At 32.5% G+C, this 71,357-nt stretch overlaps 7 protein-coding genes across 10 annotated transcripts; 3 read left to right on the forward strand and 4 right to left on the reverse strand.

The window, feature by feature from the left end:
• Window positions 1-6,239: 6,239 nt before the first annotated feature.
• On the forward strand, window positions 6,240-10,131 carry LOC107412010 (receptor-like protein kinase HSL1). Its single transcript, XM_016019705.4, has 2 exons — window positions 6,240-9,135; window positions 9,353-10,131. The coding sequence occupies exons 1-2, from the start codon at window positions 6,543-6,545 to the stop codon at window positions 9,742-9,744; spliced, it is 2,985 nt and encodes a 994-aa protein (XP_015875191.1). The 5' UTR covers window positions 6,240-6,542; the 3' UTR covers window positions 9,745-10,131.
• A 3,142-nt stretch (window positions 10,132-13,273) lies between these two features.
• On the forward strand, window positions 13,274-15,380 carry LOC107411809 (serine/threonine-protein kinase-like protein ACR4). Its single transcript, XM_060813943.1, has one exon. It carries the CDS (start codon window positions 13,861-13,863, stop codon window positions 14,881-14,883), a length of 1,023 nt encoding a protein of 340 aa, XP_060669926.1. The 5' UTR covers window positions 13,274-13,860; the 3' UTR covers window positions 14,884-15,380.
• A 6,530-nt stretch (window positions 15,381-21,910) lies between these two features.
• LOC107411970 (NAC domain-containing protein 73) lies at window positions 21,911-25,400 on the forward strand. The gene is made up of 4 exons (XM_048471790.2): window positions 21,911-22,290; window positions 22,375-22,624; window positions 22,777-22,966; window positions 24,288-25,400. Exons 2-4 carry the CDS (start codon window positions 22,469-22,471, stop codon window positions 24,908-24,910), a joined length of 969 nt encoding a protein of 322 aa, XP_048327747.2. The 5' UTR covers window positions 21,911-22,290; window positions 22,375-22,468; the 3' UTR covers window positions 24,911-25,400.
• A 2,996-nt stretch (window positions 25,401-28,396) lies between these two features.
• LOC107411955 (uncharacterized) lies at window positions 28,397-36,677 on the reverse strand. 3 transcript variants are annotated; one of them, XM_016019646.4, is made up of 15 exons: window positions 36,225-36,351; window positions 35,182-35,414; window positions 34,527-34,688; window positions 34,154-34,219; window positions 33,633-33,773; window positions 33,285-33,398; window positions 32,998-33,099; window positions 32,702-32,887; window positions 32,014-32,103; window positions 31,815-31,949; window positions 31,578-31,700; window positions 31,279-31,364; window positions 30,578-31,190; window positions 30,320-30,397; window positions 28,397-29,900 (listed from the first exon to the last, which is right to left on the reverse strand). In XM_016019646.4, the coding sequence occupies exons 4-15, from the start codon at window positions 34,169-34,171 to the stop codon at window positions 28,857-28,859; spliced, it is 2,730 nt and encodes a 909-aa protein (XP_015875132.3). In that variant the 5' UTR covers window positions 34,172-34,219; window positions 34,527-34,688; window positions 35,182-35,414; window positions 36,225-36,351; the 3' UTR covers window positions 28,397-28,856. The 3 variants fall into 3 exon arrangements, with proteins under 3 accessions (XP_015875132.3, XP_015875127.3, XP_024923825.3); XM_016019641.4 differs by lacking the exon at window positions 35,182-35,414 and having other exon boundaries at window positions 36,225-36,677; XM_025068057.3 differs by lacking the exons at window positions 35,182-35,414; window positions 36,225-36,351 and adding an exon at window positions 35,488-35,581.
• Window positions 36,678-43,671: 6,994 nt separating this feature from the next.
• Window positions 43,672-44,396, reverse strand: LOC107411855 (glutaredoxin-C9). Its single transcript, XM_016019524.4, has one exon. It carries the CDS (start codon window positions 44,274-44,276, stop codon window positions 43,830-43,832), a length of 447 nt encoding a protein of 148 aa, XP_015875010.3. The 5' UTR covers window positions 44,277-44,396; the 3' UTR covers window positions 43,672-43,829.
• A 7,862-nt stretch (window positions 44,397-52,258) lies between these two features.
• LOC107411542 (MLO-like protein 6) lies at window positions 52,259-56,576 on the reverse strand. Its single transcript, XM_016019150.4, has 14 exons — window positions 56,224-56,576; window positions 56,071-56,128; window positions 55,789-55,943; window positions 55,547-55,663; window positions 55,135-55,195; window positions 54,388-54,476; window positions 54,213-54,287; window positions 54,010-54,098; window positions 53,848-53,897; window positions 53,699-53,739; window positions 53,428-53,601; window positions 53,283-53,318; window positions 53,039-53,167; window positions 52,259-52,850 (listed from the first exon to the last, which is right to left on the reverse strand). The coding sequence occupies exons 1-14, from the start codon at window positions 56,341-56,343 to the stop codon at window positions 52,536-52,538; spliced, it is 1,509 nt and encodes a 502-aa protein (XP_015874636.2). The 5' UTR covers window positions 56,344-56,576; the 3' UTR covers window positions 52,259-52,535.
• A 3,081-nt stretch (window positions 56,577-59,657) lies between these two features.
• On the reverse strand, window positions 59,658-66,598 carry LOC107412017 (auxin response factor 3). Of its 2 annotated transcripts, none has more exons than XM_016019717.4 (13): window positions 66,011-66,598; window positions 65,429-65,818; window positions 65,153-65,209; window positions 64,763-64,945; window positions 64,543-64,627; window positions 64,243-64,333; window positions 64,010-64,174; window positions 62,716-62,835; window positions 62,566-62,641; window positions 61,615-61,774; window positions 60,595-61,526; window positions 60,319-60,410; window positions 59,658-60,051 (listed from the first exon to the last, which is right to left on the reverse strand). In XM_016019717.4, the coding sequence occupies exons 2-12, from the start codon at window positions 65,747-65,749 to the stop codon at window positions 60,357-60,359; spliced, it is 2,244 nt and encodes a 747-aa protein (XP_015875203.3). In that variant the 5' UTR covers window positions 65,750-65,818; window positions 66,011-66,598; the 3' UTR covers window positions 59,658-60,051; window positions 60,319-60,356. The 2 variants fall into 2 exon arrangements, with proteins under 2 accessions (XP_015875203.3, XP_015875211.3); XM_016019725.4 differs by having other exon boundaries at window positions 65,964-66,598.
• Window positions 66,599-71,357: the final 4,759 nt, after the last annotated feature.

A 71,357-nucleotide genomic window follows, 5' to 3' on the forward strand; every position in this document is an offset into this window, starting at 1 on the left:
GTAGCCTTCAAATTGGGCTATAAATTCTAACATATACTAACAACAGAAGATCCAAATTAATAGAGTTGGTGGAATCTAAATTTTATCCCAACAACTAAAATCCTTTGGAAGAATAACAACCTAAATACTATCATTACTATATGGATCTACATGTCTGACATTCGGTCTCTCTATATGAAGGTTGCTTTTCCTAATTCATTTTGTTATTAATTTTATTATTGTTGTTGTTTTTACATATTGGTTTTTTACCATATTATAAACATAAGAAACCATATGGAAAATGACTACCCCTTATGGTACTATTAGTTAATACGTGTAGCACAGGAATTTGTAGCGTACCCAGTCAAGTTACAATCATATGGTTGGACAATGGCCCCACCTATCCACATTTCTAACTTTTATTTTTACCTTTTCACAAAATTAATACACACACATATATATATATATTTATATATATATTTGTATTTTTCATATCACAACTAGGTTTATACGGGTCCTCCGCCAAGTTTTCGAGCTTCTATTTAAAAAATATAAAAAAAAAAATTACTAAATCACCTATCATTTAATAGCTTCTTTAAAAAATATAAAAATGATTTAAAACACAAAATAGTAGTAATAATAATAATATAAACTACTATAATATCGACTTCATCAATAAAGGCTATTTATAATTTTAGAATGTAAAATGATAAAACCGAGACAAAATAATTGTTTAACTTCATTAGTGAAGTACAATATAAAACATAAAAACACATCATTGTTTTGAGGAAAAAATAATAATAATAATAAATATACAAAGACAAACAAAATTAATTGGAAGTGGACATTAACACAAGGAGAAATACAAGAGAGCCACAGTTTTTAAAACGAGGTGCTTGTCGGAGAAAAAATAAAAAATAAAAACAAAAAATGAAAAACATAGGATAAAATAAAAGAAGCGCGCGTCGATGGCTAAGATGTATTGGGTGCGTAGCCAACCACAAAAACCCAGACAAACAAGAACCTTGTAGACGGTGTTTGCTTTGCAAGCTTTGAGACCCAAAAATCCAACCATTTTTGAGTTTAAAATATTTAATTTAAATAAAAATTCGAAAACACAGTGTTTGGATTTGTGTTCATCGAGAAAGTGCCCAAAAAAAGGAAATATTTGGAACAATGCGACAGCTTTCACTGCTTTATTTTGACTTCCTCGGGTCACTCTGGCGGAGCCCCCTTCCATTCAGTTTTTTTTTTTTTTTTGGGGGGGGGGGGGGCGCATGCACGGGTCCCCTGGCTTTTGTTTGAATTTTTTTATAAATGATCAGATAAAAAAAATACATGATTTGATGTATTATTGAACTGGATAATTGACCTCCTTCCCCCCAGTTTTATCTTAAAAAAATAAGATTATTTTTTTATTTCTTATTCCAAATTTAAAACATTTCGTTGCTATTAATTTAAATTATATAAATAATCAATTTTTTATCAGAATGTCGGATCCAATTTTTATTAAAATTTTATTTATTAATTTTTAAATTTTTTTAAAAATTAAAATTTAAAAATATATTTAAAATTTTATATAAATTTAACAAAATATTAAAACCTTATATTTATAATAACAAAGTGAATCTTATAAAAATTTATTTTAAATCTAAATTTTTTAAAAATAGATAAATAAAATTAATATTCATTAAATATTTTAATGAAAGACTGACTAATTATATGAATATGCAATAACTAATAGATGGCAAGCATTCGTGCTTAAATACTTATTTTATTTAATTAGTCTTTTGGCAATTCACTTCGTTAATTCTAATTTGTTGGTTCTAGATTTTATTTTTTGAAAGAAACTTTTAGTTAAACCCTTTTACTTTTATTTAATTTCAATTATATTCATATTTATGAAAACATATACTCATAATTCATCTATCAATTTTTTTAATTAATTTTTATAGCTATAAATCATAAATATAATTATAGCAAAATTTAAAAGGTCTAAATGAATTTTATCATTTTTTTATTGGTTTAATTTTTTTTTATTTGATTCCTTTTTTTTTTTTTTTTACATTTAATTTTATGGTTATGTGTCTTCCCCTTTGGTAGTTAAACGCATTTTGTAACAATGTTTTTTATATTTTTATAATCAATTAGAAAATAAAACCATCTAAAAAATGAATTTCTGTTAAAGATTATATAAAATTGTTTGAAAACTCAACTAACAAAATTTTAACTGTTAAGTAATTTTCTTTTTTTGTAATGTGCAAGACTACAAATAATAGTTTGAAACCATCAAATGGTCCCCCATATTCTTTTCTTGCTTTGGCACCCCCGGCCCCCCCCCCCCCCCCCCCCCCCCCAAAGCATACTTTTTGTTTTTTTGGCTCTGTCCCTCTTGTACATGCACCTATCTTTTTTATTGTTTATTTTACCCCAAAAAAATATGCACATTTTTTTTTGGGCTGATGCGAAAATATATGAGCATACTAATCTTATGTCCCCTTGGACTCTACTTTCCGCTAATATAAACCACAAAATTTGTCTTCCCCCTCCATAATGTTCTACTTCAACCTCAATTTTTCCCCCTCTTTTTCAGTAATTTTGTTAGAATAGATTGCATTATCATATTGTATTTGATTTATCTTTCTTTTTTTCTAAAAATGTATGTTTTATAAGAGAGTTAATACATATTATAATTTGTAAGACGTTTGTGGATGTTGGATATATATATGAAGAATTTATTGGTTTGGTATTTAATATTTTTCCGAATAGTGGATTGGCCAGTTTTCCCAAAAGCCTTGTGATTTTTCAAAAACAATTTCGTTTTTTCTTAACCCTTTTCCTTCTCTTTTCCTTTGTGTACTTTACTTTGTACAGTAGCTTTGCAGTGGATCACAATCACATACAAGCTTTTCCAATGGTTCTTGTGAATCTTCAGTGAATCTTGGCCGTCGACGCGATCAGATGGTTGATCGAGATTGTAATATGTGCAGCTCTTGAATCCAATGTCGGTACCATCCAATCGGACAGGACCAAACAATGCCTAATCGTATCGAATCTACTGCTTCGTCTGCCACGTGTACGGCACCTGAAGTTCCCTGCTCCACTCCCCGTGGGTCCATTCTATTCCGTTTGCCCATAAATCTGACAAAACGAAAAAAATAATCTCATTGTAGATATTTCCATATAAAAAACATGACAAGTAATACTCAACCATTTTGATTTTCTCAGCTAAAAAAGGAAAAAAAGAAAAAAAAAACCATTTTGGTTTCAGAAGGAGGTATACTTAAAAAAACAGTAAAATGTTCAATGAGGTTTTGAAGATGAGAAGCTTTTAAATGTCAAAATGTAGAAAGATAGAAGTGTTCAATTCCAACTTTAAATTATTGCAAATTCCAATTTTAAATGGTTATTAAATAGCAAAGTCTTTTAACTCTGGTAAAGAATTAAATAACAAGTTTTTGAATTTAATAACTTTAATTTATTGATTAATTAAATAGTAACTATACGGCCTTCTGTTTTTATGCTATCTTATGTTTTCCAATAAATCATGTGCGCTTAATGTATGGATTAATTAATCTATCGACGAAATGTAATTGTTAATTTGTTTCTTCCTTTCTCTCCTGAATTTTTACTCTTATCTATTTATAAAATTCAAAGTGAAATATTATAATTGAAAATACTTTTTTTCTTTTTGCTAATCACATGTTTCATCGAATTAAGAGACATGATGGAAATGGATAAAAATAGTACAAACAATGTTAATAATTAATGAAAAATAAACAGCGTAATTTTCCATAAACAGAAGCATGGAAAAGATGGGAGAGATGAGGCTAGAGTGAAGAAAATGCCTCGGAATTTGATATATGATTTTATGTAAGTAAGCAAGCAAGTGAAAAAAATTTTCTAAAAAAAAAGGCCATCGTTTTCCGCGTTTGACTCAAATTGACCATGGCTCTTTTTTTTTTCCATTTGCAAAGCTAAAAGCTTCCGCTGTAGCCGCTGGGCTTTGATTCAAGTCTAACAACCGTCAGAGTCAGAGTCAGAAAGACCAAATTAGCCAAAGAGGTCTCCTAAAGCAAACACGCTAAATATCACGCCAACCCGAATCTCGTGCTCTCTCTTTCCTTTCCTTTCCTTTCACACACTAACTAAACGTGGATTTAATTTCTTTTAAACCATACAATCTCAGCCCTTCGATCATCATATCTTAAATCATTCTTTGACCACCTTTTGCCGAACGTTTTTATGCTTTTTTTTAGGACTTTTTTTTTTTAGCTAGTCATTCTATACGTTGTTGTTTGTTGGTTTTTATTTTTATTTATTTTCTTTTTAACTGTTGTAATTCTTTTTTTTTTTTTGGATTTTTTTTTTCTTGCAAGCATCGTACCATTTTAATAACATAGAAGAATTAAAATATTAGACGAAAACATGTACGTGGACGAAATGAAATGCATGAATTAGCAATTGTGAAAAAATTTAATTAGTGCTTGTTGCTATGTTGGTTGGTATGATTCTGAATATTTCATTGTTAATAAAGATTTATTTCTTTTGTCCGTATGAAGTATATGGTAGAATTTGGGAATTTTTTTTTTTCTCCATATGTATGAAGGTTTTAAAGTTTTGTTGCTTAAGAATTTTCCAAAAGTGTGTGTGTGTGTGTGTGTAACTTTTTATCCGTTGTAGCACAATTTTGTCTTGTTGATCAATCAGGTGCTTATTCTACAACAGAAGGCTAGTACACCCTCTAACTAAAATAAGTATAAATTGTTATTTTAAGTAATCGAAAAAGTTTATTTCAACGAAAATGGTTTTGCTGTTGTTTGCTAATAATAATCTCACTTTGGGGGCATTGAATATTCAAAGGCTAATAAAAATGTATAAAACAGTTTTCAGTTATGCATGTAAGATTAGGATTATGATCACTTTAAATGATTCATTTCATTTTCTTGCGTATTTATATGCAAAAGAAATATGCTTGTCATGCAATTTTATGAGTAACCCAATTAACGAAGCTATTTATATGAAAGATGAAAAGAAAGGGTTATGGTTGAATAAAGCAAGAAGGCAGTTGATGAATTGCTTGACTGAAAGAAATTTAGCTTGATGAAGTTAGAAAGCAACCCCTCTGTGTCGCATTTACTACTATGAGCTCCATAGAACAATTCCAAGCAAAGGAAAGGGGGGGGTGGCGGGGGAGGGGAATGCCTAAAAAGGATGCAATGCAATGCTTTTACTGTAAATTATCCTTTTCTATAGGACAAGTTTGAGGGATAAAAATTTATCCAAAATTAAACATTTTAATTCATTGTCATTATAAATGAGATTTTAGTTAAATATAGTCCAAAAAAGCATCTCTTATTCTACTTGTCGCATTTATGTATTCCATTAGATGTTTTAATTGAAATATTATGAGATTCTTATAAACATTACGGCAATATCTCTATAATTATCAAGTATTTCTATTATAATATCACGTATTGAATTTGATTTATCGTATTATATGATGAATTCCAAAATATTTGTCCCATTACATATCTACTTAAATGTCCCACCCATTTTTTACTTTTACATATATTTTGATTAGATTAGAGAGATAATGAGATATTGCATATAAGGGATCGAACAACTAATATGAACTATTTTGTGATCAACCACTTAGGTTTTTTACCTCATTAATTTGGTAATTCTAATATTTTGCCATGTGTAGATAATACAAAATAAACAATAGGATCAAGATTAGCCCAACAAAAACCAGCATGTTGACAATTTTTTTCAGTAGACTATGAGGTTTTAGTGAATTCTTTGCTGAAATAATAGTGCATCTTAGTCACATTCTATTCCTTCCATTATTTTGCACTAGAAAACTTAAAAAAAAAGCATGAAAATATATAATTCATGTCCCTAATTACAGCGTCTTTGAACTTTGGGGTGAAAAAAAGATTAAACAAATTACACACACAATTTTTTTATTTTTATTTTTATGAATCATTATACACACAATTACACAAACCATTAGTCGTAGTTTTTAATTTCCCCACACTAGCTCATGGTATAAAACAGAGGATCAGAACAATTTCCCCAACCTTTCTAAAAATAGCTTTTCCTTCTAGTCAGTTCCAAACCAAGATTTCACCCAAAAAAAAAAAAAAAAAAAAAAAAAAAGGAAAAGTGAACCTCCTAGTAGTCATACTCTTGCACACACCCACACAGCCACACCCACACACACACAGGTTACACTCAAAATAAGTTCTCTCCCTCCAAACGAAAAAGAAGAAAAAAACAAAAAAATAAAAAAATAAAAAATAAATAAATAAATAAAAGAAGAAGACAGCATGAAAACATTACTTCTTCTCTCTCACACACGCAAAATTACACTCAAATACAGCTTCTTCTTTCTGTCTCTCACTCTCTGAGATTCACATATAATATATTTGAAGCCAAATGCTCACCCCCCTCTTCAGCTTTCACTGGCATTAATCTTCTCCTTCTCTGGAAGTAGAAGAAGAAGAAGCCACAAAAAAAAAAACAAAGGAAAAAAAAAAAGGCACACACACTCACACATAATGCTTCGCTTTCTCTTCTTCTTCCTCTTCTTCCTCTCTCCATCTCCAACTCTGGGTCTGAACCAGGAAGGTCTTTACCTTCTCAGTGTCAAGCATTCTTTAGACGACCCTGGCTCTGCTCTTTCCAACTGGAACGACCGCCATGAAAACCCCTGTTCTTGGTTTGGCATTTCCTGCGATTCCTCTCTCTCTGTCTACTCCGTCGACCTCTCCAACACCAACATCGCTGGAACTTTCCCTTCCCTCCTCTGTAACCTCCCAAACATCACTTTTATCTCCCTCTACAACAACTCAATCAACTCCACTCTCCCTTCCGACATCTCCATTTGTAAAAATCTTCAACACCTCGACCTCGCTCAGAATCTTCTCACCGGTGCTCTGCCTCCCACCTTTGCAGACCTCTCCGAGCTCCGGTATTTGGATTTGACCGGTAACAATTTCTCCGGCGATATACCGCAGACTTTTGGTCGGTTTCAGAAGCTCGAGGTTCTTTCCCTTGTTTACAATCTCTTAGACGGTGCGATACCTCCATTTCTTGGAAACATTAGTACCCTCAAAATGCTTAACCTTTCTTACAACCCCTTCACGCCGGGAAAGATACCGCCGGAGCTGGGTAATTTAACGGGTCTAGAGGTGTTGTGGTTGACGGACTGTAACTTGGTGGGTGAGATTCCTGACTCGCTGGGTCGACTCAAGAGTCTGAAAGATTTGGACTTGGCTATTAACAATTTGCACGGTCCGATCCCGAGCTCGCTCGTTGAGTTGAGCAGCGTTGTGCAAATTGAGCTGTATAACAATTCGTTGTCCGGCGAATTGCCTAGAGGAATGTCGAACCTGACCGCATTGCGTCTGCTCGATGTGTCGATGAACCAGTTGAGCGGGACGATTCCGGAAGAGCTGTGTTCTTTGCAGCTCGAGAGCCTCAACCTCTACGAGAACCGGTTCGAAGGGAGCTTGCCGGCCAGCATAGCGAACTCGCCCGGTCTGTACGAGCTCAGGCTGTTCGGGAATAGACTTTCGGGCGATTTGCCCAGAAATCTCGGCAAAAATTCTCCGTTACAGTGGGTCGACGTCTCAAACAACTTGTTTTCCGGTGGGATTCCGGCGACCCTGTGCGAGAAGGGAGCCTTAGAGGAGCTTCTTATGATATACAACTCTTTCACCGGCGAAATTCCGGCGAGTCTGGGAGAGTGTAACAGTTTGACCAGAGTACGGCTGGGTCACAACAAGTTGTCAGGCGAAGTTCCGGCGGGTCTATGGGGACTCCCTCATGTGTATTTGCTTGAGCTCGCAGAGAACTACTTCTCTGGGCAAATAGCGAAGACCATCGCCGGAGCAGCAAATCTCTCGCTTTTGATGATCACAAAGAACAACTTCACGGGTGCCATACCGGAGGAGATCGGGTGGGTCGAAAGTCTCGTTGAACTCTCGGGCAGTAACAACAGGCTTAGTGGATCTTTGCCACAGAGTATTGTGAATCTCCGACAGCTGGATACTCTGGATCTTCACAATAATGAGCTCTCTGGTGAGCTACCAAGTGGGGTTGAATCTTGGAAGAAGCTCAACGAGCTCAATCTGGCAAATAACGACATTTCAGGGAAGATCCCAGATGAAATTGGTAAATTGTCTGTTCTTAATTATCTTGATCTTTCAGGGAATAGGTTTTCTGGAAAAGTCCCATTTGGGTTGCAAAATCTGAAGCTCAATCTTCTCAATTTGTCTGACAACCATCTTTCGGGTGATCTTCCTCCTCTCTTCGCTAAGGAAATGTATAAGAATAGCTTCCTGGGCAATCGAGGCCTTTGTGGAAGTTTGGAAGGTTTGTGTGATAACAGAGCTGAAGCTAAAAGCCAGGGCTACATATGGCTTCTTCGATGCATTTTCATACTCGCTGGCTTAGTTTTCACTGTGGGCGTCGTTTGGTTTTACTTGAAGTACAGGAATTTCAAGAAGGCGAAGAGAGCTATAGACAAGTCCAAATGGACTTTGATGTCGTTCCACAAACTGGGTTTCAGTGAATACGAGATTCTGGATTGTCTTGATGAAGATAATGTGATTGGCAGTGGAGCTTCCGGGAAAGTCTACAAGGTTGTGCTAAGCAATGGGGAGGCTGTAGCCGTGAAAAAACTCTGGGGAGGAATAAAAAAGGAGCTTGATAGTGGAGATGTTGAAAAGGGTCGTGTTGTTGAGGACGATGGTTTCGAAGCTGAGGTTGATACTTTGGGGAAGATCAGACACAAAAACATTGTGAAGCTATGGTGCTGTTGCACTACTAGGGACTGCAAGCTCTTGGTTTATGAATACATGCCCAATGGAAGTCTGGGTAATTTGCTTCATAGCAGTAAAGGGGGCTTGTTGGACTGGCCAACAAGGTATAAGATTGCCTTAGATGCAGCAGAGGGGCTCTCTTATCTGCACCATGATTGTGTTCCTCCAATTGTCCATAGAGATGTGAAATCAAACAATATCTTGTTGGATGGGGATTTCGGAGCTCGAGTGGCGGATTTTGGTGTTGCTAAGGTGGTCGATGCAGCTGGAAAGGGGCCTAAGTCGATGTCTGCCATTGCAGGCTCTTGTGGTTACATTGCCCCAGGTTAGTGACTTAACTTCTTAGTAATACACTTGACTTTTTTTTTTTTTTGGTTCAACATTCTTAGTATAAAAATCTGTTTGGGAATCCTATTATGTATTTTGCTATGGTATATAACTTGTAGAATATTTATTGGGAATTCTTAGATTGATTTTAATGGCAAGAATTTAGTCTTTTGAGTTGGTTCTGAAACATTTCAATTTTGCTATACCTGTTGCAGAATATGCATACACGCTTAGAGTTAACGAGAAGAGTGACATATACAGTTTTGGTGTGGTGATCCTTGAGTTGGTAACTGGAAGACTTCCAATTGATCCAGAGTTTGGAGAAAAGGACTTGGTGAAGTGGGTGTGTACCACTTTGGATCAGAAAGGAGTGGACCATGTGGTTGACTCTAAACTGGATCCTTGTCACAAGGAAGAGATATGCAAGGTCCTCAATGTAGGTCTTCTCTGCACCAGCCCTCTACCAATCAACCGCCCATCCATGAGAAGGGTGGTGAAAATGTTGCAAGAAGTGGGCACAGAGATTCACCCAAGGATTGCTTCAAAAGATGGCAAATTGTCACCCTATTACTATGAAGACGCTTCAGATCAGGGAAGTGTAGCTTGAGGATTTCATTCAAGTCCGCTGCCAAAAGTAAAAAAAATGGACCTGGAGGAAAGTTACAAAGTTTTTGTTTTTGTTTTTGTTTTTTTGTTTTTTTGTTTTTTTTTTAAACTTGATTTTTAGGTTCTTAAGCTATAATTCCCAAATATTGTTATTCTCAACTCACTTCTGGTTTGCTGTTAAAGTGGGGGAGAAGATAAAGAAAAAGGGTTGATATTCCACACTGTAAATTAACCATAAAAGTTTTCCTCTATTCAAGTATTGAGTAGCTGCCCTGCATTAACACTGTTGTGTTGTTGGAAACATGGAGTGATTTACACACTGTTAAAGTGATTGTGACACTGCGGTAAACTAGTGAGAAATTGGAATTGTGGTATTTATGAGCCAACAGATAGTAGTAAATTCTATGCTTTGATGATACATAATAACTATCCCCAGAATGGGAAAACCTCCTCACAATCCGAGTACATATTGCTGTTATGGATGGATGCTTTCGGGTTAAATGCTTTGGACATAAAGCCACTGGTTGTGAGAGCGAGGCAAATTGATTTAGGGCCTTTCAGCTCCTGTTTACCATAAAATCCACAAGGGTTTCGTGAACAACTGACAACTACATTATATGTTATTGTAGAAAGTTTGGTACGGTGGTCCTCCATGGGACCATTTTCCATTTATGTGAGATTGATATGCGAATTGTTATCTCTCTCTGTCTCTGGCCTTCCGTTAATTCACTGCACTTAATGGAGACCTTGCCTGGATATTGTACAGCATTTTGGGGAAATGACTATGCCTAATAGTGATAATTAGGAGAGTACTGGTCCTTTGCTTTTGAGCTTTGCAGTTTTGGTTGCAGTAACGAAATGATAAAAAAGAGAATACTGGTTTCACTAGATATTTCACTGCAATCCACAACTTAAATAAGAAGAAGAATAAGACTTTTACAAAGAATAGGTATAGGTTAGCATGGTGCACAGAGAGGATTATCTGGTAGCCTTATTTGGCGCTTGTCCCACAGATTTGAGTTGATTTGAAGTTTGTCACTTCTCTTGAGGCTGTTAAAAAGGCATTTAAATCAGCATATTCATATTGAGCTCCACATACATATATATATATATATATATCAATATTAATGGCATAAGGGGAAGATATAGGTAGGTGCAGTCAGAAGGGCATTCGGCCGGAGACTCTGTTTCTCTGCCTTACTTATTGCTGACAATTAGTGCACTTCTCTGGTTGTTGGGTCCCTCCATAACCATAACACACTCTCTTTATGGACCTTGCTTTCAAATTTTAAAATCTTACTCTCACATTAATTACATATTTGTATTTGCTACGGTTGACTTTTCCCAGCTTCAGCCCTATCTTTTTTCTTTTTTGCCTCACCAAAGCAACGCTCCTGTTGGGCTGTTCCTCCAACATATTGAACTGAGCCCCCATTACCACTTGCACTGATCTGAGCCCACTTGAGGTCAATTATGGGCCGTAGATCCTATCAATACAGCCCATATAAGAACTACTAAGCCCCCTAAATATAGATTGGAGCCATATGGGCTTTGGTATTAAAAACTGAGATCGGATAATGATTTAAGAGTGGTTACTAACTGGACATGGGGCCCAATTTATTGTGGTTACTGGTTACCACCTTCATGACAAATTGCCAGTAACTTTTGATATATTTATGGATTCCATGGCTTCGGATTATCACCGGTGGTTATTATTATCCAAATTGTTTCAAGATAACACAAATTGCCAATAACTAGCAAAGTAATCGTTTATCCCACCAAAAAAAAAAAAAAAAAAGGAAAACCACCAATGTAATCGCCACTCTGAGTCTCCTATTCATTCTTGAATGATATATGGCTTTACATATTTGAAGATAGTGCACGCCAATTCAAATCCCGGGCTACATTTTTTTTGGTAAACTTTTTGGGGTGCTTAATTTTTTCCCCTGAAAAATGGACAATTTTCTGTCACACAGTCGTTTAGGATACTCAATTCTGTCTGCTTATGTTTCATGGCTAACATGATCAAGTCTGGATTTTAACTTAAGGGTCCGTTTCTTTTAAAAGAATCATAAACTTTACCCCACCCCAAAAAAAAAAAAAAAAAAAAAAAAAAATACAAACAAGACTATTGATTTCTCATATTATTAGATCACTCATTCAGTTCAAGAATACATAAATACATGGATAAGGAATCCAATAATACGGAACAAATTACTTCGTATCCAAATTTTGATAACCAGCATTATTAAGATAAAAAAAAAAAAAAAAAGAGTTATACTTTGACTTCAAATTTTTTAATTCACTAATTTTACATGGAAGGACTTATTTTACTTCACTTAAAAAAATGAAATTATACTATCTTTGATATTTATTCTTTTTGTGAGACATTCTTTTTTTATCTTCTTTTATGTGGCATTTAAACCTACATAGATTAGAAACCCAATCCAATTGTGGTAAATTTGGATTTGATATTTATATTTGTTTTAGGTTTTTCATCAAGAAAACACATTTCAATATGTAATTTTTATTCATTAATAGTTTTTTTTTTTGAACAATTTACCTAAATTACAATCTATCCAAAATTTCTCCCTTATCATGATTCAAACTCGTATTTTTATGGATACAAATAGAGATGCTAAATCATTGGAGCTTATTCATTAATAGTTTGAATTGAAATCTTTAAAAACGGACTTCTATTTTACTAATCAGTATCCAAAAATAATAAGACCGATGTGTATACATACGGATAACAATTTTTTTTTATTTTTTATTTTTGGGCTTAATTTCCTTATATTTTGAAAACATAAATGGTTTTAAGTATTTTAATAAATAAACATTATCGTGTATATAAATTTATATACGAAAAAGGTAGTTAGTTGTATCCAATGGGCCATATGTATGGTTTCTAACTTCTCTTGGAAAGGATAAGGTTCTAACATCTCAGATTTGTAGTTTTCCCTCGCAACAAAGAATTTAAAGCTTTCTAAAAAATTATTAGAGTGTTTTTAACCTCTGAGATCTGTCCAAGATTCCAAACAGATTCATTTCTATATTATGTAAAATTAATTTTCATGAGAGATATCTTAGACATATTGAATTCCGACCATTTAAGTTATATTCTTCTCTAAATATGCGTATCAAGACTCTTGGTTTAAAAAAAAAAAAAAAAAGTTATTAAAACTCTTCCATCAAACTTCAACAACAAGATTTGCTTTAATATTAATAACCATTAATTCCGTCTCTTATGTAAAGATATTATATTTAATTCATTTTCTTAAGTATCCTTGGGTTGGATACAATATACTAATTATTTTCATTTCTATTTTCAATCTTTTATGGTGGATTAGAAGTGAAAATTTTTAACAAATTAAAAAACCAAATAAAATCTGACAAATAAAAGCAAAATATAGAGTAGTTTTGGTGGGTTGAAGCCAAAATGATAAAATATCAAAATTTCACCATCACATGAAGCATGCGAGTGTAGGAAATATGTAAAATAGTTTAAATCCCATGTATAATCAAATTGTTGACAAGATTTTGATGTCTGTTAGCAGGGATTAAGGAAGGCCAATCTTGGAGAGCTACATAAGCATGACAAACAAATAACGAAATAATTAAAACTGTATTGGCAATTAAAATCAATACGTCATATTAAAGCTAAAAGCTAAGACTTCCAAAAACCTTTTTTCCTAACATGTTCATTACCATTAGATTAGATTTTCTTTTCATAATAAAGTCAGATATATAGCCGACCAACTCATAAACCAACTAGCTAAAAACCTATACCCGAAAACTTCCAACTCTCACCAATCCGACCTCAATTTTCAAACCCACAAGCACTCTTTTCTTTACCTTTTTTTTTTCTTTATTTTTCCCTCAAACTCACGTTTGGTTTTTACCAAGCTTTAAAATCCACATAAATATATATATTTTGGTCATCGCTTAGAATCCCATATAAATATAAAAGCAGCTTATTTATATACTAGCTTTCCATTGACTAGCCAACCTCTCCCATCTATCTACTCCTCAAACCCATCATCAACATCTAGGCAAAAAAAAAAAAAAAAAAAAAAAAAGGCCTTTTTGTGTTTTTCACATAGACATATTCACAAACATGAACCACAACAAACAGATTGCTTATGTTTTCGCTCTGTCCCTCTTTTCCACATCACTTGCTGTTCTGGTTATAGTCCTCATCCTCGTCATCGTATGCAAAAAGAAACCGATTGAATCCCATGAAACCCTTCCGGTCAAGGCTTGTGCTCATGTATATCCGTTGACCAACATCGACGCTGCCACCGACGGTTTCAACCGCCTGAGAATCATTGGCGAAGGCCGGCTTGGAACAGTCTACGCCGCCGTAATGGAAGGAGGAACAGCCGGCGGTGGTGAACTTGTAGCGGTTAAACGGATTCATCCTCGGCTTGTCTTGAGCAATGCCGGTTTTGGGTTCTCTACAATACTTAAATCGCTGTCTTTGGCTCAACATCCTAATATAGTACCGATCATAGGTTATTCGGAAGCGCCGGGTGAGAGAATCATAGTTATGGAGCTTGTTGGGATGGTGAGCTTGGACTTCTATTTGCATCAAAACCCAGATGGTGGTTCACTATTGGATTGGACTAAGCGTTTTCGGATCGCGGCCGGAGCGGCGAGAGGGCTCGAGTACTTGCATGAAGGTGTGGCACCAAATATAGTTCATGGTTGTTTGAAGCCTTCAAACATTATGATTGATGTGAAATTTTGTGCTAGGATTTGTGATTATGGTCTATCTTTTATGGCACCTAGAGAGACGAGAGGGCTAGTGGGGTATATGGATGATGAGTATTGGAGTGAAAGAAGGGGTGGTGCTTGCAAGGAAAGCGATGTTTATGGATTTGGTGTGGTTTTGTTGGAGCTTTTGAGTGGTAGGCAATGTGAACAAGGTTTGCTTGTGAAATGGGCATTGCCTTTGATCAAACAAATGAGGTTTGATGAGCTTTTAGACCCTAGACTTGTTGTTCCTTGTGATATTAAACATATTGTTAGGTTGGCTAAAGTTGCTTCCGCTTGTGTTGGTAATTCAAGAAAGAGTAGGCCTTGTATTGGTCAAGTAGTAGCCATTTTGAACACTTTGGAGATCGAGGTATGTTCTTGAGTAATTAAATTTAATATATCGTGAATACATATTAAACTATCTGTACAGTCAGCTTTTGAATGCTAAAACGATAAGAGCAGCGTTCAATGACTAAAGGAAAAGAAATGGGAAATTTTGGTGGGTGAATTTTGGTTTTTTTTCAAGAATTTGTATAAATTTATATATATGTAACAAAGTTTTGAGCTATGTAAATTAAGGAGACATATTTGGTGGATTTGGAGAAAAGGAAGGAACGCTGAAATGGAGAGGTATGGCGGTGGGTTTGTCATGTTGGGGCGGTAGAATTCAATTTTTTGGGGTTCCGTGTTGGACTGGGGATCTTTTTGGTGCTTGAAAGGGACTCAATTTCTTATTTTTATAATTTTCCTTTCAATTCGATTATATATGTTATTGTATTTATTCGTTTTTTGTTTTGTCATTGCCACCTCATTTGACATTTCATCTTTTCTAAATCATTTTACGTATGATTATTGATTTTCTATCATATTTATGTTGGACCCGCTTGTTGTTTTTTTGATAGTAAGAGTAGGACGTCCCTAATTAGTATTAAATTCTTTTCAGTTCTGTCTCTTTATGGCTCTGGAAGGGGTTTATTCCTTTTAAAAATCCTAGAATTTTTTTTTCGAAAAAATAAATAGAATTATCCAATGCAATTACGTAAAAAGTAAAAATATTCATCTTTATCATGTTATCCAACAAATAATTTAATACTAGAGAAGAAAACTCCTAATTGTCAATTTTTATATATATAAATTAAAATGATCATGTTATCCAACAAATAATTTATCCTAGAAAAAAAGAACTCCTAATTGTCAATTTTTATGTATATAAATTATATATATATATATATAAAAAAAAAAAGAAGAAGCCAAGATTCTGGTAGGTCTACCAACCGGGATATGGTGAACAGATTTACTTGTTTCTGTTTTTTCCTTTTTATTTTTTGTTTTTGATATTTACTTGTTGCTGTTATTCTATTTAATTTTTTTCCTTTCATAAGCCAAATCCTTTGCTAATCCCATTAACCAATATATATATATATATATATATATATATATATAAAACAAAAAAAGAAATCTTTTTTTTTTTTTGGTAATAAAAAAAAAAGAAAAAGAAATCCTTAATTTGTTAATCCCAGGCTGCCAGCCTCTCTCTTTGGGCAGATGGCCCAGAATGTTCATGCCCAATATCATCAAACCCAAGCAAATAGTTTATTGGGCCGAGTTGATTATTTTAAAATGAAGACTGGGCACGATCGGTTAAATAAGAAAAGCAATGGTTCTGAGAGATAGCAGTGTCTAACTCATAACTGGTGGCGAGACATAACCAACAGTACAAAACAAAAACTGCAAACATATACAATAAGTTTGCTTTTATTTCTCTTTCAAGGATTTTTTTTTTAATATTTATTTTTCATTTTCCGTATCCCATATTCAAGAAGATTATTATCTTTTAAGAAAGAAGTAGGCTTATTAATTAAATGAGAAATTTGTATGGATGATCAACTTGCTGGTGCTCATTGAGCCTATTCTGATTACTTTTAGTCCAACCTTAAATACAAGCTCATGACCTGGGTTCAGAACTCCACTCAGTTATGTTATGAATATCTTTAAAATATTTATTAAGAAAAGAAATGCTATAAAATATATATATATATATATATATATATATATATGTAGATATGTTTTTAAAAATTTAGTTTAATTTAATTAGTCATTTATTGAGTATGGAAAAAGGGGAGAGTCAAAAAGCTCTTAGTGTAGGAGCATGAAATTTAGAGTTTAGGGCCAAAAATGCATGTGAGTTGTCGGATGGATCGATACGATCATTGTAGATATTTTATGTTTATTCTTTGCCCCCATAGGTGATGCAAGAATCTACGACACTTGATGCTTTAAGCTTAAGGACAATTGCATGGTATAAAAATATATATTGTTAATTCATAAATTAACATAAAACTTTTAGCTTATTATTATTATTATTATTAATTATCTTAGAAGTAGATATTCCATTTTAGGACTTTTACTCGGAGAAACAATAATAAATTAAAAATACCAGCAGTTATTCGCTATAAGTAATTATTTTTTTCAATAATTTTACAAGTATTGAACTATTGTTCGGTATGAAAATTGAGATAATCAATGAATCGTTATAAAAAAAGACTCATAACGATTAATCCTTTCCATTGAGTTAGATCCTGTTTGGGATTGATTTTAGAGGGTTTAGAAGAAAGAAGTGTTTGGTAAAACTGCTTTTAGTCTAATTATTAATAATTTTGACCGTTTCAAAGCTGATTTGAGAAGTAGATTGAGAACTGCTTTCAGAAATTCTGTTTCTTTTATAATTAGGATAAACAATTTTAAATGTTCAAAATATCTTTCATTTATCATAATTTTATCCATAAGCAATTTTATATTTTTTTAACATATAAGTTTAATTATGAATTCAATATAGTTACTAATGAAAATACATTTAAAAAATTTGAATTCAATTTTTATAAAAAAGAAAAAAAAATTATAACATAAATGCATAGAAATTAATTTTTTTTTTCTTCTAAAAATATGTAAACTTATATGCATATTTCAGTAATTGTCAAATTTTACAACAATTAACGTTTGCTTCCTGCATCGTTTTATGGATACCAAATGCTCGGCTTATTCTTTCTTCAGCTGCTCTTTCTTTAACACAGTTAAAGTTAATTCTTTTAAGAGTTACAGCAATACTAAAGTAGTCCTTAGTTAATAAGAAATTAATGATACAAACTATGGTCACCTCAATGTATTAACATTGTTTTTTATTTTTGAAAATATTGGGTTAATTTCATCATCTGGTAAAGTTTATTTAAATTATTCGTTGTAGTTTCAAAAATATTATCAATATTCTTTTAAATTTTAGAAAATTATTAATATTTTTTCTAATGTTTTCATTTACATCCTATAAAATAATATTATTCATATCTTTAATAAAGATGATAGTTGTAATTTTCAAACCATAACAAATTGAGAATATTGTGATTAGAGCAAACTTTAAAGGTGCAAGTGAAATACATCCTTGAATATATATTACCAATGTAACAACATTTGTGAAGAGGAAATTAAGGACGAAATATACGATCGATCATGACAAGCTAACCGACAATTTGAAAAAAAAAAAAAAAAAGTTATAGTCAAAGAGTCATCCCCTATAGCAATTGTTAGGTCATAATAGCCCACTAGGCTTTTGCTATGTATCTTCAGTGTACCGGAGAGGGTGAAGTCAAAGTAATTAAAATGCTATATAAAGAATAAAAAGTATTGACGGGCAAAAAAGTCGTTGAAAATTACTCAATCTTTTCAAACTCGTTTGATTTTTGTGCTCGATGTATATATCCAGGGCCACTTTTATATGTTGTTTACTAATTTGATAAGGACTTGTTACAGAGGGGCCGAATCCGTGTAAATCACGAGTTCGCGTCCCTCAATTTTGATACATCTCAATCATTTTCTGTAGAAGAACGTGCTCCACAAGCCAATTAAGATACACGAATTCTGCCACAATTAACTAACTCCACCTTCCGCAAGGCCATACCACATAAAGAATATTGCACTGTATATCCTTCAAATAATATATATATATATATATATATATATATATATATAGTTTTTCTTTCATAGAGCACCTTGCTCAGCTTTATTACCAGCAATAAGATGAATCTTAACTAAATTTTGTTAGTGATTTCCCAAAAACGTTATAAGGGTTTATTGTCTTTCCGAGGATTTTAATAGTTTACTAGCTTTTAATAAATTTAATATTAGATTTTAAAATTTTAGTTATGGTTATATATATGTATGTACATATAGGGATATTTTACAGTGTGGATTATCTGCATGCGGACTGTATCAAAATTTGATATTCTTTTTTGTTAAAAAATATTGGCTTTATTATATATGCTGTGTACACATACACAGCAAAGCTGATATTTTTTTTCCAAAAAACATCGATTTTTTATGTTATCCTCATGTGAACAGTCCGTAACTATTTTATACATCTATATATATATATATATATATATATAAAACCTTTTACTGAGGCTTTAATATCATATTAAAATTACCATATATCCCAAAAATTATAATTAGCAAGAAACATATATATCAAATTTAGTTTTTAATATCTATAATCATCTTGTAGAGAGTAATATATATGTATATATATATAGATAATAGACACAATGGTGTATCAATGAAGATACTATTTGGAAACCAAAATTGCATTTGCATGCCTTTTTTACTCACCCCAAGTTTTTTTTTTAATTAAAATATATAATGTATATATTATAATTTTTCTCATACCTGGAAAATTTTGAATGAATTTTATCTGAAACACTTGTATTAATGGCAATATATAATAGTTATCTTTACTAGTGTTCTAGATAAAATTTGTTTAGGATTTTCCACAAGAAAGATTCTATATATACATATGTATACAATTAATTTGTATCCAAATCATGATAGATATTTTAATTTTATGATCATTTATTGATCAATTATCAACATAAAATCTACTTAACTTAGATTGTCAAACAGTATCTTTTGTATTGTTTGAAGGCTACAACTATTAATATAAATTTACACTAATTCTCAACATTGAAATGACACTATTTTTATATCTTCATAAAATTGTTTGCTATAAGATTCGGCTGAATGGAACATCCATATATATATATATATATATAGATGTCTAATGGCTATGATAGAAGTCCTTAGTCTAAATTACCAAATTGACTAATTGGTAAATTGCATGGAGACATGTAGTAGAGAAAGAGAGTTTTTTATGGAAATGTGAGAGAGCAAGATAGCAAAAGTTTAGAAGCTGAGGAAGACGACCACTTTTGGAGCTTTTCTATATCGGGAACAACTTGTCAAGTCTCGGAAGACCCTAACCCGTACGTTAAAGTTTTATTTTATATATATATATATATATATATATATGACTAAAGCTTAATGCTGAAGCTTCTTCTTGCGTGGCTTCCTTGAGAAGTTTGTTTATTTGACATATATATATGTCGGCGAGTACGCTACGCCCAATCTACTATATATATGTTTATACGCACCAAAACCTACCAGATCTCTACGCTTTGCAATCACCAACGTGTCACCAAATGTGGGGATCCACGTGTCATAGTTTTTTGGGCTCCAGTGTGACGTTGCTAATCTTCTATGGCAAGCTTGCTAGGAGCGTGTGCGGTAGCACTGTAGGCGATTATAATATATATGGTGCTACTTTGAATCCTTGTTGATTAAGCTAAAAGCGACATGTCTGCATCACGTTCATTCGGTTCACTGCAGATATCATATAATTTATTAATTTATTTAATAATTATTTTAGGCGTTTTGGGCGTCACAATGCTACTGCTGCTGCTTTTTACATTTATCCATTTGAAAACGAATCCAAATTTCATTAAAACATATGCGACGGAAAATAGTACCTATTTATATCTATCACCCTCACATATACATATACCCATTTAAACATCCAAATATATATATATATATATATATTATTATGCAATACTAGGAAGTAAAGATAGAAAAAAAAAATTATATAAATATAATATTTTAATATCTTTTTGGATCTTTAAAAACCACATATTTCTTTTTATTATATCTATTCATATTATATAATTTTTTAAAACTTGATGTAAACAACTTAATTATTGATTAGATTTGTTTTTTTTATTTTTTTAGAGTCTCTTTCAATTATCCATTTTTGCTAGGCTGACAAGATTAACAAATATAAGATATTGTTGCTGGTTGTTGTAAGAATTTTAATAGAGATCTTTTTATTCTTGTTTTATGTATATGCAAAAACAGGAAGAAGAGTAATGTGTGTAAGCAACAAATCTTAAGCCTTTATTGTTTTTATTTCTATTTTTGGATACACAATAGGAGATATAGATTAAGCTTTTATTAAATCTTGATCAACTAGCTAATTAGTTGTAAGGATGAATTAGGGAAGAAATTGGCAAAAAGGTAATAATGATATAATTCTTTTATATAAATATGAGCTATTTTGATGTTTTTTTTTTTTTTTTTTTGGAGGTGGGGGATTTGAATTGGAGAATTTTGCCCAAGAAAATAAGTACTTCTCCATTAGAGTGTCACCAAAAGGGTTAAACAAAAAAGAAAAAAGGATTAATGTGAGCTAATTAATCAAATAGAAGGATTAAAGTTAAAGTAGAAAGAGCGAAACTGTCATCTTCCTCATATTTTTTCCAAGATGTATAATGTTCAAAATATTAATGGATTAATAAGCCCGACAATTATTGTGGTGAGGTGTGACGTAATATGCAAATTTGAAAACAATTTATAAATTAATATATTAGTCCAACTCCAACATTAATAACTGTTAATACGCGGAACATTGTATTGAAAACTCCAACAACCTTCAATTCCCTTCAAAACGTCATTTCAGACATACAAAGACTGTTCGACCAAAAAAATAAATAAATAAAAGAAAAAAAGAAGAAGAAGAAGAAGACATACGCAGACTGAGAGAGAAGACAGAAAACATAGAGATCAGGGTGATTCCTTGCTTAACATGAGAAGTCTACGTGAAGAAAAGGATTAATGGGAATATACATGGAGGTTGGTATATATATTTTAGTTTATTTTATAATTGGGTTATATCGTTCATATTATGCTGGGCAACTGCGTCCTATTATTGTTCCCCATAGAAATAGACAGTATATATATGTATATAGGTACAATTAATTAATTAATATAATGATATGTATATATATATATATATATATACATATAGGTTGGTTCGTATGTATGTGTCTATGAATTTACAGTAGCTTTAAGGACACTCTAGGTTGACACTGCAGCGAGAGCCCCCAACCTCACATCTCAAAGAGGTGAAACGTCCTCAAAAGAATCAGGTTGCCCCTTCTCCACTCTAGCTAGCCCTTTTCACATTAATTAGGTTTCTTATTTGTTTTATCTTTTTAGATAAAATATATGTGATAAAAGAGAGAACACATGACCCCTCCAAATAATAATAAACAATTGGGCAAAACTATAGACTGCATTTTTTCTCTAATACAAACGTATATACACAAGCATAACCAAACTTGACGTCCAAGCAACCTTTTCTATTTGTAGATATTTCATCTCTTACCCTTCTTTTTACAACTTAGCTACCCCTTTTTTCCTCTCTCTCTCTCTCTCTCTCTCTCTCTCTCGCTGAGAAAAACAGATAGTGCCAAGAACTAGGGAAAACACCTATATCAATCATATAGCAAAGAAGAGGAAAAAAGAAAAAAAAAAAAAAAAAAAAGGAAGAAAGAAAAAATAATAAAGTGGGAAAGAATCAAATTCCTGCCCTAACATCAAGAAGAAGGAGAAGGTGGTTATGGAAAACGTGGTATAAAAGTGACAACCAGCTTGCTTTAAAGAGATTTTTTTTTTTTTTTTTTTTTTCCTTCTTTGATGTGGGTATTTTGTCTAGAGTAAGTTTTTAGCATATTTTTGAAGAAGTGGAAGAAATAGGATCAGGAAGAATTCAGCTTTGGGATGAAACTCAAAGCAACACCTGCAGAGAGATGACATGGTGTAATGACTCAGACGACGAAAGGGCTATTCAGATTATCACAACAACCTCAAACGATGCAAGTGTCACGATTTCGCAGACCAAAAATGACGAATTTCGGACCGTAACATGTCCATCTTGTGGTCACCATATAGAGTTCCAAGACCAGGTTTTTGTTAATTTGATTATTTTATGTATTATATATAAGATTATCTTCTTAATTTCTGTCTTCGTAGTTAATTTTGTTAAATCTTCACTACTTTTTTATTTAATGTTTTTTCCGTGGGTGGATTTTTCGGTCTAATTATGTGAAATTACTAGGCGGGAATACATGATTTGCCAGGTCTACCAGCTGGTGTGAAGTTTGATCCGACTGACCAAGAAATTCTTGAACATTTAGAGGCAAAAGTGCTTTCTGATAGAAGAAAACTTCATCCCCTTATAGATGAATTCATACCAACTTTGGAGGGAGAGAATGGAATTTGCTACACTCACCCTGAAAAGCTACCAGGTATTTCTTTTTCTTTCTTTTTTTTTTTTAAATTTTTAAATTTGTGTTTTTGAATTTTGTAATTTTAGGGCTAATTTTCATGAGGCTAGCTAACACTATCTAGAGATTTAAGATGTCCAAACAAAACAAGGTTTAAAGCCGGCTTTGAGAATTGGAGAAAATTAAAGCTGCGAAAGTTTATAACCCATTTTAAAATGATTACCAAGAAGATCATACACTCTTGCTCCTATGATTTGCTTTACCCCCTTTTCTTATTCTCAAAATTTTATGTGAGTGACAACAAAAGAAACACCTGAAATTCAAGAGATTTTTCTTCTTAAAAAACTGAAAAGCTAAATACATATATATATATATTTATTATATATACTTAAAATAGAAATTCAATTCTCTTAGATAACGTCTCTATTCCTAGATGGAGAATTGAAAGAAACATAAAAACCAACATAACCACATGGCTTTGCTTGGCTTTCTTATAACATCTCAATGTGTATTGCCTTTTTTTGGCCATGAATATTTTTCTAACACGTAGAAACATCTTTTTAATATTTCTTCTCTTATATATATATATATATATATATATATACACACATATAGTAAAATTCTTCAATTGATCATTGATCGTCGAATATTAATATTCCAACCTGCCCATGAATTAAAACTAAGGTTATATAAGCCTTGGATATCAAAACACATTGAGATTTTGTTGAATAATATTGGACGCTCAACCATATATCATTAATTATGTGTAAATACGTATGCTTTTATTGTCAATGGAAGCATGACAAGAAATTAAAATGGATTTTCTTACTATTAATTATCATTGCTAGCTGAACTGAAACAACAGCATGCTTATCCTTATAATCAGTACAAAACAAGTATCGAATTAATTTCCATAGTTTTGTAAAAAGAAATTTAAGTGGCTAGATATAAAAAGTAGTACAATATATATATATATATATATATATATATAATTTTGCTAAAAAAAATAAAAAAAAGATGGTGGAGGTGAGGCGCTTATTATAACAAATTTGTATGTGTATATATCTATATATATAGAATGGTAGAAATTATTTGCCACCTCATTCTTTCTTTTATCTCTTAGGAGGAGGAAGTTGGTGGAGATTGACTCAATATGTATATATATTGCTTCTCTCCTACCAGAATTCTGCATTATGTACCACTCTATTTGTTTAGCCAATTTTCTACTTAAAAAATGCCTAAATTCTATAATTAATTAGCTTATCCATACAAGGCAATTTTTTATTTTTTTTAAAAAAAAAGTAACATAAAGACACATCTTTTGAACATTTTGATCATGCAGGAGTAAGCAAAGATGGACAAATTCGCCATTTCTTTCATCGACCATCCAAGGCATACACAACGGGAACAAGGAAAAGGAGAAAGGTTAACACCGATGAAGATGGAAGCGAGACAAGATGGCACAAAACGGGCAAGACGAGGCCGGTATTCCTTGGTGGCGAAGTAAAGGGATTCAAAAAGATCCTAGTCCTATACACCAACTATGGTAGGCAAAGAAAGCCAGAGAAGACAAACTGGGTTATGCACCAATACCATCTTGGCAGCAATGAAGAAGAAAAGGATGGAGAATTGGTAGTTTCAAAGGTTTTCTACCAAACACAGCCTAGACAGTGTGGATCAAGTATCAAAGATTCATTTGAAAAAAGTATCAACATACCAAGTAGTCATCATCATCATCATATACCAAAGAAGGCAAACCTGATGGAATATTATAATCCTCCTCCTCCTCCTCCTCTTAATAATCCTCAAAATTTCATTAATTATGATCATCATCAAATTCAAGGGGTCCATAATAGAGAAAGCCCACCACAGTTGATTCCAAATTTGGTTGTCCAAGGTGATGGGTCTTCGTTTATTCGATTAACCGCAGAAGCAAGCAAAGGAAAGCTTGAGAGAAAACAGTGATGGAATGGAGGAGCTTTTGGTAGGGTATATATGGCAAATGACAATGACTTTTATTGTATATGGTTTGCTGCTGTGTGTTGCTGCGTAACAGTCAAATAAGTTATCAGAAAAATATATTGAGAGGTTTTTTAGAAGGAGAAAAAGTAGAAAAATAAAACTGCAATATTATTGCTGCCAAATTGGAGTGAAGAAGATTAATTTGGACATAACTGTATATCTAACAGTACTGTTCTTGAAGCTTATTATGAGCAGGCAATGTATATATATAAAAATATATATACACACACACATACATATTTATGCATGGCATGGGACAGTGACGTTGTCTTTTAGAAACTGTACGGTTTTTTATATGATTCTTACTGTTGAACATCCATATATATGTTAGAGATTTGATAGGTTTTATAGTGTCATCATTATGTTTATGTGTACCGTGCTCTTTATGACATTTTTGACTGAATAAATATATTGGAAGTGTTCTTGTTGCTGATATGGCCGATTAGGATAATTATACTTGCAAAAACATTTTTATTTAGGCACTATAATAAAATATCCTTTGTATATAATGCGATACACTGTCAGGGAAAAGTTTTCTTCTATAATAACATATGTAGATTTTGTTTTACCCCAGAAAAAAAAAATGTATATATATATATATATATCTTTTGTTCATTTAACAAATCTTGGATACCGACTGGATATTGACATTATTTATTTTGTCTGTTTATTTATCTATGCATTTGCATAACTGTTTACTGTATATTATTATATCAGTAGGTATCCGATGATATAATGATATATAAATTTGGTGTCCAAAAGCATTATTGCGATGTGACTTTCAAATTTTTCGTAACTTGAAAGTTTGATGAAAGATTTGAGGGAACAGAAACGATGTGTTTTGGGGATGATTTGAATTCATGCTTATCTCTTTTGGTCGTGTATCTCATTTTTCGTATTTATGATATTATCTAAATGGTCAAAGCTTTGAAGAATTTGTCTCTATGGATCTCCAAACAGATGCCATGGAAAAATATTCGAACCTCGATACCATTTTAACTTCTACCCAGCTAGTTACAAGAAGCTTGTAGAAGACCGCTGAGAAATACTTGGGCTTCATGCAACCTGTGGAAAAATACTAGTACATTATTTGTCAACCAAGCAACAATTCTGGCTTATTCAAAGTCTACGAGCTTAATTTAATGATAAGAAAGTCAATACAAATTACAAACTTCGTTTAGTCTAACTCTATTTTATATATATATATATATATATTATATATATATATATATAACTATTATCTTATATAGTTTCTCACTCCTGTGAATGTTAAAAGGTCAAGAGAAATATCGTTCAAACGAATATTTATTGAAGATTACTCCAATATAATATATTGATAAGAATGTAAATATTCAACTGTAGAATTTGAGGAGTACTTGAACTCAGAAGCATTATGGAGCACATTATACATGATTGTTTGTTTTAAAAAATAAAATTGATAACAGAATCGAGATAAGAAAAATACATAGGACTAAAATGTTACTTTCAGTACTTAAGTTTGAGTAAAACCTATGATTTTATTAAATTAAATTTTATCTTTGATGACCATTAAATCAGATTAAATATTAGAGATAAATGCATTTAGTACTCTCTATAATCAAACTGTTTCAATTAAGTCTTTTAAAATCAATTTTGAGACATTCATATTTTCTATTTGAAAACTTATTTCAACATATTCCGATTGCGTTAAATTTAAGGGATTCCGTCAAATTGGAATCACGTGCACCTCACATGATATTTTTTATTATTTTTTAAATTTCATTTGTTTACTTTATGGGAGTAAAAAAAAAAACATTTTAGTACCCTTTTAAAGTTACTGAATTTCATTTTGGGTTTCTAAAATCAATTTTTTCACATTGATAAACAATATTATATATTTAATAAAATCTATGAGCCTCAAAAAATTAGATGCTAAAAAAATTTTGAAAATACGATAAAAAGATAAGATAATAAAAACAATTTTGACAGCATCAAAAAAATACCAGATGCTCAAAAAAAATACCAGATGGCAAAAAAAAATTTTGAAAGCATGATAAAAAAATACTAGATATTAAAAAACATTTCGAGAATCTAATAAAGTATCAAATGTTCAAACATCTAGTATTTTTTTACCATATGATTTTTTAATGAACTGGTAATTTTTTTGGCTTTCAAAATTGTTTGAATATCTGAAATTTTAATTAGGCTCTCGGAATTTTTTTGAATATGTGATATTTTTTATTATACTTAAATTTTTTTTTTAACTATTTGGTATTTTTTGGACTCTTAGAATTTTTTTAAATATCTTTTATTTTTTTGAGGCTATCAAAATTTTTTTTACTATCTGGTATTTTTGTCGTGTTCTTAAAAGTTTTTTAGCATTTAATTTTTTTTTTGAGCTCTTAAATTTTTTTAAATATTTAATATTCTTTATCGATGTGAAAAAATTGATTTTATAGATCTAAAATAAAATTCAGTTATTTTGGAGGATACTAAAATATTTTTTTATTTTACTCCTACAAAATAAACAAATGAAATATAAAAAATAAAAATAAAAATTTTTTTAGGGATCACATGCACCATGAAATCCGTTAAATTTAACGCAATTGGACCATATTAAAATAATTTTTTAAATAAAAAATATGAATGTGTTAAAATTGATTTTAGAAAATTCAATTAAAACATTTGTGATTATAAAAAATACTGAAGTGTATTTATCCCTAAATATTATGATTTAAAATTTAAAAATATAGTTTTAATAACGTATTAAAATCTTCTATTCCAACCAAAAACTTAAAAATCAAGATCTCATATAATTTTCATATTATGAACTTTGTTTGAACCTGATTATTACTTTAATTATATCTAACCTTTCAACCTTTAAATCGCCTTACGCAAATTCTTCCAAGGGAATGTCGTGTTAAGGCTTATGTGTACTCTTTCTATGCAATAAATAGTTTATTGTTGTATTTTCTTTCCTCCTAAGTATCTATTTTACGATATAGGAGCTGTTGCCGACTTACCATATTAATTTAACGTCCAACCCTCGTACGCTTAAGAGCTAAGACTTAACTTTAGTTTTAGATATATATACATTTTTTAAACTTCGTTTTTTCGTTTTCCTAGGAAAATTTGGCTAAAATGAAACAGCAGATTCCAGTTGATTAAACTTAAGTAATAATTTTAATATCCAGCCAATTCAAATCCATAATTTATAGGTTCAACATCAAGTAATAATTTTCAAGCTATTCATTTCAACATTATACCTACCAAAAGTTTGAGCTTAGAACTATTCCCTTTAAAGAAATACATGACAATAATGAAAGACAGATGTGCTATATATGTTTTCAATCTAGTAGCAGGTGAAAGATCTAATTGCAAACATACTCTAGGTCATTTTCAAAAACCAATACTCTACTACAAATAAAAGTAACACACAAGTAAAAATAGTAGAGTATAAAAAAACCACACAAACATATTATACCATCTTCCATCGTCATTACAATCATGATAATTGACCCTACCAAACCAACAATTGCTTTTGGCACACACCACATAAACCCTATCAACAAGAATTCACACTGTACGGTTACCATAACCAATATAAACCCAGAAAACACAAGAAGATTGAAGAAAATAAATTAAGGTAAAAAAGAGCCAAAGGTCACCTAAAAAGGATGTTGAGGTCAGTGATAAGCACTACTAAGAAATTAAACTTCGCCTGGTTACACTAGAATAATTTTCAAAAGAAGAACCCAAAATGAAAAGAAGCTCGCCTTTGCACAAAATGTTGATGAGATGTTTTTATGAATGAATTTGAAAGCATAAGCTCACCTAGCCCCTACACTGTTTTATAGAGTCAACTTCCTGTATAATACACACATCATCTGCATAGAAGAGGTTTAACGGCTCATGATTTCTGTAAGACGCACTTTTCATACAGAGCAAGGATCTCCTTTTTGTTGGGATTCCTCAACTGCAGTAGCTCACCACCAAAGTTATGTTTTGTCAGTTCTTGCTTCAGTTTCTGAACTGTGAATTTTGTGTAGTCCTCCTGATTAGTTTGCTGACTATGGTTCTCATCATCAGCCCTGAATATGGAACCCCCATCTCCTGTCTGTGTGTGCTTTGGAGGGCTAGTCGTGCTTCTGGACCTTTTATTTCCTCTTAAAACTTTGTCATTCATATCCATGTCTTGAACAGATTCGACACCCATTTCATAATCGTCAACCCTTGATCGTTTTCCATGTGAAGCAGTCTTGAGCTTACTATCCAATGCTGTTTCATTCAGTCTAACAGAAGTCAATTCCTGCTGTAGGGAGTCAAGTTTTGACTGTGTGGCTTGTAGCTGAAGAGAGAGGGCTTCTGCCCTGTTGTTTGCATCTGCATGTGCTGCACGTTCAGTGTCCAAAAGATCCTGAAGGGCTTTCACTGTACTAGCTCTCTGCTCATTGTTTGATTTCAACAATGACTCTATTTCTCTTTCTCTTTCTTCAACTCTTGCCTCAAGTAGAGCAACTTTTGAAAGAGCTTCCATCTCTGATACACGAACTCTCTCTACATCATCCCCCAAATCTTTTTTCTCTCTTTGAAGATTCTCGATATACCTCTCAGCCCTCTCAATTTGAGCCAGTCTTTCCATTGCCAACCTCTGCATCTCCCCTTTTTCCTTTTGAGCAGTGTCTGATTGAATCCGTGCTTTATCAGCAATTTCAGTTGCTCTTGTAGCTTCCTTTTCTGCTATTTTGCACCTCTCCTGGACTTCCTCGAACCTCTTGCTCTCAGATAGGTACTTCTGCTCCAGATAGATCTTCTCCTGCTCCAATATCTTTTTCTCTCTCTCAAATGAGTGGGCCCTAGCATTTGCAGCTTCAAATTTCTCACTTAACTCTTTAACTTCGAGCTTCATTGTAGATATTTCAGCATCATAACTATCAACTTTTGATTTGGCAGCCTACAAAGGACTTGTTAATGTCAAGCATCTCCACTACTAAGTACATGTATTCAAACAGACAATCTAGTCCAAGACACAACAAAAGGGAAGCCAAATATTCAGTTAATCCAAAGTTCAAATATCATTTCTAGAGAGCATTCTTTCAGATAAAGGAATTAGTTCATATGGTCTGCAACCTATATAACATGAAAGCTCAAGCAAATTTTTGGACTAGAAAGAGAACAGAAACGAACCTCAAGACAATTAAAAAGTGTAACGTAATGTCTCCAGAATAATATTTCATATCAAACACAAACAAAGCAGTTATCCAAACCAAATGCATCATATAACTAAAATTTTCAGCAGTAGAACTCCACAGAGCTTTATAATAAGTAACAACACATCATCTGCTTCTGAACAAATGGAAATAAGATTCTCACCTTCAACTCCAACTTAAGAGTAGCCAAGCATTGCTCAGCATATTCAATCTTTGCTGTTCTATCCTTTATTTCTTCATCCTGCAAGTTTGTTAACAAAGAAGACAAATCAAAAAGACCATAATTCATTTCAATATTCCACACTAATTAATTAAAGCATAGAGACAAGAGAACATGACTTTTCTTATCCCAAAAAAGAGAGATAACATGACTGTTTCTGCGCATGCCTGCTTCATTTAAGAGGCATAAAGAGAAAGTCACCTTCTCGGCCAAAGTGTTTGCAAATTCTTCCCGAATAGCATCTTCTCTCTTTTGTGTTTCCTTGGTTGTGCGTTCTTGGACAATTGCAGCCTTTTCAAGGGCAGCTTTTGCTTCTCTGAAAGCAATGTCATACTTCCTCTTCCATTCCTCTGCCTCCTCTTGAGCAGACTGTGCTTGTTCCCGAGCTGCAGCTAGCCTTGCTTCAGCAGCACTGCTTCGAGACTTGAGGACCGCAATTTCAGAACTAGCTTGGTCTTCCTCAGCTTTCTGCTTGGATAGGACCTGGTCGTATTTTCTTTTCCATTCTGAAGATTCTTGCTTTGTAGAATCCAATGTTTTTAATAAGCTAGAACATCTCTCACCAAGTGAACTGCAATTACTCTGTAAGTTTGTTATGCGGCTCATATATTCATCAGCTAGCTTCTTCTTGTCACTGATAGCATCCTCATAACGCTTCAGATATTCAGACTTAGACTTCTCACTACCTTCTAGCTGCTTGTTAAGCAACCCCAACTTATCTTCAATTGAGCGACATTTCAACAAGAGGGAATTCTTCTCTGATCCAACTTGATTAATTAGTTGCTTAACAAGGTCAAGTATGGGGCCCTCCAAACTGAAAGTTTGGTTGCATTCAAGAAACAGTAAGATACAAGCTAAAAAACATTCAGAAAAAACAGGGAGGTCAAAAGACAAACACAAACCTCTTTTGCATGAACATAGCCAGTTTATGCCATTTTCCTGGCCCATGACATGATGCCTCATACTCAGATATAAGATCATCAAGGACCTATAAAATAAATCAAATATCACTAACTACCCCTCAAAAGTAGTAAAATCAGCTTGAGGCATATCCTACTCAAAGCACATTTTCACGGCCAGATAATGATACAACTGATTGTCTGCAGTCAACGTTGCAGAGAAATTATTTTTTTCTTGAAGTTGCATTGAAGACCCTCATATACATAAGAAATAAGAACAGCATCAGCTAATAAAAGTTTACCTTCACAACAGCATCAATATTAGCATCAGTGGCATGACAAGCTGTTCTCAGCTTCCTTTCCATGCTTTGAATGGCATTTGAACATCGCAGCTCTGCCTCCATATACGCATTCCTCTTATAATCCTGCAATTTTAGCCAATTAAAATCAATAAGACAATGTGGATCATGCATGACATGTTCACTTTTGCATTTTCAAAACATCTAGATCGAGCTTTGTCCAGAGGAGACTAAGATTACCTCAAGTGCCTTTTTGAAGAATTTTTGCAAAAGCCCCTCATATTTCTTCCTAGCTGAACCAAGCCCTACAGCAGCAGCATTAAATGTAGCCAGCGATTTTTGAACTGCTTCTTCATGCGCTTCCCTCAATGCAGCCTACAGCATCTGGAATTAGTAAATAATAAATATAATCACAATTAAGACATCATGCACCACTTACTTCCTCTGGAGGCTTCGAACGGTCAAAAGCAGACATATAAACCTCAGATGCAGTATCATATGCTCTTCGACACTCAGTTTCTTCAACACTCTGTGAAACAAAACTAGGCAACTTTATAAAAACGATAATAGTACGAAATATATAATGCAAATACATTTCTTATTGACACCTTAATTTAGTATTCTCTCTATGCTATGAACAATGCCTTTTTGTTCTCTTTATTATGAGTATTATAGTTTCAAAATATATAAAAGAAACAGTCCAGAAAAAAAAATAATAAATAAGACATTTAAAAGAAGAAACCAGATTGAACTTTAGTGGTGAGTATTTGAAATATCACATACATAAAGGAGTTTTACCTATCATATCTTACTAACCAACTTTTTCTATAATATAAGCTAAAGGTTCAGTCCCTTGATTCTTGTGAGATCCTGATAATCTGAATCTAAGCAGGTATATCTCTCATTGACTACATGCCCAAACTGGCATGATATAATGGCTTAATGAACTTTTTTCTTATGCCTCACTTTTAACTTAAATTAATAGAAGATTTATAAGTTCCATGTCTGAATCTTAATGCTGTTTAACTTTATAATAGGCGTAAATGCTAAAACCATGCCCACATAAGCGATTTGTATCCTTTATAAATACCTGCATTAATACAAGAGAGATTTAAAGAGATACAAACCTGCCATGAAGAGGAAATTGAAGGAACAGCACCATTATTAAGAGCCTCTAGATAAGACTCAATGATGCCAACAAGAACTGGACCAGTCATTATGGTTGCCCCAACCTGCTTGGGTCTTGTTCTTTCAAAAACAAACTTTGTTAAAGCATCCAGTCCAGATCTAAATTCGGGCCTTAATTTGTCCAACTGCATACAAAACTTAACTTCAGGACACAAATTATAAAGTGAAGCATAAAATATAACCTCATAACAGCTAAAAAGAGACAAAAGAAAGTAGCATGAAAGCAAGTACTAACAGATATTTGATCGAGTCTCTGCAGATCATTTTCGTTGTTCAATGGCCGTACAAGGGTGAAGCATTCTCTATCTGGAAAAAGAGCTCGAATGGAGTCGCGAATCTATTGATCATTTCCATTAGAACATCAGAACCTCCACAAGGAAAAAAATAGTTTAAAAATCCCAGTGCTCTATGTGCACAACAAGACAAGACTGGATAAAAATTCTTTAAGTTAAAAATTAAACCTTTTCATTTCTCTTGGCTAGACATCTGCAATCTTACAGTACTAAAAGAATATGATAATACCTCATTTTTGGCAGCTATGTCTTTTCCACCACCTTGAACTGGCCTCAAAGCAAGCTCTAGATAGTCACGGGGAGTTATCCTCCTATTATCCTCTACCAAATCCAAATAAAAATCCTGCAACCAAGAAGTTGAAAATGCGGTAACATACTTAGGACCATAAGATACATTCTAACTGAAAGCCTACATGCTTGTGAAACAATTACAACAAGAATGCTTACAATGAGAGAGAGAGGGAAAAAAAAAAAAAAAAAGAGAGAAAAGTAGAAGAGGAAGAAGAAGAAGAAGAACAATAGTTAATTCCATTAATATTACTATAGCACAGAAAATAACTTAATTTAATCAAATTACCCTTAGAAGCCACACAAAGATCGGGGAGAACTGCCCAAGTTCAGAAGCTGAACTTCTTCCTCCTGCTCTAACACGGATATGTCTGGTCATTTGAGTGACAAGAGAAAGACGATCCAATGCAGCTTCATCTATGCCACCCATCTGATTGATAAAGGAAATATGAGATAATTTAATCAATAAATCTGATGCAAGAAAATAAATAAGATTTCACCAAAAGGTCAAAACAAATTGTATGAGCAGAAAAGACTGCAAGGTTAATCAATGGAGTAAATTGCAAAATTGTGTTCTCTAAGCAAACCCTTATTTCTTACCTAAGCCAAAGCCCTAATGATGTAAGTATATTACATCATAAACAATGATGAGAGATTTACTAGGAAAAATGAGCAAGTAGTGCTTCCCGAAAGAATAAAATTCTCATCATAGGTTTATATCTTTTTATGTTGAATTTTTAATTAATTATCTCTTTCTAAGTGCCTTTGGATTATAGGTCATGACATTGCAACAAGTCAGCATTGCCTAACCTGGTTATAAATGAACATGCTGGACAAGAGGACAGCCAAGGAAAATATTTGTGTGCTATATGTTCCCTGCAAGAAGATAAAAAATGAGTCAAGTTAGACTATGCATCATGGTTTAGCGAAGGATTATTCATAAAGATAACAAACAAAATTAGATACAGTCCAAAGGAACAAGGGTAGTAATAGAGTTAACGTATACCTTCTTCAAACTAAAATTAAACATAATAATAAAAAAGCAATAAGAAGTATTACAATCAGCCAAAAAGGTATTTCTTCCACAATCAATTAAATTGATAGCGGGGGAAAAGGAATAAAAGGAGAAAAAAAAATAAAAAATCACCCCCCAGATGTTATTAGCAATGGAATGAAAGCTAACCGTTTGATCATAAGCATCTATTCCTTCACTGTCTAACAGTAAAAGATTGTACTCTGTTCCATCAAGAGCAGTTCTCTTCAAGGGCGCACTCCACAACCAAAGCCCTTTGGTACAAGGCCGATGAGTTGATGCTACTTGAAATCCACTACTCCTCCCAAGGAGCTACAACAAATAAATTCAAGCATTGCACTTAATTTACAAATTTTATATACAAATAGTACAATGGCAAACAAGCAAACATGCAAGATAAAATTCTTAATGCAAAGATCAAGGAGTCAAAACTATAAATTTCAACAGACAATCTGAGTTGATAAGAAAATTTATTTTAAAAATAAAAATAAAAATAAAAAAAATAAAAATAAAAATAAAAAGAAGAAGAAGAAGACAGGATGGTTTGAGTTGGACATCCACATATCTTCCTAACATGCATCAAATGTGTGACTATTCAATTAAAGATAACATAACTTCACTTACTGGGATGCTGAAAACATAAATAGAAAATAATATCCATGTAGAACATGCAAAGTTCTACTCTGTTAATACCAATAATAAAAAATGAGCAGAACAGATATATAACTTTCAGTTTTTCCAAAGATATCTGCTTTAGTGACAAAAAGTAATAGAATTTAATGCAAGCTCAACATAAATTACGTACTTATATAAAACCCTGGTTGACATATCTGAGCTACTTAGCCTATCCTAGAATTCTACATGTCCTTTCCATCCCGCTATCCTTCTGAATTGTCCCTTAAAAGGAGCAACCTTGCGGTCACATCAAAATCCTTGGAATACCTCAAAACTCCAGATGCATAATTGGCTAACATTTGTACCAGTCACCTTTGACCTCTTTGAACTCTTCTACATTTCCTTTTCAACGGTTTCAACTAACTGGGGGAAAAGAAAAAAAAAAAAAAAAAAAAAAAACAGTTTAGCTAGTGACAAGCATGGCATAACAAATTACCTGAAGCTCCAAGTCTTAGTCCTCAATGTATCCATAAGCTGTGAGCTCCACCACCACCTCCTCTTAACTGAAGAAACCCGGCTACCCATGTCTACTTCCACCATAAAAAGGTTCCCTACCTTAGGTTCAGAGACTGAAACCAGCTAGCAGCCACATCTAAATCCTAGGGATGCTTCAAAACTCTAGGACAAAATTAGTGAACCATCACTTGTATAATCACTCGTGCCATCATTTCACTCTTCTTCAGTTCAATTTGTATACTTTTTCCAACTAAATAGGTAGCTTATGTAGCTGGCGCCAAGCATAACCTGGGTCTGTCACGCGTCTCTGGGCGGGGAGCTCCACATACGAGACATTTTGGCATCAATATAAACAACAGAAGTATCCTCTCTCCTTCATAAATTACAGCACCTCAACTTCATAAACATTAAATGTATGCCCTATGTTGTTCCGACTTACCTAGTGACAATGGCCCACAAGATACCACCAACCTATATGAATTCACACTTCGGAAACACTTCTATTGCTACAAAACATTTTAAAAAACCCCACACATTCGACTTTCAAAGCCAAAAAAGGAAAAAAGAAACACTTTCGTAACTATAATTTGAAGAGATACCTAACATCACAAACCCTAGACTTCAGGGAAAAAAAAATTTGATAAATAAAACCAAAGAAAAAAAAATTAGTTGATTATATTTGTACCAAATTAGAGAAAAAGAACAACAAGGAATCACCTGGTTCAGAATGAAGCTCTTGCCTTGGCGAGCACGACCACAGACGGAGACCACACCAATGGGTCCCTTCACGAGCTGAAGCGAAGCAACCGCTTCAGGATCCATCCGAAACTTCCCTTTCTCATCGCAGTAGACAAGTCGGAGTGGCCGGGCCGGACCGGTCACCGACGTATACGACGACGACGGCGACGGTGACGAAGACAAGGAGTGGGGTGAAACATCTGGGGAATTGTCTTTTCCTCTGAAAAATTTCATCATCTTTTCGCTTCCTCTTTTTGCTTATTCTTCGTCTTCTTGCTTCTGATCTGTGTTTTCACTTCCACCCTGTATCGGTGTTTTTTCCTGATTGTTTTTGTTTCTACTTTCCTTTTGCTTTTCTTTTTCCAGTCCTCGTACACTGAGAGACTGATCAATTTTGGGGGGTTTAAAATTGGGGAGGGAAACAAGTCACGCAGGTTTGTGGACTTTGATACCGCATCGAGAAAGAGTAAGTGAAAACTTGTAAAATTACAGTTACGCACCTCAAAGTGGTGGCCGTAATTCGGTCCAAAGAATGGATAAAGTCGTCATTTACTATAACCTCGGAAAGACAGCGTGGTAATTAAGCTAATGAGCTTAGTATACAGGCCCAAGAGTCCCATCTTACTGGACAGGGCTGAATGCACAAGGTAGAAGCATGGGCTAAGGTTGGTATAAAATCGAATGAAAGCCCACATTTTGTTTCAACATTTTGGATCTCCCTCTCGTCCCATCTATCAAAGTGTATCATGGTTTTACCCGTGGAGATAGCACTTTCATGTTGTTTTCTCAACACTAAAGCTTAAAGTGAGATCGAAAATAAAGAAACATGTACATAATAATAAGAAGAAAATGTTAAAAAGTGAAATAGTTGAAGAATAGCATTTATTTTGATAGTTTTAGAATATGTTTCTATGTAATTATTACTTAATAATTGTTATTTTTAGTAATTTGATACAACAATAAAATTATCATTGTAAAAGAATAAAACTGATATCTTTTTGGTCATGTAATGCAACCTGTTGTATGAACGATATATAATTAAGCAAGTTTTTTTTTTTTTTTTTTTTTGGAGTGAGAGAAACGAATTACTAAATGTTTTTTTTTTTAAGAATTATTACTAAAAGTTAATTAGATATAAATTAGCCAATAAACTTGTAGATACTGGTGCGATAGGTATATGCAACCGTAGACTCCACGTCATAAAAAAGAAAAAAGAAAAATAGAAACCAATGCCCCAACCAAAATATTTACAATTACTTCAAATTCATTTGAGCATTTGATGAAGCTTTGGCCATTCGGGCCAAAACTCGAACCAAATATTAGTCTCTAAATAAAATAAAAGAAATAAGTATTTTGCTATTTAAATATTTTAAAGGATTTTTTTCCAAATATGTATAGATATATACAGATATGTATGTATATATATTATATTCTATTCAGCAAAAAAAAAAAATATATATATATATATATATTATATTCTAAAGGATAATGAAAGAAACTGGTGGTTCGGCAGGAAAGTACCATAGTCTTAGCTTTACAGGATGGAAGCGTGAAATGGAGAAATACTCGTTTTTTCTCTGTCGTGCCAAACTGTGTGAGCTATAACTTGGGATTTTCAACCACTAATTTGATTTTCATCAGCCTAGCTCAAAGCTAATAGTTAACTTCAATTAATTATATGCTCTATGCTTAGGGAATAGATTGACCAAAAAGGTTATTAATATTAATTTGATACAAGGAAAAACAAGATTCCTTGTCTATGTATAACCTCTTTTTAAACAGAAAGGAACTAAGCAAGCAGCAAATATATAATCTAAAAGCATAGCCTTTATTTTTATTTTTATTATTATTATTATCGTAATGGTAAGTGCCTTTGTCATCAAAGTTGAAACAGGACAGCTTGAAGTCATAATTGATCATTAAAATATTATAAATTAATCTTATATATATATATAGAGAGAGAGAGAGAGAAAGAGAGAAAGCATGCAAAGAAAAACCTCTTGTTAATAGGTTATTTGTCTTTTGTCAAGCTCTGAAAATTCCCAGAAAACTTAACAGGCTTACAGCGATTCATAAAGTTTGTGCTCTTGTTCAATAAATTAATATTTGTGGATTTGATATAATCAATTATTCATTTATATAATTTATTTATATCATTAATAAAATTGATTTATTTTATTATTTTATAGTAGGGTCCTTGGTCACACACTCTCTATAAGATTACAGTTGGCCCATTGGACTGGAAGATCAACTCTCTTTATAAGTTTATTGACTTATCCATATTTTTTCTAGTATAATTATATTTTTAAATTATTATTATTTTATGTGTATCAAAATTAATGGATAAGTCTGACTTGCAGAGACTATTTAAAGGGTCTAGGGCAAGCAGACATTAAGAATATCATACGGTATTTGGAGATTAGAGTTTTTAAAAATCTAAGAATGATTTGAGAATAGTGTATCCATAGGCATTACTTTATGTTGTTTCTATTTTACAGGATTAAAAATCTAATTTATCAATAACTACTTTTAAATTTTAGTAATTTATGATTTCTGAAATTTATTATGTATATTTAGATACCTAAAATTTCTAAGAGCTCCAGCATAAAAGTTCCATTTCAGGCAAGAGAAAGAGATAAATAGAAGACGTAGCTTATATTAGCAAAATCCATTTATAAGTGGGTGGGGCAATGCTGATCTTCTATTTAAAAGGTTTTTCTTCATTGTCGGCCACTTGTGTATATTGCTTATATGTCCCCTGTTCGAAACACTTTTAGTGCATGTCCAGTTTGATCAATGATTTCATATGTTTCCTAAATCCCACTTCTTAAAACAGTCCATCTACGCTTATCAGCAGGTTAATTTTAAAGCAGGATTAGTGGTACGTTAATTTTACTTTGCCTCTCTCTCTCTCTCTCTCTATATATATATATATATATATATATAATAAAAAATTCTATTTAACAAAATCAACTGGTCTTTTACAACCATTTTCGGTTTCTTACATCGAAAGAAGTGGTTTGCTCTCTCTCTCTCTCTCTCTCTCTCTCTCTCTCTCTCTCTCTCTCTCTCTCTCTCTCTCCTTTTTTTTTAAATATTAATTGAGAAAATAAACATTTAATTACAGTCCCTATTCGATAGCCCTGTATTTGAAAGTTCATTTATTTTCTTAAGTTGACTTCAGAAAGCTTGCTAGCTAGGTTGAGTTCCAAAGAGGTCCCAAGAGTAGGAGATCAGGATGAAATTCATTTTCCAGAAGAAGGCACATCAAAAAACACAACAAAGACAAAAGTACTAGCTAGCTACGCACTTGAAAGAAGAATTTTGTGGGTTTAATTTAATACGTCGGCTGTACTAGTCATTTCTTCAAGGAAAAAATTCCAATCTGACGTGCAATGAATTCATTGAAGAGACAAATGGATGGGGACAGAATCCATATCCCTATCTTGCAGGAAAAGGAAATTCTTAAGATAACCATTTTGATCGTGTAGTTCAACCAATAAAAAAATAAAAAGAGAGAGATAATTAAATTGGGTCTCAGCTAAAAAAGAAAAATAGTAACTAAAGTGTGAATTGGGGATTAGGTAAAAGGTGGGGAGTATTGTAATGCCTGTTGTTGTGCTTGTCCAACCATTAGAAAGGACAATTGTAGTTGACTTAAAGATCAACACCTTTTGGTCATCGAAAAGAATATGGAAAATATTACCCAAAGAAAATAATAATAAATATGGTAAAGGAACATGCATTTCACTATGTTGGAGTTAGCCTATAGAAATTTTGACCTTGCATTTTATATAATTAATTAATTAATCTCATAATGATCCAACGAAACACAGGATTAGGCTTGCCCTACTAATTCATGATATAATTTAACCAAATAAAGTATTCTTTATGCCAACAACAAAAGGCCAATAGACAAGCAGTTTGGTCAACCACGAGGGTCGGTTATCAAGCAATATCGCATAAGATTTAGAACAAATAAGGGACACTTGCTATATATTTTGACCATATGTATATAATATATATGCCGTTCTTATCCTTTGGCTAACAACATTTGAAATAATGTGGGAATATGAAAAGTGAAGTTAACTTTCAAATTAATCTTCTTCCTTACCCATTTGGTTCTCTCCCAATGTCTATTGCACTTGAAATGATGTTAGTATATTTATTTCTTCGCACAATAAATGTTGTAGAAAGACTGGACATTCTGATTCCGAGTCTGGAAACAGTAGCAGCTCAATAGTGGTTCGAAAAGGCTCCGGATCAATTGGGGTTTGGTAAGAATAGGTTGGGAGGTCAAATATTTAATTAAGTTAGTCATGTTGCTGAATTAGGATCAATTAGGACATTACGAATTACTTAGCTAGGATGGTTACTAACTTATGATGTCATTACTCTGAGTGCGCCTCTACGTGTGTAATATAATCCATTAAAATTGAAAAACGAACCTAAAAGTCCTAATTGCTGACGTATAGCTTATGTACATATATATCCGCTCAAAACAATTTGAAAATTTTAATATTAAATTTTTTTATCTAAGAAATAAAATTTTAAAATAAAAAATAATTAAATATAAATTTGATCATATATTAAAATTTTATTTAAAAAAATAAATATTGTCAAAATTCTGTAATTAATTAATATAATTTTAAATTTTAAATATTAATATAATTAAGAGCTGTAAAATAATTTTTTTTTTTTTTTTTGCTTAAATAGTCTCGTTACAAGTTTTACATAAAGAATTTTCCACAATTATTGTTCTGAGGAATGATATACTTGACACGTGCTATTGACCAAAATAAATGCTATGAGCATATAAGGTGTGCTGCGCCCACCAAGATAATATATAAGAAGTAGAATTAATCGATCTCTCCACCTAATCCTGTGATTTATGTCAATTCCCCACATTATGTTAGGTTTTGATTGATTGCAATACCTAAGCAGACTGACTTCTAACCCGTTACAGCAGCTTTCCTATATGTATAAAACTCCTATTCCCTCTTATCGGACACTTAACATCAGACAATCTAATAATAAATAAATAAGTGTCAGGCTATTTAATTTATTTTCTTTTAAGTTGTGATAAATATATATTTTTTTTTCTTATATTGAGAATGGTTGCATAGAGAAAAAGCCAAATAAAAAGGAGAAGGGCTTGTAAAACTCCTATCCTATGCATTTTTTTTTCCTTCTTCTTTTTGGTAAATTCTACCCATGCTCTTGAGCCAATCCAAGCATGCCCCATGTGCAATATTTCTTCGAGTACATTTCGGGCCTTCCCCTTTTTTTTCTTTTTTTTTTTTAATTCTTAAATAATTATACTACACGATTCCATTAATATTTTTTTAAAAAAAAAAAAAGAAATCTCTGCTACAGATCAAAAAGAAAAAATAGCCAAGATTTGATCAATACAAAAATTACGTGTTTGATGTACTGAAAAGTTTATAGAAAATTTCAGTTTTATTATTCGTTTCTTTTTTTCTTTTTTTCTTTTTTCTGAGCAAATTAAATCTATGGAGGAGGAAAACATAGCATAAATATAAATTTTAAACTGTAAATTAACGTATTCTAAACAAATCTCTTGTTATACATTGATTACAAGTATTTAACAATAAAGTATGTATTATGTTATTTTGTAAAGAGCTATAATGATTAAAATTGTGGATATCAACATGTTTATCAATTTTGTTCTTTGAAAAAAAGTTAATTAAAGGTAGATAAAGAATAAGCCTGACAAGTAAGAATATTTTAAAGAAACAAAAACTCAAGTAAGAACTATAACCAAAAAAATATAAAAATACAATATTACGAGATCTCCTGTTATGGGAAGCAAAGAACTCATTTTAAAAAGAATGACGAGAAATTAATTAATAATTTTTTCGGTAATGCACATTGAATTCTATAAAGAATGTTTATAGTTGCAATATCAAAATATCTTTATACAGTTCCATATCTATTAGATATACTAAAATACCTTTAATATTCTTCTAAAACCTCAATCATTAAATTTTCATTTTTTCAATCTTTTTATTTTCTAAACTTCTCCCTTGTAAAACAGCAGCCACCACTCGTAACTAACCGCCTATGGGAGTTACAGTAGATCAATGGCACTACTGCCACTTTGTCCCTTTTTTTTTTTTCTGAAAAAATAAATACTGTATTATTTTACTGTTGATTCATTAAATAATATTTTTTACTTCAAAGATAGTCCACCTGAACTGAAGAGGGATAGTAACTGTATCAAAAAGTTGGATCTGGATTTCTAGGGGGCATATGCCGACTGTATATTTTTTTTTTTCTTAATACAAAAATAAAACAACGTTTTTTTTTTTTTTTAATAAAAACTAAAATAAAGGGACAGTGGTGGCCGGAAGTATGCAAGAAGCTATTGCATCATGCCATCAATTGGCTTTAATGGCTACTGCAAAAATAAGAAAGATTATACATATATAGTTTGAAAAAGCAAAAATAAAAAAATATAAATATAAATCAAAAAGGATATTTTTGGATAATTCAAATATATGGAAGCTGAGTTTAAATGGAATTGTAAAAAAAAAAAAATCTCTCTTTTATAAATACTGTTGAGAGAATTGGTATAAATACTGTTAAGAGAATTGGCTGATATTGGACAAGGTCAAAAGTTAGAAATGAACATTGTTTTAAGGTCAAGAGTACGAAAATCTATATAGTAAATTAAAATTAAAAGCGTGTTAAGTGTTCACATATATACCGAGTTCATTAAATTTAACGCTTAACGTATATATAGTTCTGTCTCAATTTTTTTTCCTTTACTACTAATAATAAAAATAATTTGGACAACTTAAAAAAAAAAAAAAAAATTATTGTTGTTGTTAATTCCCGTTATATACGTCTTCTTTTTGTCTTTTCTTCATTCCACAACATCACAGCTTAGGGTGAGACGGCCGGGTAACTAAACAGAATATGAGCAGTTATGACTTGGGGCCCGGATACAATTGAGCGTGTGGAACCCACATATAAGCCATCGTACAATACTTGCTACAAGCACCTTAGTAAAATATTAAAATACCATTTACACTATTGGGGTTCTTCAATTGACCGAACCACCTAGCTTATGCTAATCCGTCACATTACTGAACAATTCCCTTTAATAATTAATTAATTAAACTAAATAACATTAAATCCAATTATATCTCATCATATATCTGAAAATCCGAGACTGCCTTTGATAAAAACTACGCCAAATCCAAATCAACTTGACTTTGTGTACAGTAAAATTATAATTTACTTTAATTTAATTTCGTGATTCTCCAGGTAGATTATTCAAGTTACAAATCATGAAACAAAAAACAAAATTCAATTAGCATGGTCTACGATTTTGAAACCTTTTTCCTACATGCTCCAAAAGGGTAAATTTCCTAACCCAGGTTAGGTAAAGGGGAAGCAATTAATTTTAAAGTTTTGCTGATTTGTCCTCTCTTCAAAAATTATTGAAAAGGAAAATCTGATCATCCATACAATCAGGAAAAGAAAATTAATAATAATAACAAAAAAAAAAAGAAAACAAAATTATTTGAACTATATATAACATAATGGAAAAATCAATCAAAGCCACAAAGCTCCAGCTTGTTTCAATATGGGTACCAATTCACCTGAAATATGACTAGCCATAACACTTTCTAACCCACCAAACACCTTCCCGCCGACAAACACCACCGGAAACTGAAAGCGACCGTCTTCTTTGGCTTCTCCTCCGGTGATATCCGACAGCTGGTCGACAACGTTGGCTTCACCGACCTCGTCGACCTCGAAAACCGCCGGGTTCACACCGTGACCCAACAACAACCGCTTGACCACGTGGCACATGCAGCACCCGCTTTTTCCAAACACTACCACAGCATTCTCTGACACCATTCTCTGAACGCTTCTTGCATCGCCACCACCAATTACGGCGGACGAAGACGGTCCATCGGTCGGGTCGGTTTCCGGGGCATTCCGATGGGTTGCCGGGTTATCCAGAACCCATGTTCTGTAAGGAATTGCATGTTGCATGATTATTTACTAATTTGATAGCGCAGAGAGAGAGAGAGAGAGAGAGAGAGAGAGAGAGAGAGAGCGAGAGAAATAAAGAGCAAGAAGAGGGTGAGGAGGAGGAGAAGGGGGGGGGGGGGGGGGCACGGTTGTGAAGGAACGTGGCGTTGGAGAAGGGGCAATATATTGAAGGAGGAGGGAGGGTAGACTCTAACGTCAACGGCAGTTACGTAGTCTGATACGTCACACATACTGTGGGTGACGATATCCTACGTCAGCCGATAGATGGTCGACGACAGATTCCAAGTAGCTGCGTCCCACCCATGAATTATGACTTTGCCCCTTTGTCTTTTATTTTACTCGCTGTCCGACGCTTGCAATTGGAAAAAATTTGGCCTTGTGGGTTTTGCTCTTTGATTGTCAAATTTTGGCAGTATTTCCATTTTAATTAACCTCCCACTTTATTATTATTATGTCAAAATTTTGTACTTTACCAAATTTGAAAAACCAAGCGTACCATGTTTTAATTATTAAAATTTACAACGCTAGTGCCTTTATCTATTAAAAGTTTGCAAAATCAGAAAGCCAGCATAAATATGTAGCAAATTCCACTAAAGGAAGGAATCACCAATACCCAGTTGTCTATTTTGAATTAAAGGGAGAGAAAGTTAAATTCAATTCTGCAATCCACCCTTTCCAACTTTGTTCCCCCCCTCCCTCTCAAAATTAGTGCTTGCTAGTGTAGAAAATCTACTCATCTGTTTTGTAAATTATTCCAAAAAAATTATTGTGTAGCCGATATCTTGACCATTTTATAATTAAAAAAGAAAATCCTTATTACTTATTGACATTTTTTAGTGGGAAATTCAATTATGATTTAAACAAAATAATAATATCATAGATACGAAATTGTTTGTCCAATAACATCTCAAATAGTTTATCTATATCCAATTGGCTTCTAATATTTTATACTAATCTATTTACACTTTTTTATATTATAAGGGTAAATTCATTTATAGTTTATATAAATTTTGATCAATTAATTTTATAAAAAATTTGAAACCTCAAAACATTATTATAAAAAAACAAGTAATTTATAAAACTTTGCACCCCTAAAGCGTAATATCTTTCTAAAAAAAATATATATCAAGATATGATAAATATTTGAACTGAAAGGACAAGAGTGAAAAGGCCAATCCTAATAATGAGTGGAAAAGAAAAAAATTCCATAAGAGTTGTGGAGAGCTAAGGACTAAGGAGGATATGTCATCCATGAAAACCAGAGGGCCCCCCCTCTCTCTCTCTCTCTCTCTCTCTCTCTCTCTCTCTCTCTCTCTTCAAGTCGTGCCAAAGCCGCTCTAGGACGGTGCGTCGTGTACACGTAACCCTCCTCCCTCTCTAAACATAACTTTGTCCGTGACGTCATCCAACCACTACCTCACCTCACAGACTGACAGCGTCGCTTTCCCAACAATCGACTCTACTCCTGCCACGTATCCTGGATCAGGTTTTTATGATCCACCGTGGCCTCCATATTTATCTCAACCCGTCATTTTCAACCACGTTCACAAGATTTTTTTAAAAAAAAAACTCTTTTGTTTTCTCTCTCCTATCCTATTTGCTGACGACTTGATGACAACCGCGTTTGTTTGGTTTTTAGTTATTGCTCAGGGTTTCATCACACAGTCAAAGGTTGAGAATTTCTAATGCTGCACCGCGTTGCAGCTTATAACTATGAACCACCCAAAAAAAAAAAAAAAAAAAAAAAAGATAACAAACTGGACCCCGAGTATGATTAGACGCGAAGCATAAATTACACATGTGTTCTGATCATGTGGGGTCCAATGACCCTCTGATGTTGCAATCATGCATTCGATGCAGTCGGAAGCTTTTTTATGAACCTGCATGTGAACCCCCCGTCCAAAAATTTTCTCATGTGCTTTAATTTCATGATTAATATGTAAAATTTATGCCACATCTAACGTTCAAACTGGAAATTATTAGCCAAAAATTAAAAAAAAAAAATCCAAAACCAAAATTTATAGTTAGAATTGGAAACTTCATAAATTAATATAATTAAAATGTCTTAAAATTTTATAACTTAAAAGATAAATCATGAACTCCTTTATTGGTATCATGAACTCCTTTATTGGTATAGCCCTCTTCCGAAAATTTACCTAACAATTCAGTACTAAAATACAAAATTTGTCTCTCTTTGTTTTTTCTTTTTTCTTTTTTTGTTTTTTCTTTTTTTGGCCTATGATTGACTGAGCGGTCACTTTCTATACGGTTCCCTCTTTTTCTTGTGGAGAACGTATGTAAATATATATATATATATATATATATGGCAAACAGGTTAGCAATTTAGTTAGAGTGAAAAAGCCTAATTGGGTTGTTAAGAAAGAGATGAGTGATCCTTAAAACACTTCAACGTTACTATCATTCTTTGTCATAAGCCAATTAGAATGTTTAGAGTTCATTAGAAAAATTAGAAGAAGTAAATACACATACATTATACATAAGATTCTAATTTCAATATCTTATTAAAAAAATCAGAACGGTTAAAGATAAAATCTTCCCTTCTTATTATCCTTATCCTATGGAGTGAATGTTAGGGTACAATTAGCCGAAAGGGTGGAATGTGGGGCATATATACTTTGGAAATTTAAGTAAAGGTAGTCGGTTATTACCCCAAAAAAAAAAAAAGAAACAAAAAAAAAAGTGAAGGTAGTCGGTGGCTTCCGACTTCATTCTGCGTGAATTTTTTTTTTTGGTGGAATCATTCTACATGAAACTGAGAAAAAAGAAAAAAGAAGAAGAAGAAAATGTTCTTTTATCGTTTTAGAATGAATTTTAGATATTATAATATTATTTGTAGGCTAAAACCCAACCACCAAAATCAGAAGCTTCATAATGGTATAAAAAATTAATCGCCAATAAGAAGTCAACAGACAATCAAAGAGGGAGGCCGTCTACACTACAGAGGAACAAACCCACGGGATAAAGTTGGAAGAGCAGTCTAAAGTAGCCAATTTTTATAATCATATTCAGTATTTTAATTGTTTCTGAGTTTGAACCCCACACTCCACCCCATTCACTAAACACAGCTCATCTAATGCTTCATTCAACTTAATATCATCTAGACAAGGGGTCTACCACTTATGGCAATATTTAAAAAAAATTATATATATCTATTCTTTTTTTTTTTTTTTTTAATATCTCTACTAGTTTTCTAATGTTCCTTATTTTACTCCTTTGGAGTTGAACTAAATTCATTGCAAAATTGACATGAATTTTTTACTTAAAAGGTAACTATATTAAATGTATGACTGAGATACTATCGGTTATATTGTGATTCATAATTAATTTTAAAATTTGAGAGAATTCGATTAATCATAAACGAGGAAAACCTTTGGTTGAAGTAACAAAATCTTTTTGAAAGTACTTTGATTGCTCCTCTAGTTCAAGCCAGCTAATCAGCAGACGATAGTTTGGAAACAAGTATTCCCTATCTTTGCTCCTTTTATATGTTACCAAAGGCTCCCGACAACGCGTATGTATATGCAAGTTTATACGCTTTTGCTACATCCCAAAAATCAAATAATTATCTTTACTTAGGCAAAACGCTGCTTAATCTGAAATATTAGGAAGACAGGTATCTTCTACTCGCTTCCATTACTAAAAATTTCCAACACAAGCATTATGAGTCTCTATAGCTAGTTGATATTAATTCGTCAATCTGCGTATATACTTTTTGTCAATTAATTTTTTTCTTTTTGAACAAACATTAAAATCGAAGAGAAGAATTTTAGACACAAGCAAACTAGTCGAACATAAAACATCATTGCTTGTTAAGATCATTGTCATATATGTATATGCTACATTTTATATCACTATTACTTAAAGCAAGTTAATAATATTTATACATTTCCGGCATATGTTCATATATTTTTTGGCTTTAGAATTAATTTTCACCCCTAAAAAAAAATTATTGTATATAATAGATGTATGTGGATTTATTTTCTCATATAGGATTTTAATATTAAGTAATTTCAAATTTTTTTTTAGACGCTATTACCACAGTACTAATGATGGACTTATTTTCTAATATAGAATTTTAATATTAAGTAATCTCAAATTTTTTTTAGACGCTAGTGCCACACTACTATTCTTCTCTGCCACAGTAATATTTTTAAATTCCGAATTTACCCTTGAATTTGAGAAAGAATAAACTTTGTACCTGCAATGAGAGGGTAGAAATGGCCTAATAAATCTAAAAAGCTTTTATAGGATCTCCCTCGCTTCTCTATATGAAATTCTCCATTTTTGTTTGCTATACATTTTACCATTTTGATCTATGCCTTACACTAGACGAATTGTTTATTACCATGCCCATCCCAATTTTTCTGTAAATCCCCCTTTTTTTGGGTGAAAGTCCTTACCCATTTTGCTTTTCTTTTCTATCTTCCATTTCCAAATTTTTATTTTTCTCGTTGTTATTCATCACTTTTTTTTTTCTTTTTTTCTTTTTTTTTAGGGGTAGTTTGTTTAGAAGAGACAAAGTAAATAAGAAGATGGTGAACTTCCATATTTGCACAGTATAATGGCCAATTAACGGTGCCAAGGATTCTCAATCTGCAGTGGTCATAGAAGATTCTAATCTAACTTCTCAAATATTCAAAGGCTAAATTTGGGAATTGGATAAATATTACCGTGGCAGAGGAGAATAGTACCTTGCCAGTAACTTCACTCCCATACAATAAAAGAAGAAGAAGAAGAAGAAAAAAAAAGGAAAAAAAAAAAAATAGAAGAAAAAGAAAGAATCCAACTCACAATTAGCTAGCAAAGCTTAGACAGCATAACCTCTACAATGAGAGTTAATTTTGTCTTATTCCTTTTTCTTATACAAAGACAAGCTCCGCTTTTGGCCGACAGACAATCCCCTATATTGTACTGCTTTTTCCACATTAAAAAAATAAAAAAATCACCATTTAACTTGGCGATTAAAAATAAAGATGGAAGAAGGATTAATTAATATATTAATGAGTGATACGCAAATGATATATATATTCTATGGTCCGTCAGTCTATGACATGGGATGGGGATAGAGAGGTATGAAATTCTGAAATGCACAAGAAGGCGGAAAACTGTTGTTAGTGTACTTCTTCAACCGAAAATATTCCATGCGGGTTTTACAGGAAAAAAAAAAGACAAAAAAAAAAAAAAAAAGATCTGGAGCTTTGTATCGAGGTGAGAAAGATGAAGTATCCACGGAAGAAGATGAAGAAGAAGAAGAAAGTGTATATATATATATATATATGTAAATAAATACATAAATAAAAAAGGCAAGCAGAGGGTTTAAGTTCCCAAAAAAGTAAAAAAATGAACTAAAATGATGAGATGACCTGGTAAATTGTTAACACATAGCATTTAATCACTTGAAGTGGTACCAACTCACCGATGCATACAAGATTTTCTCCAACCTCTTGGAGATGGGGAATAGTATTGCGTAACGTGAAGACTAATTAATTAAGAATGAAAGTATCTGTTTAATCTTAGAAGGTCTTATCGCCATATCCGTCTGTCTACAACTTTTGACCCTCCCACACCCATTTTCTCTCTTTCTATATATGTTTGTTTTCTCCAATATACGCCAAGTTGTCGGTGATTGGTCGTGATTAATAATATACAACCTAAATTCAAAATCAAACATATACATATCAATATTGGTGGCGAAAAGTCTTCAACGTGAACCTCACATCAGGGTTTTTGACGTCACCAAAGCAATTCCTGTCACGTATGAATTAATATATCAGTAATTGTGATCGAGCAGAGCAGGTATCAGTTAATTATAATACGTTGATAATATTAATAGGTCCATGCAGTGATGTATATTTACGATTAAAGTCAATGGGTTCGTTCAATTTTCTTTCTTAAACCAATTAACACTTGTGATTTTGTAGGGGAGAAAAGGATAATTCGGCTGCTAGAGATCTCAGAATATATATATTACATATCCTTGCCTTATTTGTGAAGTTAGTCAACATACGGTATCATACGGAGTTTTGCTAGTCCATTTTTTTTTTTTTTTTTTTTGATGAATTGAAAAGATTGGAGGTAACTTGGTAATGAAACATAGTCAAAATTCAAATTTTCCATTCCTTTGTGCCAGCTTCTTTACAGGCATGCCTCTGCAACGGGAACGGTGGATTCATCCATATTAACCGGTAATGACATACCTGGAAAAATTATTTAGGTGGCACCGTTACATAATGATAGAGATACAAATATATATATATATATATATATATATACATATAATGCAACATTCTTTTGTTATATTATAGTATAGCTAATTAGAGTAGTCACCAAATTGTTTGAGAGGGGGAAAAAAAATTTTGAGTAATTACAAAGCCTAGCAAGTAGGTTGAAAATATTTTTTATTTTTATTTAAAAAAAAAGGAAAATTTTGATTTGAATACCTTCGCAAATATAATTTTGTATTCACAATAACTTAAATACAAATTGTTTTTTTTTAAAAAAAAAAAAAACACTCTTTGATGCAAAAGAAACTGGAAAAGAAAAAAAAAAATATATATATATATATATATATATATATTTGAGTTTTGCTAGAATTAATCAACCAAAAGAAATTAAAAATTAGAAAATATATATATATATATATTGCTGTGGTAATTATTTTTTTTTTCTTTTTGTTATCAACTAAATGTACTGAAAATTATAAATATGGATAACTTTACGTTAAAAATAACAATTAAATCACTATTATATTTTTACAAATTTGTAGATAATTATTATATTTATATAAAATAGTTTTAATTGGAGATAAATGGTAGATAAAACCAAAAAAATATACATAGATAAGTGAAAAAAAAAGTATTAAAATCAATAAAAGAAATGAAAAGAAAAAAAAAATTAAAATTTGGACAACACTTAAACATGTGAGGAGAAAGAGAGGGGGCACAATTATAAATTGCCATTCCAATAAGTTCAAAAAGCAAGTGGGTCCGCTTATGTTGAGTAGGCAATCTGCATATGTTTATGTTTATATAATCATGTTGTGCAATATCTGTCACGATTAAAAATAATTATTAATAATTTTTTTGCTCTTAAGATAATTTACAACAATATTATTCATGATCTTGTTTTAGTGTTTCTTTAAATGCAAAATTATTTAAAGAAACATGTTTAACCACTTGTCAGTTTGGTTTTAGATTCTTGAAACATGTTTTCGTTTCCTTGTCTAAAACGAAAATTGATTAAGAAACATCTGTCTATTCGTTTTTTTGGATAAAACTCTCTCTCTTATTTAAATAAATATATACAACGCTTTTTTGCAGTTTAAATGCTTTTTTTTTTTTTAAATTCTGAATCAAAAATGTATTGTCTAATCTGTACAAATCTTGCACCTTAAAACAGTTCTTTTTCAAGTCGATAAAAAAAACCATATAAAACTAATTTAATTAATTTGCATCACAAACCACACCACAATGACACAGCTGGTAAGATATTAAATCATTTGTTTGAGAAAGTCTACAACTTTCTTTTCTTTTTCTTTTTCTGTTTTTTATATGGAGAAAGAGGAACTAGACAAAAGGGCTCGAGGCCGATGGGTTGGTCAATCTTCAGGAATGGGCTCGTAAGAAAGAAGACCAAATTTTAAAATGGAGCTTAATAGGCCTGTAGCCACCCGTTTATCCATTTCATAAACTTGAAAGACTCTAGTTTTGTGGGAATATTTGGGGATATCCACGGAAAATTGGAATTGTGCACACGTACTCTTAAATTGAATTCATTACTCATTGAGATATTGAATCTCAAACCCCATAATATTGTTTAATTACTTTCATAACTCGCACAGTAAATATAATCAATATATATATATATATATATATGGCAGTCAGTTAATGAGACACAGAAGCAAGTAATTTACAGAATCAGAGATGTCATATAAATAAAAAAAGAATCAACAAACAAGGCAATGAAAAATTCCAATTTCAGATGCATTAAACAAAACAATGAACAATAATTTTTATTTTTATTTTAACCTGTTTTAAAGTCCTAAAAAATCTTGTATGAAAAATGAGAATAAATATATATCACAACTGTACAATCTCATGATTAATTTTGGCCAAAAGACCTCAAAATTAAACTGCTCTAGCTCTTCCAATCAACATTGGCTGCCCATTAATGAATTTTTTTTTTTTGTTTTTCTTTTTCCATATCATCATATATATATATATATATATATATTCATAATTAATATTTGTTGGTCAAGTCAAAACCATGGAATGAGCCGACCTTTTGACGTCCCACTACTATATGTGCTTCTTCATCTTCAATATCATCATCCCTGACATCAACTGCGGCATAATGTTCAGCAGAGAAAGAGGCATCCAGAGTATTGAAGGAAGGTGAAGTGTCCACTGAAGTCTCAAGGGAAGTGTCTAGCGAAGGCCGTGCCGGACGGTTGGGGCTCCTTATTGCCACATTTTTTCTGGCTTTGGCTCTCCATCTTTTTAGTCCTTCCACCACTCCCTCTGTGAATACTGCTTTGCTCATTGATGTTCCCATCTGTTCCACATACATATTATATATATATATATCACTGTTACTCAATGTGACACAACATTTTCAAATATAGACCAACATAATATAATTTAATTGAACATTGTTTTATAACTTTTGAAATTTTAGTTTAACATGTATTAGAGCCTTGACCAACCAAAATTTATACATGTTATAGTATTTAGGTAGTATACCTGTGTGACCAAAGCATAGATAGGCAGTGTTACATAGCCACCCAGTATCTGTACTACAACACCCATAGCCAGCCTTATCACAATATCTTCAGTTTTACGGTGGAAGCATGACCTGAATCCAAATTTGTACTGTTTTTTTTTTTTTTTTTTTCCCACATTACAAAATAAGTTAGTCAAATTCGAAGCACAAATAAATTTTCCTTTTTTTTTTTTAAAAATAATTAACTATTTAAATAATGCTTACCCAGGTCCACGTGAAGAATGCCAGTTGAAAAGAATTCTGCAAGCCCAGCCCAAGAAATTAAATTAAATTAATTAACAATTTCAATGATTATGGATTCACAGCAATTAAGAGTAAATCCTTGAACATTGGAGGGTTTTGAAATTACCTGAAACAGTATGTAGTTGATAAGATGGAGAAGCAATTTAGGGGAGCCAAACCAGAAAAAGTGATCACTAGGCCTCACAAGCAAAGTTCCTCTAACCACATGAGATTTATCATGGCTGTCTACGCACATCCTAGTTATAATTCCTTGCAGCTTTGTTCCCACCAGCAACAGCATCTGCCAATTTAAAAATAAAAATTGCTATATATTAATGAAACTAACCATCTATTAGTTAAAATTCTTTAAGTTAATTACTTAGATATGATTTTCTTACCACTAATGGAATAAAGGGAAGCCATAGATAATTGTAAAATGCTGCATGATCATTGGGCAAATATAAATTAACTGAGTTAGACAAACAAGGCACAAAAAATCTTCAAGAAAAAGTAACCTTATAAAATATTGAATGGGATTGAGTGTTACCATGTGCATTGAAGAATAAAAAAAATACAGTGCAGATCCAGATCCACCAGCTGCATGCAAAAGTAGGCTGTTTAATTACCATTAATTAATTGTTCCTGACACTATATTTATTTGAATAAAGTTCATAATTGATGTAATTAATATTGGAGTTTGCTAAATTACCTGACCCCCACAACCACACCAAAGTCTTTCTCCAACGCCCTCTTTATATATTTTTGGAAATCAAAATCGCTTCCCTCTGCAAAGTGGGCCTAGAAGAGTTTCACAACACAACCCAAAGAAAGAAAAATTTAACATTATAGATTATGAAGAAAATTGAGCCTAGCTAGGTAGATTAAATTAAAATTTTGGGGTATGGAAGGTACCGTTATAAAACCATGTCTAAGAGTTAAATAATCCGATTTGGGCACTGATTTGTAGAACTGTCTAATAAAGGAAACCTGAGAACAGATATGCCAAATAAGACATTAAAATTTTCAATTAACTAATTAGATTATAATTAAAGTAATTGGCTTGTTATTGATGAATGCATATATATACCGGCCAACGAAGAAATCGATGGTCGCTCCAACATTTCAAATGCCTCTTTCCAAATGAGGTTTGATGGGTGAGCTGAAACCTTCGTGGATCTGAGTTTTTAATTAATTAATGCAGTAAATTAGTAAGAAAACTAAACCAAGAAAAGGAAATAAAAAGTTCCCTGAAAAAAATAATAATAATAAAAAGAAGAAGAAGAGACAAAAAAAGATATATAAAAAATGCATAAGCACAATAAAAAAAAAAATTGTATTAATTATTATTTTGTGATTGCCACTCAAGTATCTTAATCAATCAATTGTAATCAGACAAGAGTTAAGACAAAAAAGAATAAGCAGAGGCAATACAAGCTTCCTCAATAATACTCCTTGGGATCATTACGAATAGATTAAAATATATCAACTAGGATATAACTTATGCATAGATATGTACGAAAAGAATTTTTATTTTTGTAACCATGTATATAATATAAATTTATTGAATTCATTCTTTAACATAGTGTTTAAATTTTTTTCCTTCTTCCATTGGTCATCATATGTAAATTAGAAGCTTACAAAAAATGTTTGCCATTTAATATGATCAATAATTAGTTGATGGACTGCCATCCAAGTTGACAACATGGAAAATTTTGAAGATTGAGAGATCCAAACAAATGTCCATGTAGCCTATCAACTTTACATGTATGATATTTTGGCTTTTTCATTCATAAATTTAAAAAAATAAATAAATATTAATTATAGGGTGGCCTACCGTTAGAAAATTGATATTCTAATGTTCTGGTCTCTGCTTCCCAGGACTCCCACCTCCTCATCTGGAAACCAAAAATAAAAAATAAAAAAAGCTTAAGTTAAAGTCACAATAGAAGCCAGTGCTTTCAAAGCCAAGTCCAACTTGTATATTTTTTAACAGTAACCATCTGGAGCAGGTGGTTTTGTTATAGTTCACAATTTTGGAACTCCTCCTTACCATTTCCCTTCCAGACGTTCTCAAATTCAACTGGTTAATTTATATTTATATGTTGACAAAGTCAGAACTAGACAACCAGAGAGCCTCTGGTACGAAACAGATAAAAATAAGAACAAAGGAATTTTCCAAGAAAGCGATAGTAGTTTTGAGATTCCAAAGAGATGGGAAAAGAAGACACAGTAAATTAATTAATTACCTTGGCCATTCCAAGACCGAAGGTGAGCATGATGGAAAAGACATGGAAGACTGCTAGCACAAAGATTAAGTACTGTAGTTCTTGCACACCCTTTCTGGACAACAATGAAACCTTTCCCTGTTTACCAAAATTCATTTCAGCCATCAAACATTTTCTGTAGCAGACAATCTATTATTATAAATTATGAATCTAACCCAAAATAACTTAAAATTAATTAAGCTTTTGTATTTAGTATATTATACCTGTTCGGTACACTTGGTTTCCTCTTCATCTTCATCGGAGATGAGGCTCTCGCAAGGAAGAAAAGACTCTGCAACGCTATGTGAGATGCATATATTTGCTATTGGCTTCTCACCCACTGTTAGGAGCAATGATATGAATCCCAACAGCATCAATTCTATTCCCACAACACCAAACAGAGAACATTAATGAGAAACGGATCAATCAGCCCCCATTTTTCCTGATCATTTCTTCAATTCTAAAATTTCGAAGTTTCTATCTGTACTATGTTTTTGGATTCTAACCTGATTTGACCTTGTCAAGAGCTTGAATTAGAGATTTTCTTCTTTTCTTATTGAAATACTGCACAGAGATTTAAGAATTAAGAACATTAATAAAACTATAACAGGCTAATATTACAGATTGACATTGGTTTAAATACAACTTTACCAGTTTACCTTGGCTAAAAGATGAAGAAGATGCTCTATAAAAATAGAGACTACTATCAAAACTAAGCAAACAATTGCTACAGCCCATGTTGGTGTTGTTTCCAGAGTTCTTTCAGTAATTTCAGCCATCTTAATCAATCCCTCTATTTCTTTTCAGACCAGGGCTCTTTTGGTGCCTGATGCTAAGAGATACGAACAATATTTTTGAGGGACCATTTATATATAAATATAAAGAGGTAACTTTTTGACCTACGCTTCAGAGTCCATTTATTTACAAAATAAATGGCATTTTTTTCTATTTAGGGTTCGCCATGTCTGACTACTCGTCGTCCCTGTACGGTAACAGTGACGCATACAAACGAAAATAAAAAAGCAAAACATTGAGACCAAAAACAAAACTGAACATATATCCGAAGTTTTTCTTTTCTTTTCTTTTTTTCTTTTTTTCTTAATTTCCAAATTGGTCCAGCAAATAAATCTAGAAACCAACCGTAGCCCACCATCACATTCTAAATCAATCAATTTTTTATAACTACATAAATACGCACTTTCACTTTTTCTTAAATTTTTGATTCACATTACCACTGCAGTGTGGCGTCTTATTATTGGTTGACTTATAAAAAAATCTAAAATGGTATGCTTTATGTATATGTAAATATATGGCTGGAATATTATGCGGCTGGAAATAAAAGTGAAGTTGAAAAAAGTAAGTTCCAATTTTTATTTTTATTTTTTAAAAAAAGTGGAATATCATGAGACCTATGCGTGCATATATCATATATGCATGAGGATTGAGAATTGATTGGAATCTTTATATGTATAAGCATTTTTTTTTTTTCTTGGTTCTACATTTGGCATTTTGACTATTTTTGCAACAAAGAAATTATAAAAAATAAAAATAATAAAATCTTTTTTTTTTTTGGTACAACGTAATAAAAAAAAATATGTTGTTCATATATATTGAATGGAACACGTTTTTGACGTTGAATTTTTGAGAACTAGACACGGAGGTTTGACTATCTAGACTGCGTTCTCTCTCAACTGTGCAAAGCCGCGAGCTTATTGACTCCCGAGGCTTTTGCAGAGGCTGTGGGCATCAATGCAAACTTCTTCAACGATTGAATTGACATCACATATATATATATATATATATATATATATATATTAATTTTTCAAAGTTTAAAATAAACAGATTTTTATAGATTTGGTCCACAATTTGAGGCACAAATTTCTGCCACCAGATTATATTTTTTGGTGATTATATGCCGCCAGATTATTTATTAGTGCAAATGTCATTGTATATGTATTTCGTGTAATTTTTACACAAACATGTACGGTAGTTGAAACAGCTTCGTGTATTATATAATAACAGATACTGGAGATGAACTTTATTGGACCCAAATTGGCACCAAAAAAATTTTTTGGTTTAATTAATGATTGTTAATTCAGTTTGTTCTGGAAATCAAGGGATCAAATTAATTTGTCAGTTTTCAAGACCCATGAGCAATGAACTAGAAACTTTGAAGTATAATACGGAGTAGGATATTTCAAACCCACGTTTCAAGAAAATGTAACAGAGGCCCATGAAAATATCCCCAGTATGCATAATAATCAACAGAATCATCAAACTCTTCTGGGATCCGGGGTTGATTTCACATTACACAGTATATATTTCCAATCAACCAATTGCAAACATTTCTCAATGTTTCACATTAACATTTCCCAATCAAATATAATTGCAAACATTTCACAGTGATGGATTAGTGAATTAATTAATAACGTGTAATTATGTTGGTATAGAAATGCACCAAGTTGAGATAATTAGAACTTCTTTTGGGTGGATGATGTCCATAACTACCATGAAGCTTCAAGACTATAATGCATCCAATATGAGGGGAACTTTAAATAATATTCTCTTCAGAATAATCCCACTACAACCAGCATTTGGCCAAAAATCTTTGAAAGAAATATTGAAGCATAATAATGGTGTTGACAAAAGGTGGGTAAACCATGACTTCTGAAACTAACAATAATTCAATTTCTCAACTTGATTTTATCCTTTTTTTAGCCTCCATGCCCCAAAAAAAGGCTGCGCATAGAAACGAATAAATAAATTAAAAGTAATTACTTGAAGATAAAAATATTTCTGGGGCAAACCTCAATGCATAGAAAGCATCCTAAATTTGTGCAAAAACACTTATTAGAATCTTCCATTTTTCTAGAACTTTAACAGAATTCAGTGTAAGAATTTGCATATATTAAAGATATACTGAGCACCGCTGCAAACTCAAAATTAGTGAATCAACGGCATTTTTGTTCTTTGGGTTCCATGATCTGATTCGTCTGTAAGCTACTCGCGTGTACCAATGACGCATACAAACAAAAATAAATAAATAAATAGAACACTAATACCAAAAACAAAATGAACAGAATATAACCATAGCCCATGCACCATCACATCTAAATCTAATCAATTTTGTATAACTAGGTAACTTCCTAATTTCATTTTTCTTCCATTTTTACTTCACATTATTGCTGCAATGTGGCATCGCATTATTTATCATTATAGAATGTTACATATATATATATATATATATATATATATATATAATATGTGGATGGAAATAAAGGGAAGTTGACAAGTTCCAAATGAAAAAGTGAAATATGATGATTTTTTTTTTTTTCCTTCTTTTGTTGAAGAAATATCATGAGCTGCATGCATACATGGGGACTGGAAATTGCTTGGAATCCCTATATGCATAAGCTTTTTTTCTTGGTTTTACATTTGACATTTGGGATATTTCGCATCAAAGAAATTATTAAAAAATTGTTTTTTTTTTTTGTGTTTTTTTCTTTTTCTGATATTTGGTACAACATTATAAAAAGATTTGTTGTTCATATATTTAAAGGTACGCGTTGTGGGGTTGAATTTTTCAGAACCAGACAGAGAGGTTAGACCATCTAGACATCGACCCTCCCTCTCAACCGTGCGAAAGCAGCAAGCTTATGGACTCCCGAGGCTTTTGCGGAAGCTCCATAATTTGATGCACAAGGCATAGCGTAATTTGTACACAAAAAATGTTGAAACAGTGTCGTTTTAAAATAACTATCAGTATTCTTTTCACATCTTGAATGGAAAAGAAACAGGGCACATCATGTTCATGTCATAAAATTCATACATAGATCCTGGAAAGTAACTTTATTTGGTTTAATTAATGATTGTTTAATTTGTCCCCAAATTGACTTGGGCCACAAATCGTTGAAAAAATATTGAAGCATGATGATGTTTAACTAAGGTGTGAACCAATAGACTTCCGATACAAACAACAATACAATTTCTCAATTTTGGTTGGGAAGTCTCTTGAATAATAACCTACCATTCTAATCCTATATATTTGGAGCTTCACATTGAAACGAGAAATGAATAAATAACTAAAAAGTACTTAAAAATCAAACATAATAGATACCATAAACATGTCAGCTTGGAGCAAACAATTTCATTTTAAACAAAAGATAGAAACAACTTGACCAATGTCTGCCAATTGTTGTCAACAATTGCATCATGGACCAAATTGTGTCAAAAGTCGGAAAATAGGCCACCCTTCTTCAACAGGGACCAACTGTTCTTGTCATAGCTATGTTAAAAACACTGCCAAGTTACTTCAAGCGATGAATAATTACAACTTCTCTTACCTCAAAATGTTAAAAAAGTTTACAAATGACAGCAAACAATCTGAGCAACTACAGGCGATACCAAGGCATCGCCTTCCCCACGATCTCAGGTGCCAAGAATACATTTCCATTACATCATAATAATTGACAGTGCACTTGAATTCCCTGCAAAATAATTGTCATAAGCAGACTAAGTCAACAATATGTGGGTGATAGATGGATTAACAGAAAACATCTCTGTGAAACATAACTAATGTTCAAGTGATGTGAATCATCCGTATAGACCCTGAAACCAGATTATGATTAACTTCGTAGAGAACGCACAAGGAGAACTTCATGGTGCTCAAGAACCTAACATTCAGGCTTGATGCTCAAAATGCACAGAAACAAATATCATTAATTATTTAAAAGTATATATGGATTTACACTTACTGCCACAGATCCTCCCCAAAATGCATTGATCATCCTCATTATCCTTGCAAACAATACTCCATCCTATCTCCACACCAATCAAAAGCCAATTCCTATTATAGACAGAAACTCCAAACTTGCAAATTAGATGGTCGTACCAGTCAAGCTCGTAGACAATAAGTGTCATGTCTTGTATAATTAATCCACTAACTATTAACATGTGGTTTATATTACACACAAGGATGATGCATGCTACAATGCAATATCATATCCCTAAAACAAAAGAGATTTGCATACTTTGGTACAATTGCTTCCAACCGCCTTGGCCATTAAAGGAGGTTTTGAATGAAACTGCCCTCCAACATTGGGAAATAAAGAAGCTCCAGCATTCAAGGGAGATGTTGCTGGTGTAGAGTTGCATTCTTTATCTGGAACACGTTTTTCTTCAGTCAATGAGAAACCAAAAAGCCTACAGCTACTTTTACACGAGACAACCACATCTTGAGTGCTCCTATGTGTTGTTTGAGCAACATGAGGATTTGATATTCCTTGTTGAATATGATCAGTTAATGAATGCAGAGACTTTCTTCCTCCATGATCTTCACCACTGAAAATACGGTTACAAAATGAAGATGTGTGCTTGCCGCTATTTGATTCCGGCATGTACAAACTTCGTTTAATATTTCTTTGATCCTCCTGATTATGACCATTATACATTGAATTGAAGTTTGACACTGGATTCATTGCATGCTGAAACATTAACACAGAAGAAGGTGAAGATACTTGTACAGACTGGGCTGATGGGCGGACATGTGCATTATTGCTCTGCATCAGGGTGGACCATCCATTTCTAGAGTTTGGCACCTGAACACCATCATAGATACCTAGACCACCATATTGATTAGCCTCATTAGTAGTTGGGACTCTTCCACACGGTGAACTTGAATGTATTTCTTGACCTTGCAAGACCTTATGGAATCGGAATGATTCACCAAAGCCTATGCCTTTAGGGGTAATGTTGTCAGAAATCATATGTGGGTTTCTGACAATATTCCCTATTGCAGCAATCCCAGAACTGTTAGAACCGGGATATCCCCTCCTTGTTTCAGATGGATGCAGATTTTGCGTACCAATGCCATCAAAAGGAGTATCAAAACCCATAATTTCTTGACCTTGCAAGACCTTCTGGAACCTCAATGATTCCCCAAAGTCTGATGCTCCAATTCCATCTGTTAATGAACATATATACAAAGTCAAAACGCTGCAAAGAAGAAAAAAGTAGTTATGGCAAAATCTTTTTTTCAACACAGCACATACTAGGAACTGGAAATTCTGGCTTTGCCGAAGACAATCCTATCCTGGTTCTCTTCAAACCAGGTGCCATAAAGCTAGCCGAACTAGGAGCAGAACCGGAGGGCTCAATTTCCCACGGAGAAACCCTGCCATGCCTATTTGTGTCAACATCATCCCATCTTACCTGCAAAAATTGCAAGAAAAATGTTAATTACAATTCCTAACGTCATAAATATCGGTGAAATGAGGATTGCTGTGGCTACAACAAGACAGAAATTGGTTGTGAAGTAGCACATGGAGGTTTACTGTTGAACTCAATTACTACAGCACTAGGAAATTTTCTCAACCATTACCTAGTCACAAAAATCAACTGTGGCAACAACAAACAATTTATGATTATGGAATAGCTCTCCACGGTACGATACAGGGCAAGGGGAGCTGCATAAAGGTCAGAACTTAATCCTGTTCCTAATACAGAAAATGGCTACTTAGAGAACGATAAACATCCTGTATTATTAAATTACCCACCAATAGCCTTTTCTTTTTTCTGTAATGAAGAGGAACACTTTCAGGAAACTTTGAAGAGAAAATAGAATGATAGACCAAGAACATGGATTTCAGTATCACATACTAATATGAAAATCACAATTGTCATCACTGAAGAGATGAACCCAGAGGGCCACACAACACAGGCTAAATGCTTGCATCAGAATTTGACACATGAACATTGTTTTCCACAAACAAGTATTTAGATAAATATAATTTTGTAGGTTATATATGGGGAATTGGCATGGACATTAATGATTTATTAATTATAATATAATGAAAGCCAGATGCAGGACATATAATTAGCTAAAGCATGCAAATATTTAAATGCTCAAGCACGTAGCATTAAAGTTCCTAAAGGCCTGGCCTAACATATTTGGTTAACCAAAAAGTTTAATTTGAAAAACTAGCTCAATGGCAAGTACATACAACTAGACATCTCCACTTCGAACCAGGCCATCTTACAGGATCCATATCGCCGATGCCAGTTACTAGTCCTGTGTATCTGCGAGAAAGAGAAATTAATCAAGATGCATATCATATTTATTTTAAGTACCTGCATTTTAAGCAAAGCCAAACCTTCGTTCTGCTGCATCTTCCGTTTCAAAACGCATTTTGAACCTCATTCCAACAGAAAAGGATCGATCAAGGCTTTTCAAAAATTTGCGCAAAGGGACAATGAAGTCCGAGGAGCTTGCCCTACAAATCAACATGGACGATTTTCATAGCAATTTGAAATGGATTAAATGGATCCTTAGAATTGTAGCATAATCATCACAAAATAATATCATGGCGAAGTTAATCTAGTGAATATAATAGGAACAAGCAGAAAGCGTTCTGGAGAAAACTGATTGACAAAGAACCTAACTTTTAACAGGATCAATGGTAGTGTTGATTAAAGTTAATCAATACTTAATGGAATAGTTCTTTTTCTTTTCTTCAGGAATCATTATGACAATAATACTATTTTAGCGGTAACTCTTAGATCCTGGTAGCAAGAACCTAACAAATAAACGAGTTTGTAATATAGCCCTTAGGACTTGAGAGTTTAGCATAGAAATAGGCAGGAGTAATCATCACGGCAGAATGTAAGACCAAGCACAGAGAAGTTAGAGCTTCATTTCAATCAAAAAGTAGTGATGGTTGTAAGATGAGATGATGATGGAATTACAGTATTAAAATGAATTGATGTAAGATGAACAGATTTGAAGTCTCTAGTAGGTGACAGCATTATTTACAGTGACATAAGAGAATATGCATGAATAGGAGCAAGGGGACAATATATGATAGATGGAAAATGTTGGGAGACACATGTTGAACACATCAGAAGGACAATGATGGTTGTATAGAGCTAATGTCTCAAGTAAAGGCATGAAGTTGTTAACTTACGAAATGCACCTATTGTAACCAGTCAGCCAACATCCTTGATTTTCAATTTTTACGAATCACAACTTTCTATGAGCATATTCTCAGTAGAAAATAATCTAACGCATGTTTAAGCAACAAGCAAATCCTGATAAAGACAAACAAAAAAGAAGAGAGAATGAGTCTACAGCAGCAGCTACTCCACCCAGTTCAAAGCCCAAAAACCGTATTAAGCAAGCTTGGTTAATCGGCTGTAGCAGAATATGTTTGGGGCAAGCAGCCGATTCAAACATTAAGTACTATTAAGATTGGCTATTCATTTCCACACAATGTTAAGGGGAAGGAATAAAAAATAAAAAAAAAGCATGCAAGAAAAAGACAAAAAAAAAAAAAAAAAAAAATTCAATGACCTACCTTGACATTCTACACCACGAAAATAGAAGGCTAACGGTTCTACAAGTTAACATTAAAACAACAATATGGGATAATGAGTGGAGCAGGATGATACCTTGGATTGTAGTAGATACTGAAAGAACTTCTTGAAGAGATAGCATTAACCACATCTGTGAGAGAGCTATAATTTAACTGCTGGCTGTACAGGGTCGGAAATGTAGAACAATCTTTCACTTGGGCAGCCCTCCGAATTCCTAGCCTCAGTTCTCCATCGTCACCCCTATTAATCATTACATGAGAATCATGAAAAACACATGTAACAGCTTGTTCGGGAAAAGGATTCAATACCTAAGAAAGAGTACGGCATCCCCAGAAACTAGCTTCTTCTTGTTCACAAATGCACTCCATCCTGTGGTAAGCAAATGCCTTCGTGGCTGCCCTGTTCAAACCAGAAAGCCAAATGAACTCTATATGTCAAATCGGGAAAACAATCCATTAAAAAATTTCATTCACTCCTCTTGTTTTTTCATTTTACTTTTTTTTATTTTTTTTATTTGATGGAACAATTCGCTCTATTTAATGATGAGTTACAATGATACTAAAAATATAAGGCATTAATATTGGTAATCTACCATACTAGGTACATACCCCTGTAGATATGTCGGAACCTCCATTCCAGGCCATGCAGATCCTTTGCCACCAGCTCTTGAGACGGTCTTTGTTGTTTATAATCCTACAGTAACAATCTACGTTATAAATATGGATTTTTCTCAATTATGACACAACATTTTTTTTTTTGGCATTAATTAAGTATTAAAATGATTGGAAGCGTACAAAACTTGTAAAAAGAAATGCACCATTTTATTACCAGGGATGGGAAGCAGTCTTCAGCAGCACGACGAGGGACAGAGAAACCTCCATGAGTGCTGGTATCAGAAGCTGTAAGGGTCTTGCAAAACATGTGAGGTGTAGTCGACTTAGCTGCTGCTTCAATATCCTCCTCTTCACCATCTTCATCGACGTCTCTATCCCGCAGTTTTTGTTCAATTTGCTAACGATGCAAGCAAAAACCAAATTCAGCCAGCCCTTAGGTGCTAATAGATTGAACTAGTTTAAACATGACATTATCTGCCTAAGGGAGTTAGATCCCAAATATAAAAAAGTTAAGCATTTTTAAGCTCTCCAAAATGTTTTAATTTTGCTGCATTTTTTTTTTCCAAAGCGACCAAAATGAAACTGAATCAGAACAAAAACTCACCTCGGTTTCAGGAACCAGCGAGACCTGCGCGTAAACCTCGTCGGTGCCCTCCTCCGCCTATCCCACGGAAAAGAAGAAAAAAAGCACACATCTTTAGTCAAATTCAGAAGAAAACGAAGCAAGCAAAAATGGAAGAAGGAAAACTTTCTTTTTTCCATCCCAATTTCCCGGAAGAGCAAAAACAACCCAGATATCTAAAACAGAAAAGAAAATCATATAATTGAACAAGAAGCGAAAAACCCCACAAGGAAAAAAGGGCAGGTTATATGAGCTTACATGGAGTTTGACATCAACAACACGACAGAAGAGGTGAGGTGGGAGTTCATAGGCAGCAGCCGGGAAATCAGAAACTTGTTCCAAGTGGCCCTGAGGCAAATAAACCACCACACTGCCTTTCCTGGGCAACGAAATCAGAGGACCAGCACAGGCATGCCACAGCTCCAAGCACACCGACGAAGATGCAAAACCAGAAGCACCAGCAGGAGTGGAAGCCGAACCAGAAGCACTTAAAATAGAAACAGAGGAGGAAGAGGCGGAAGAACCAGAGGAGGGAGTTTCGTCATCCTCGGTGGTGTTGAGATCGATGAGACCCGCCATGGAAATCCAAAAGCCCTAGATAAGGACAATGGTAGTACTAGTACCCAATTCAAACACGCTCAGCTTCTTCTGCTTATATATATATATAGAAACAAAGAAAGAAATGAAAGAAGAAGACGAAGTAGAAGCGCTTATTGCGGAGGACTACTCAAAGTGAATAATAAATAAAAGAAAAAAGAACAGTTTTGAGGCAACAGTTAAACAGAACACACACCAAGTAAGAAAGAGAGTGTAGAGAGAGAAAGCGAAGGGTTTTCATGCCTGCATTTTGAGAGTAGGAGGGCCAGCTGATGAGGTTAAGTGCACCTTTGGCATTTCCTAAAAGAAGCTCCGCCTAACACTCTCAAAGCCCCAAAAAAAAAGAAAATAAAAAAGAAAAGCTTGCTTCTTTTCTTTCTTCTCTCTGCTAAAATTTCTCTTTTTTCCTCTTTTCTCTCTCTCTTTCTCTCTCTCTCTCTCTGAAAGGGCTTTTGGGAGGTATCAAATCAAGCTTTTCATGTGGGTATAAAAATATTATAAAAATTGAATTTTTAGTGTTTTTTTTTTATTTCTTTTTGTTATTTTATTTTTTTGGGGGGTGTTTTTCTTTTTTGGCTTCTGAGCTGCAGCGGAGCAGTGCTGCATCTGCTGCTGATGCTGCTCACTGCAATACTGCAACTGGCTAGGTGTGATGTGTAGCAGAAAGAAAAGAGAGAGAAACCAAGATGAGAGAGAAACTGTATGTTTATTTAGAGATCGAGAGAGAGAGTGTGTGAGGTTTGTTAGTTAAATTCCAATATTATATCACAGAAGAGAGAGAAACACAAAAAGACAGAGAGTGAGAGAGAGAGAGAGAGAGACGAGCTTTTTCTGTACGGCCCCCTGTATTTCCGGGCGGATGTCTATTCTGTCCCCTTCTACTCCACCAAATCTCACTACTATCCCTCTTGCTTAACTCCTAATCTCCCTCTAAAATATCTTTTTTAACCTTAAGAGAGGGAATATTATAAATTTTTATTTCTATCTGCCTTTTTCTTTTTTGCTTTTTTTTCTATGCTTTCTTTCTTTCATTTTTTTCCTGAGAAACAATCATGATGGGGAGCTTTTTTTCGGTTAGTCGCTTTTATTTCTTTATAAAAAGGATTCCATTCTACGTAGTTTCCCTATTTTTGGATTTTAATTTTCGGTTTTTTTATATTTTTGAATAGATAAAATATAAATGAATTTCCAGACTGTGGATTTCTTTTTTCTCTCTTTTTTTTTTTGGGTTTATCTCAAATAAATTTATTATTTATTATTGAGAGAGTACATGATTTTTTTTTTATTTTTTTTTTTTTTTGTGAATAGAGAGAGTACATGATTCGACACGAGCAAAGTAGGGGGACACAATATTTATATCCATCATATATTTTATCAATATGGTCAACCCTCTATTATTTTGTCTATTCACTGAGACATGATGGATCGAAATCTTTTACCTTTTGTTTAAAATAAATTTAATTTAATTTTTGTTTTTCTAGAACAAGTGAATAAAAAATAAATATAGTTTTTTTTTTTTTTACATCATAATTTTTTCTCTGCTTGTTTAGATTAATCATGTAATTTAATATTATTATAAAATACAGAATATAGTTTAAATATTAAAATTGTTAAAAGACCTAATAATATTATTACATCAACCAAATGTACTATCTATATATATTACATTTTCTCAATTTTCCATGTTCATATATATTTACCCAAACCCAAATTGAGGAGGTAATGAAAAGTGACCAACTTTAAAGGAGGCATAATTTTAGGATTTTTCATATATCGTGGGACAACTTTTTTTTTTTTTTTTTTTTTTTTGCTTAAACTCAAATGCAACTTCCAATCAATTTCAGCCGCTATAGACGCCCATATATGGTGGGCTCTATCACCGACTTAATTGCCAAATTTACAAACCATTTGTCTAAATTGTAAGTCACATATAATGTTTGCAGCATTATTCTCTTCTCCATCATAACACCATTTACTTTGTTTGCCCAAGTTTTTTGACTTTGCCACATATAGTTTTATTATTGCTAATAATTAGTTGTATACTTGGGGGAAAAAATAAAACGAAACAATTATGTTTGTTATTATGCCTAACCAATTGGGAAATTGATAAACGATGAGAAGTCAAAATTGGTTTTCATAATGTCGTAGAAAAATGTGTTTGTTCTCCTTTTGTTGTTGGTATAAACCTCAATTTATGTGTTACCTACAAGTCTAATCAAATTAAGTAATCTTGTTACAAAGTTTTTTAAAATATTAAATTTTCAACTTTTTTCCTATAGGAAATATAAAATTGTAAATAAAAATAGATAGTTATATATAAATATATACTTTTTGGTATAAAAATTTATGTATTTTATATAAATGATGTAAATATATATTGAGCTTTGAAAATGGTAGTCAGAGCCACTCACTTAATTGCATGAAATGGATTAAAATCTCATTCACAGTGTCCAAGTCACATAAATAAGGTTGGTTCAAAACTGATATGTTAAATGACTGAACTAGATTCACAACCAGTTGCCCTGCCCTGGCAAACTCGACATTATAGAGTCTACTGCCAGAAAATATGGGTTGAAGAAATTAATTTTACTTTTTTTATATATTTTATTTGGATATTTGATCCTTTTTTTTTTTTTGGGGTGAATATTTGGATATTTGATCCTTACTCCTTAGCATTCTAGAACCACTTTATTTTTCAATTGCACATATGCTTGAAAAAAGTCAAAGTAAAATGTTTACAATCTTTAGAAAGAATAAAAACCTTTACCCCAAAAAAAAACATATATAAATATATGTTTTTTTTTTTTTGAAAAATATATAAATATATGTTGAACGTAAAACATGGTTAGGGGTTCGGGTCAAAAACATTCTTATGTTTGTGTTTTCAATCTCAGCCACCTTCTGCACATAAACCTAGCTAAGCTAGTTTATATATTACCAAAAAAAGCTAAGCTAGTTTATATATTTTTATCTCCCAATGCTCCAATTGTTTGGCCTCTGTGTTCATTTAAAAACTATATAATATAAAATAATTCTTCTTGTGACAACATTAATTGTATACATTCTAGCTTTAGCTCTTTTTAATATTTTTCAGAAAAATATACAACCTAATTGAGTCATTATGATATTGTTTTATATTAAGTGAACTCATAGGAGATCTCAAAAATCATGCACCTTAATGTGTATAAAATACTATAAATTCAACTTGAAGACTTATCATCCATGCATGTGAGTGCAAGACAACAAAAGACATTGGATGTTCAAATTACCAACTTTCCTAATTAATATAAAAGCCGACCAAAATAAATTTTGCTATGCCAATTCTATTATAAGCAGGTCAATAAAATTCTATATTGATATTGAAAATACAATATATAATTTTTTAGCCACTCAATTATTGGTAGCATCATATAAAAATAAAATAAAAAATAAAAAAGAAACAGTGTAATTAAAGAAAAAGTATCAGGGATGTCAGAGCATTAAATCACAACGTATATAAATACACTGATGGGATCCATAAATATGGGAAACTCAGAATGGAAATGTGGCTACGGAGACAGAAAAAATGCAGAAATGAAAGAAGCAAACTTAAAAAGGCTAAAATAAAAATTTAGGAAAATTACAGATTGGGTTAAAAACTCTAAATAATCCCTAGGGGGAAGGGTAATATGGTCAATTCAGGGGTAGTGTGTGGACAAATGTGTCACAGTAATGAAAAGGAGGCAGGAGTTGAACAGAGCCATCAATTGCAAAGAACCCAAGCACAGGGCTAAAGACCCCTCTCTCTCTCTCTCTCTCTCTCTCTCTCTAGCCTCTTGCCTTTAAACATCCCCAAAAATTTTTATAGGTTTTCGTAGGAAGGAAAGCAGTAGGACTAGATCTTTAACCCGGACAAAACGGGTTACAACTCAATACCCCAGTGGCCATCACTCGCTCTGTTTTTATATATATTTTTTATTTTTTATTTTTATCTTTCTTCTTCTTAATATTCTTTGTACTCCAATCCCTCCAACACCCCCACGCGAAATTGAAGCGCGTTTAAATTGGGTATTATCTCCGCCCTCTTTTTTCGTACTTACCTTTTTTATGTTCAAATTTTATGGTACAAATTCTATGACACAAGCTTATTGTTGTTTTAATTACTTTTACAATCATACTAGCTTGATCAAGTTTGTTTTTTAAATTTTATTGTTTTTTATAATTTTAATTTATATTAATTTATCAAATAATAATAATTTATTACATCATTTGATATTTAATATTTAATAAATAAATTTGATAGTTTAAATTCTAGTTTTATTTATTGTGAATTTAAAAACAATCTATAAATTACAAACTGAGAATAATAACCATTACCAATTAGTTTAAAGCATTTTAGATTGTGTTATTATAATATTATTATCAAATTATTCATCCCTATAATATTTATAAATAGTCCATTACGATTTGCAAAAGAAAAAGAATGATGGTAATACTGTATTATAGAAGATTGATTTCGGAAAGCAAAAACCATATTCTCACATTATTACTTGATGTAATGAGTTTAAAAAAAAAGCTATAGGTACCCTTAATGACGTAGAAAAAATTTGTAGGTATCCTTGATGACATTCACAAGTTATTCAATATGTCACAAAATAAGATGAAAGATCGAAAGCAGATTTTAATTTATGATGTAATAAGTATATGAAAAAATAATAATAATATAGTCAGTTACGTTTATTTTTTCTGTTAGAGTTTTAAGACAAGTTTATTTAAACTTAAACAGCTGGAAGTATTTTACTTCGTATAGGATATTAAAAGGCATATATTTAAAAAAAAAAAAAACAATTTGAAAGATAGTAATGATTAATTTCATTTAGTCGGTAAAACAGTTTATTGAATTTTTCCAAAAAAAAAAAAGTAAAATTTTAATTTGAAAAAGGCGTGGCTGCACCTACCTTTGCAGGAGCGTGGGATGCCATCATAATTTTAATTTCCTTTTTGCCTTCACTTTACCCTTTAGCGTCAGTCCCACCAACCGCACTAACTTATCAATATATATATATATATATTTTTTTTTTTTTCCTCTCTTTTGCTTTCCGTTCTAATTATTATCATCCAGTCTCTCTTTTTTTCTTTTTTTATCTGGTCGCCCACCCTCTTCTGATTAGTAGGACAGATAACATTTATTATAAGATATTAAAGACTAAACTTATTTTATTAATAATAAATGGGTAAAATAAAAAAATAAAATAAACAAATAAAAAAGGCTAAAATGGCCCTCATTGATTAAAGTTGCTCGAATTTAAGAAAAGTACTCACGCTTAAAGATGGTTACCTTTACTATCAAAATTGGAAGTGCCCCATATCTCTTTCCCTTCCGTTTCTTTGAAGATTATTATATTGTGTTTATTAATTTATTAATTTATTTATTTTATTGTATGTTTGCTGCCATTGAACACTGCTTCCTAAAACACATTTTCCGCTTTAGAAGGTGAAATTCTATGTCGGTAAGTTTCCCAGTTGGGGAAGCATGAACATTGGCTTTACTATTTTCCATTTTACTATACCTGCATCTGCATGTGCAAATTTGGGTTTTTCTTAGCTCTTG

The sequence above is a fragment of the Ziziphus jujuba genome, chromosome 1 (assembly GCF_031755915.1).
Source record: "Ziziphus jujuba cultivar Dongzao chromosome 1, ASM3175591v1".
In the NCBI taxonomy this organism is placed as follows: domain Eukaryota; kingdom Viridiplantae; phylum Streptophyta; class Magnoliopsida; order Rosales; family Rhamnaceae; genus Ziziphus; species Ziziphus jujuba.

Excerpts from the sequence above, each read along its gene's own strand:
- LOC107411955 (XM_016019641.4), bottom strand. The coding sequence starts at position 36,482 with ATGATGAAATTTTTCAGAGGAAAAGACAATTCCCCAGATGTTTCACCC. Across the intron at positions 34,689-36,224 it reads AGAGCTTCATTCTGAACCAG|CTCCTTGGGAGGAGTAGTGG; the intron begins GTGATTCCTTGT and ends TATTTGTTGTAG. Across the intron at positions 31,191-31,278 it reads GCTATGTTCATGCAAAAGAG|TTTGGAGGGCCCCATACTTG; the intron begins GTTTGTGTTTGT and ends CCAAACTTTCAG.
- LOC107412010 (XM_016019705.4), top strand. The coding sequence starts at position 6,543 with ATGCTTCGCTTTCTCTTCTTCTTCCTCTTCTTCCTCTCTCCATCTCCA. Across the intron at positions 9,136-9,352 it reads TTGTGGTTACATTGCCCCAG|AATATGCATACACGCTTAGA; the intron begins GTTAGTGACTTA and ends TACCTGTTGCAG.
- LOC107412017 (XM_016019717.4), bottom strand. The coding sequence starts at position 65,749 with ATGGCGGGTCTCATCGATCTCAACACCACCGAGGATGACGAAACTCCC. Across the intron at positions 61,775-62,565 it reads CGAAGTGGAGATGTCTAGTT|GTAAGATGGGATGATGTTGA; the intron begins GTATGTACTTGC and ends CAATTTTTGCAG. Across the intron at positions 61,527-61,614 it reads GCCAGAATTTCCAGTTCCTA|ATGGAATTGGAGCATCAGAC; the intron begins GTATGTGCTGTG and ends GTTCATTAACAG.
- LOC107411970 (XM_048471790.2), top strand. The coding sequence starts at position 22,469 with ATGACATGGTGTAATGACTCAGACGACGAAAGGGCTATTCAGATTATC. Across the intron at positions 22,625-22,776 it reads ATATAGAGTTCCAAGACCAG|GCGGGAATACATGATTTGCC; the intron begins GTTTTTGTTAAT and ends TGAAATTACTAG. Across the intron at positions 22,967-24,287 it reads TCACCCTGAAAAGCTACCAG|GAGTAAGCAAAGATGGACAA; the intron begins GTATTTCTTTTT and ends TTGATCATGCAG.
- LOC107411855 (XM_016019524.4), bottom strand. The coding sequence starts at position 44,276 with ATGCAACATGCAATTCCTTACAGAACATGGGTTCTGGATAACCCGGCA.
- LOC107411809 (XM_060813943.1), top strand. The coding sequence starts at position 13,861 with ATGAACCACAACAAACAGATTGCTTATGTTTTCGCTCTGTCCCTCTTT.
- LOC107411542 (XM_016019150.4), bottom strand. The coding sequence starts at position 56,343 with ATGGCTGAAATTACTGAAAGAACTCTGGAAACAACACCAACATGGGCT. Across the intron at positions 54,099-54,212 it reads TTAGACATGGTTTTATAACG|GCCCACTTTGCAGAGGGAAG; the intron begins GTACCTTCCATA and ends AAACTCTTCTAG. Across the intron at positions 53,168-53,282 it reads CATTCTTCACGTGGACCTGG|TACAAATTTGGATTCAGGTC; the intron begins GTAAGCATTATT and ends AAAAAAAAACAG.